Genomic DNA, 72,089 nt, shown 5'->3' with positions numbered 1-72,089 from the left:
CTGAGGGAGGAGAATCAGCAGGATGTTTCCATGTCTGTGTTTGATCTGACTCCATCAGGCTGAGAGAGGGGAGTCAGCAGGAGGTGTCTCTGTCAGTGTTTGATCTGAAACCATGAGGCTGAGGAAACCGAGTCAGCAGAAGATTTCCGTGTCAGTGTTTAATCTGACAGCATGAGGCCGAGGGAGTGGAGTCTGCAGGAGTTTTCTCTGTCAGTGTTTACTCTGACACCCTGAGGCCGAGGGAGGGGAGTCAGCAGGAGCTTCCAATGTCAGTGTTTAATTTGACAAAATGAGACTGAAGGAGGGGAGTCAGCAGAAGGGGTCTCTGTCAACGTTTGATCTGATACAATTAGGCTGAGGGAAAGGGGGGTCAGCAGGATGTATCCGTAACAATGCTTGACCTGACACCATGAGGCTGAGGGAAGCGAGTCAGCAGGAGGTTTCTGTGTCAATGTTTGGTCTGACACCATGAGGCTTCGTTATGTTACGTTGTTGCTTGAGCAGTCTGTTGGGCAGCTCTCCCAATTCAGGGATGTTAGGAAGTAGGACTTTGCTGGGTCCAGAGGGCTTTAAACTTTGTTACTGTCAACCGAGGGGCTTGTCTTGTGCTGTTTCACACTGACTCAACGGCAATTGTGATTGGACCACGCCTGGTCTCAGTCATTCAGTTCCAGTTCCTCCCAGTGTCTTTTCTATTCTACAGATTTCAACAATGTGTTATCTGTTAAGTCACTGCGCAAATCTGTGTTTCAGCTGTCCATCTGTATCCTTTATCTTTCCCTGTCATCAACTTCAGCTGCTACAACCATCTCTATCGCAGTAACATTCTGCTTCTCCACAATCTTCAGCAGCTACAGCAGCCCAATTTATCACTGTACATTCCTCCAACACCTGCACCCTTCCTGTCTCTCTTAGCCCCTACAAAGTGCTCCGCCCTTCGTCGTCTCTCTAAGCTTCTCCAGCTCCTTCACTGCTGTATAATTATAATTTCCTGCAGAATCTTGAAGACTTCCTTTTTTAACCACCTCCAGCACATACTTCCCTCTTGATTTCTCTAACCTCCTCCAAACCCAACACTCTTCCCTATCTCTAAACCTCTAAAGACCTATACAATGCCCTATCTCCCGAAACACCTCCAACACCTACAACCGTCACTATCTCTGACCACATCCAGACCCTCACGCTTCCCTATCTCTCTAATCTCCTCCAGCACCCAAAACGATTTCCATTTCTCGAAACTCTTCCAAACACTGCCTCCCTCCCCATCTCTCGAAGCACCTCCAGCCCCGATACCCCTCCCTGTTTCACTAACCACCTCCTGATCTAAAACCACTTGCATTCCTATTTCTCTACATACCTCCAGCCTCGAATGCCTGCCTATCTTGTACCACATCCCGCCTCTACAGACGAATGGCTTCCATCCCAACATAATTACATATCACTCTTTTGTTAGATAAGAAGTTTGTGCTTTCATTACGGAGAGCCCTACACATACTCACCTTGATAGGAGACATTTTTCTTCAAGGTATTTATTGAAGAGGAAGTTTTTTATTTAGTTAATTAGCTAAACGGTTGGTTTATTTAATGATTATACGTAAATGAATTTATACTTGTAAATGCATTCCATTGTGATATGATAGCTAATATTAGTAATAGTAGCATATTAAAGCCACATATAAGGTACAGAGAAAGATGGCTGAACGACGTAGGAAAGTTATTATCCAGCAAAAGCAATCAGATAGATGGGAGATTGTCAGGAAAGTTAAGAATATCATTCAAATGTCTTCGGTGGCTATTTCTCCATCAAATGGATATTCAGTCTTTGGAACAGTTGTAGGTCGTAGTTCCTCTGAAGAAAATGGAAGTGGCGCCAGTCATTGGACACTTGGAATGATTCTTATCTTCGGCGGCGTTTGACAAGATTTAGTAGAAAAGTTGCTACAGTGGAGTCTTCTGTCAGGGGTATCAATATAACATTCTATGGCATTGAACGGACATTCAGAATAGATTGTTTGTTTCCCGGTGTGAGGTTTACGAACGTCTCTGAACTTTTCAAGCATATTGCTAAAGGTGAGATTGCAAAGCCAAAAATTATTGTACATATTGGTAGGAATGACATGTTTAGGGAAAAGCTTCAAGCAGTACAGAGTGAATGTACGAGGTGAGGTAGATGAGTAACAAAAATTCCTCAGTAAAATTCTTAGTTTCTGATTTACTCCCAATGCAAAAAGCCTCAATCGCGGGAAGGAACGAAAGGTTATATAGAAAAATTAACGGCTGAAAAGCTGATGTATTGTTCAAGGATTTCAGGTTTTGGGAAATTGGGATGTCAATTGGAATAGAAAAGGCCGGTTCAAAAAGGATTGGTCGAATCTAAACTGGAAAACGACCAATATCTTAGCAGGAGGATTTTCTCACTCAATGTAGGGAGACTTTATATTGATTAGCAGAGAGATGTTCAAGAGTAGCAATCCAATATCCCAGGTGCTAAGTGTTATGCAGGATAGAAAAGGAGACATGGGTTGGGAGCTGGCGTTTTTCATTAAGGAATAAATTATAGCTGAAACTAGGCAAACTATATTTGAAAACTTGCCCAGTGAATATATCAGGGTAGAAATTAAAAATACAGAAGTGAAGATCACTTTGCTGGGATTGTACTATATCCTCATTTCTTAAAAATACACCGGCAGAAATTAAAAATAAGAAACTAAAGATCACTTTGGTGGGATTGTTCTACATACTCGCAACAGTAAGAAAGAAATTGAAAAACAAATATGGAGGGACATCTCAGATATATGGAAGCATAATAAGTTTGCACGAATGGAGAAACTTAATACCCCAACGTTGACTGGTACTAACAAAATGCTAATGGTTTGGATGATGAAGACTTTGATAAATGTGTTCAAGAACTTATTTCTTTATCAAGACGTAAATGTTCCTCTGAGAAAAGGAACAAATTTCGATCTTCATTTGGCAGTAAGGCAGTTCGAGTGAGTTAAGTAAAAATAGGGCAATACTTTGGATCTTGTGATCATGATTCCATTAATTTGAAAATTGCTATTCAGCTAATAAGACTTCCATTAAAAAATCATTTTTATGATTGAAGTACAACAAAACTTAATGCCATGAGACAGGGACTATCAAAGGTTGACTGGAGAAGACTGTTCGCAGGGAAAAGGATCTCTGAAAAGTGAAAGGTGTTCAGCAGTGTGACGACGAGAGTTCAGAGACGTCATATTGCTGGTAGAGTGAAGGGTACAGGTGATAAGATTAAGGGTTTAGACTAGATGATGCTGCAAAAACACAGCAGGTCAGGCAGCATCCGAGGAGCATGAAATCGATGTTTTGGGCAAAAACCCTTCATCAGGAATGGAGGCAAGGGAGCCTCCAGGGAGGAGAGATAAATGGGTGGGTGTGGGACTGGGGAGAAGGTAACAAAGAGTATATTCCTTGAATGCGGTGGGGATGGAGGTGATCGGACAAAGAGGAGGATGGGGGATAATCTCCTCTGCCCTGAAGCTCTTCACCCATGTACTGAAACAGTCTCGCTACCACAGCCACATTTGCTTCCTCAATGCCTGCGCATCCACCAATGTCATTTATTGTATACTTTGCTCCCGCTGCAGTCTCCTCTACATTGAGGAAACTGGGTGCCTCCTCGCAGACCGCTTTAGGGAACATCTCCGGGAACCCGTACAAATCAACCCCACTGCCCTGTGGCCCAACATTTCAACTCCCCCGACCAATGTTCCGAGGACATGCAGGTCCTGGGCGTCCTCCACCGCCGTTCCCTCTCCACCCGAAGCCTGGAGGAGGAACGGCTCATCTTCCACCTCGGAACACTTCAACAACAAGGCATTAACGTGCAATCACCAGTTTCCTCATTTCCTCTCCCCCATCTTACCCCAGTTCCAAACTTTCAGCTCAGCTCTGCCCTCATGGCCTGTCCTACCTGCCGATTTCTCTTCCACCTCTCCGCTCCACCCTCTCCTCTGACCTATCACACTCACCCCCACCTCCATCTACCCATTATACACATTGCGACCTTCTACCACACTCCTCTCTGACCTATCAACTCAATCCACACCCCCATTCACCTATTGTACTCTTTGCTACAGTCTTCCTGCCCCTGCCCCCATTTACCCCTCCACCCTGGAGGTTCCCTGCCTCCATTCATGATGAAGGGCGTTTGCCCAAAACATAGATTTTCCTGCTCCTCGCATACCATCTGACCTGCCGTGCTTTTCCAGCACCACTGTAATCTGAACTGTGGTTTCCAGCATCTGCAGTCCTCACTTTTGCCTGGTAAAATTAAGGAACGACGGATGAATAAAATTATTGAGGTAATAATCAAAAATAAAGGAGAATCTTAATTTATACATAGATAACTTGCTTCAATTGAATCTGTTAACCAATATAAAGAGGGTGGCTGACTCTTAAGAGTGAAATCAGGAAGACCAAAAGGGGATATCAGGTAGCATTGGCAGATAAGAATGACGAAGGATAAAGTGATGACTGCAGATGCTGGAGTACCAGAGTTGAAAAGTGTAATGCTGGAAAAGCAGAGCAGGCCAAGTAGCATCTGAGGAGCAGGAGAATCGACGTTTCCGGCATAAGCCCTTCTTCAGGAATGAGGCTGGTGTGCCAAGCGGGCTGTGATAAAAGGGAGGGGGTAGGGAATTTGGGGGAGGGAGCTGGGGACACGATCGGTGGAAGGAGGTGTGGGTGAGGGTGATAGGCCGGAGACGGGGTGAGGTCGGAGAGGTGGAAAGAAGATTGCAGGTCAAGAGGGCGGTGCTGAATCCGAGGGTTTGGCATGAGATAAGGTGGGGGAGGGGAAATGAAGAAGCTGGAGAAATCTGCATTCATCCCGTGTGGTTGGAGAGTTCCTCGGCGGTAGATGAGGTGCTCTTCCTCCAAGCGTCGTGTGCCCAGTGTGTGGCAATGGTGGAGGCCAAGGATCTGCATAACATTGGCGGAGTAGGAGGTGAAGCTGAAGTGTTCAGCCACGGGGCGGTTGGGTTGGTTGGTGCGGGTGTCCCTGAGGTGTTCCCTGAAAAGTTCCGCAAGTATGCGGCCTGTCACCCTAATATGGAGGAGACCCCATCGGGTGCAGCGGATACAGTAAATGATGTGTTTGGAGGTGCAGGTGAATTTACAATGGATATAGAAGGATCCATTGGGGCCTTGGAGCGAGGTGAGGGGGAGGTGTGGGCGCAAGTTTTGCACTTCTTGCGGTTGCAGGCGGATGTGCCAGGAGTGGAGGTTGGGTTGGTGCGTGGTGTGGATCTGACGAGGGAATCGCAGAGGGAGTGGTCTCTCCTGAATACTGATAGGGGTGGCAAGGGAAATATATCCCTGGTGGTGGGTTGTCTCTGGATGTGGTGGAAATGACGGTGGATGATACGATTATTCCAGAGGTTGGTGAGGTGGAAGGTGAGGACCAGTGGGGTTCGGTCCTGGTGGCGATTGGAGGGGCGGGCTTCAAGGGCGGAGGGGCGGGAAGTTGAGGAGATGCGGTGGAGAGCATCGTCGACCAGGTCTGAGGGGAAATTGCGGTAAAAGAGGCCATTTGAGTTGTTTGGTCGTCACATTGGTCCTCCTGGGTGCAGATGCGGCGGACGCGGAGGAATTGTGAACATGGGATGGCGTTTTTACAGGGGGCAGCGTGGGAGGACGTGTAATCTAGGCAGCTGTCGGAGACAGTCGGTTGGTACTAAATATCTGTGTTGAGTCGGTCGCATGAGATACAAATGGAGAGGTCTAGGAGGGGGAGAGAGGATTCTGAGACGGTCCAGAAAATTTTAAGTTCGGGTGGAAGGTGTCAGTAAAGTGAATGAACAGATAAGAATGACGATAAACCAGATTGTTTCCACAACTACTCTAATAGCAAGAGGGGAACTAGGGAGATGGTATGGCTTCTGAAAGTTCATGGAGGACATCTTTGTGTTAAACTCCAGAAGATGGGGATCGCAACCATCCTGTTCCTGATGCATCAGACAGTGGCAAATACACGCTATTGCGTGCATCTCGCATTCATTCAGATTGAACTCTCTCTGCCATTTGTGAGCCCATTGATGCATTTGATCAAGATCCTTTTGTAGGCTTCGAAAACTTTCTGCAATGTTCACTGCATCACCAATGATGGTGTCGTCCGCAAACTTACCATGCTGTGTAAATTCTCATCCAACTCATTTATATAAATGACAAACAATGAGAACCCAGAACCACCATCTGTGGAACACTGTGGGTCACAAGCCTCCATACTGAAAAGCAACCCTACACCATTACTCTCGGTCTCCTGCAATTAAGAAATTTGAAAGTGCTGGAAAGGTACCCAGCATTTCTGGCACCATCGGAGCATAATTAACTTTTATTTTAGTTCAATATGACTTGTTTCGAACACGTTCATATCAGAGTGGATGCGTTAGCTCTGCTTCTCTCTGAATAGCCTGCCTTATCTGTTGCATTCCTATACCATTTTGTGCTTGCTAGTCAGATTTCCATTATCTCTAGTATTTTGCTGTTCTTGATGGTTCTAGCTGTTGAACCTGTTTATATTTGGACGATATGCTCCGTTTCTGTTGCCATTACGTGTGCCAGTGTCACTTGTATTGCACTGGAACCTGTTCCTTATTTAAATTCCAAAAGAAAACTCATTGTCAATATCTTCTTAACTGCGCGAGCCGCAGCAAATTGATTTTGATTTAAAAGACACGATAGAGGCGGCTACACTTAACGAAACAACGGGAATAGACTATTGATGATGACATTGTCTGTCCATTATGAATAAACCTGTTTTCTCAGACTCTGAAGGTTTTTAAAATATTTCTCAGAATAATTAAAGTGAAGATGGTGGTCACGCAGCTAATCATCTCTACACCAGACGGAAAGAACTGTGCACTTTCTGTTACTCTGCTGCAACTCCCTGTAACACCCCAGATTTGTTATCTGTGTCTGTTTTTAAATTTTAATATGCTGTACAGATATAAGCAATCTCCCTGACTCATTAATCATGGATTTTAAAAAAAAAACAATGTTATTGTAGATGTCACATTTGAATTTTTAACTGAAGTCACAAAGTGTAAGTCTTATTGCAGTAAAGCCAATGAGTTGTTTTCAGATGTTTGTGACTTTACCTTAAAATTCCTGAAGCACTTTCGGCGTTGGAGATCCAAATTAGCCTTAATAAAATCAATGTCCAGACAAATACACAGTTCCTTTGTTTGGTCAGGGCGAATATGCCCCATGATAATCTATTGTTTGGCAAATGTGTTGGAGGAGGAGAGATTAGCACAGTAAAAATCTCTTCATTGTGATTCTTTTTTAGGGAGCGTGTGGGGGTTCAGTAGTTATAGCATTATACATGGCCAACACAGCAGAATCGTTCAGCCTGGTAAAAGGAATCGTCTATTATTCTTCCTCACAACGAACTTCACTAGAGCAATTAGTGATGAGGGATTAGATCGATAGCCAAAATAGTCAATATCCATTCCACTCCAGCTTTTATTGTGAACTGAAAGTACCATACTGAAAGAAGTTAACTGGAACTGCTTGTACAGTGACTGCCTTTGGTATCTGTCTCCATGGATACGAATTGAGTCACTGGAGGGTTTACCACTTGTATTAGTAAGGGAGTTCTTTCGAATTTTTATCTCATTGTAGCAGCAGATGCATCACCTCAGACAATAACAGCGTTCAGCAGTTGCAGAGATCGGGAGAGGAAAATTCAAATCTAATAACTTTAGACTGGAAAATTACAATAGCGTGTCAGATTCTGAAAACAATAGACTGCAATATTAGAACAATGGACAGAAGTATATCCGAGGGACTTTACTATTTATCCTTGTCAAACTTAACATTACCACGGCGAATATATGGTGTGCTGCTGATTATTCAGGCGGGTTACTATCTCATTCTCGCCATTGTGGGTGTTCCAGGTAAGTCTCTCCATTGCTTTTCATTTATTAATCCGATAAACGAGGGTGAACTTCATTGCTATTTCCACTATCTATACTTGGCAAAGACGGAAACTGTTGTGCTTTGTTTTAATTACGACCTCCATTCATTACCCACATACTTAAGTCCTCCCCCTCAACTAGCAAACATCTGAAAACAAGACTGTTCACAATCTTGAGATCTATTTTTGCCCTGAATTAGTTTATATCTCGGTATTCTCTCCATTAATAAACCTATCCACGGTCAGATCCATAATATCCTCAGTTTCCATCTCTGTACCAGTACTGTTGTTAAGTAAACCATTATCTATGCCTTGGTATAATTCAGACATTACGGTTCCAGCCCTGTTCTGAACGCTCTTTCAGTTACAAATGTTTCAATCACAACCTTGTTGTTGTGTCTAAAATAACTTCATGATGCGGACATTGTGTCAGAGTAGTAACACCGCTGGACATGTAATTCACAACCATTTGAGACATTTCGTAAAGTTATTACACGAAAAACTCTGCACGAAATCCTACCAGAGGTGATTCCAGAATTTAAATTCACATGACACAGATTGGAAATATAAGCGAATTTTACTAATGCAACTGTAAGTCGACTAGCATTTTGTTTATAAACTTTTCTATTTCACTGATGACCTTGAAATCTAACATTGTTACCTAGTTTGTATTAAGAGTGAATTCACACCGACAACCATGTGTTTGCTTCTGTACTACTATAAGTATGGGGCAATCAGTGAGGTCAACAAATTCTTCCCTTGTCATCGATGCAAATATCCCATGCAATAACAAAATTAACGTTTAAACAAACAAGGAATAATGCTAGCTATCAGAAACAAAAAGACCAAGAAAGTGTCAGGGAAACTGAGCAGATATGGAAACCTCGGGTCGAGAGAAAAACACAATTGGCATTTCCAGCCCACTGACCATATATCAGAATTGAACACAGTTGTGAAATGGTTTGTTTAATGTTGGTGACAGGGATGTCTGCTGTGACGAGGAGAAGGAGTGAGTTGAACTGATAGAGAAAGAGAAATAGATGAAAAAACAAACCAAGCGATTGTTGAAGATCAGCTGGAATGGAACGAAATAACGGACTAATCTAATTTATTTTTCTCCTGTTCACATATTAATGAATGTCATGAACATGTAGAGGAGACATCAAATTCCCGGTTTCAAGTGAGTTCGTGTAATAACCGCCTTTCATTCATTAAAAGAATGCTGGGACAGCATTTAATTCCCTTTCCCATTGTCCTTGAGAAAGTGTCGATGAGCTGCATTCCTGACCCACCACCGTCCGTGGGGTGTAAGGAGTCAGTGTTTGGGTCCGTCCACTTTCATTCCTTTGCGATTTTGTCGTGAGCCATACAACTGAGTGGTTGTATTGGCCATTTCAAACGGCACATTAGAATCAACCACATGACAGTGGGTCTGGACTCCCATGTATGTCCGACCAGGTGAAGACCGCAGATTTCCTTCCTGAAGGATACGAGAGTGTCAGGTAGGATTTTCGGACACTTGCCAATGGTTTTATGAACTATGGTGAACTCCTTTGATACTTAATTACTGTTATTTTTAAAACTGAATTCAAATTCCACCATTTGCCGTTGTGGGATCCGAAACTGATCTCTGCACCATTACCTGGTTCGCTGCATTGATAATCTGGATGTAAAAGTGCGGGATCGACGCTTCCCAAGTATCTCCAAGCAGCTCCATTATCGATAGTGGATGTTGCAATTGGCATGGCTGCGTTTGAAGCACAGTCGTTTGCAAGGCAAAGAAATATTTTGGCAAAAAAACACCATCCTTCTTCATTTTACATTTATTAGAAGGTTTAAGGATTAGAAGAGCGCTTAGCGAAAATGAGCTAGATGTCCTTTGTCATGAGTTATTAACAGAAGTCATACCAGGCAGCAATTAATCAGCACAGGAAATCGTGTGCATTCCATCATTGCAAATTGATTAATGTGAAACAGTGAAGACACCTTCCTGTAGTAGTAGAGTGCTGTTAAGAAAGTACCTGGGGCACTGTGCACAGTTTATCCGTCATTCATAAGGAAAGGTCTCCTTGCCACAGAGAGACAATGTGAAGGAGTTTCACGTGATTAATCCCTGCGGTAATAATACCATGAGGAGAGTGTGAAGGAAATAATCTTTATCGATACAAAAGAATCAAAGATGATTGCATCAAAACTTGAGGGTTAAAACCAACACATGATTTTCAAAACAAAACATTGATTGTGTGAAATACAACGTGCTTTCCCGTAATGCATGTTTCCACAGAGAGAAAGACAGACAATCAAGAAATAAGAGGTAGAGAACAGAGAAAAAGTATTTTAAAATAAATAACGTAAATGAAATAAATAACATAATTAAATTTATGGAGCAGAGTGAAAACAGAGTAGTCGAGATGGGATAACCATCTGAAGTTGTTGAATTCAGTGATGAGACTGACAGACTGTAACGTCCTTAGTGGGAATATGAAATGTTGTTCTTCCAGTTTGCACTGAGCTTCACTGGAACATTGCAGCAGGCCAAGACAGACATGTGCGCATAGGAGCAGGATTGTGTGTTGAAGTGGCAAGCCACGGGAAGATCCAGGACCTGAGAGCATACCGACTGAATGTGCTCAGCAAAGCGATCACCCTTTCAGCGTTTTGTCTCTCCAATAAAGAGGAGACCACGTTGGGAGCAACGAGTGCAATAGACCAAATTGAAAGAGGGAGAAGTGAAACGTTGCTTAATCTGAAATGAGTGTTTGTGGCCTTGTATGGTGAGCATGGAAGAGCTAAAGTGGCAGGTGTTGCACCTTCTGCGGTTGCATGGGAAGATGCCGTGTGTGATGGGAGAGGTGTTAGGTGTGATGGAGGAGGGGACTAGGTTGTCTCGGAGGGAATGATTTCTGCGGAATGCAGACATGGGGAGGGAAGGTAAGATGTGTTTAGTTGTGGCGTCGTGTTGGAGTTGGAAAAAATGGCGAAGGATTCTTCTTTGCATGCGAAGGCTGGTGCTGTATGGCCGACTTTGGTAGAGAGTCTGAATGGCCGGCTCCCGTAACTGTATGTCAGGCTTCAGACGTTGAGCAGCCTCATCCTGTTCTAATGTACCTGAAATCCACATGGACTAAATCGCCAGCCCTGGGAAAAAGTTAGGACTGCAGATGCTGGAGGTCGGAGAAGAAAACTCTGACGCTGGAAAAGTACAGCAGCTGTACATCCGTGAAGCAGGACAATCGAAATTTCAGACATTCCAAAACGTCGATTCTTCTGTTCTACGGATGCTGCCTGACTTGATGTGCTTCTTCTGCATCTCACATTCCGACGTCTAGTTCATCAGTGTAATGGGAACCTGAGGTGTAGTTCCAGTGCATAGGAGGATGAGAGTAGGGAGAACAGGGACAGGATGTCACGGTCACAGGAATGTGGGGGCAGACAGCAAGCTGATTTGAAGTGTGTCTACTTCAATGCCAGAAGAATCCCAAATATTGTAGGTGAGCTTGCAACATTAATAGATACCTGGGATTTCGAAGTTTTGGCTATTTAGCAGACATGTATAGGGCAGAGTGAGGAATGAATGGTGCAGGTTCCAGGGTTAGATCTTTCATGAAGAATAGGCAAGGCGGCAAAACAGGGGTTGATGTGGACGTATTTGTAATGGATGGTATACTGGTGGCAGAAAGAACTTGTAACGACATCTCGTGTACTGAGGAAGTGTGGCCTGAGGTTAGAAACAGGAGGGGCGAGGTCACACTGTTGGAGTTTTTTATAGGCCTCCACAGAGTTCCGGGGATGTGGAGGACAGGATTGGCTACATGATTCTGGGTAGGAATGAAATAAACAGGTTGGCCATTATGGGACACTTTAACATAAACATCATTGACTGGAAATTCTACAATTATTGCACGTCGGATGGATCAGTGTTTTGTCCAATGTGAACAGGAGGGTTTCCCGACACAGTATGTCGAAGGGCTGAAAGAGGGGAGGCAACACTGTATCTGGTGCTTGGTAATGAACCAGGCCAGTTGGTTGACTTAGTTGTTGGTCAGGACTTTGGAGATAGTGACCATAATTCAGTTACGTTTAGTTTAGCGTTGGAAAGGGATAGGTACATAACACAGCTAAGAGTTGTCGATAGGCCAAGGGCAATTATAATTCAATTAGGCCAGAATAAGTGGGCAGAGAATTGGGTATCAAAATTCAGGGGATGCAGACAATGGCAGTGTGAAGCTGGTTGACGGAACAGATATTGTGTGTCCTTGATAGGTATTTCCCGGTCAGGCAGGGAGGAAGTGACAAGGTAAGGGAACCGTTGTTTCTTGCAGAAATTGCATCTCTTCTAAAGTGGAAGAATGATGCTGATGTGTTGATGAGGCAAGATGCTTCAGATGAGGCGGTGAAGAGTTACAGTTCACCAAGGAAGGATTTAAAGAGAGAGTTAAGAACAAAGAGAGGACACGAGCAGTCTTCAGCAAATAGAATAGAGGAGAACCCTAACGCTTTCTATAGATATGTAAGGAATAAAAGGAAGACTCGGGTAGGAATAGGGCCAGTCAAAGACAGAAGTGGGAAGTTGAGTATGGACCCTGTTGAGATCGGACAGGTGCTAAACGAACATTTCTCATCGGTGTTCATTCAGGAAAAGGTTTTTATGTAGAGAGGAAGAATGAGATACGAGATATTAGACGAGAAAGGATCGAGGTTAGTTCTAAAGGGATGTTCTAAATAATCGAAGGAGTGAAAGTAGATAAGTCCCCTGGGCCGGATGGGATGTATTCGAGGATTCTCTGGGAAGCGAGGAAGGAGACTGCAGAGCCTTTGTCTTTGAGACTTGAGTCGTCATTTTCGACTGGTTTAGTACCAGAGGACTGGGCGATTACAAATGTTATGTCCTTGTTCAAGAAGGGCAGTAGAGAATACCCAGGTAATTATAGACCAGAAAGCCTGAATTCTTTTGTAGGAAAGGTTTTGCAAATGATTATAAGAGATAGAATTTCTAATCATCTTGCAAGCAACAATTTGATTTCAAATATTCAACGTGGTTTCGTCAAGGGCAGGCGGTGTCTCACAAACTTCAATGCGTTTTTTGGGTAGGTGACCCAGCCTGTAGATGATGGTAGGCTGTTGACGTGGCAGACATGAACTTCAATCAAGCCTTTGATAAGATTTCACATGGTAGGCTTTTGGACAAAATGCTGAAAATGTGTTGCTGGAAAAGCGCAGCAGGTCAGGCAGCATCCAAGGAACAGGAGAATCGGGCATAAGCCATGACCGAAACGTCGATTCTCCTGTTCCTCGGATGCTGCCTGACCTGCTGCGCCTTTTCAGCAACACATTTGCAGCTCTGATCTCCAGCATCTGCAGTCCTCACTTTCTCCTTTTGGAAAAGTGCAGAGGCATGAGACTGAGAGTGATGTCGCAGTTTGAATTAGAAACTGGCTTTCTGAAAGAAGGCAGCGAGTGGTGGTTGATGGAACATTTCAACCTGGAGTCCGGTTACTCATATAGTGCCACAAGGTTCTGTTTTGGGACCACTGCTGCTGGTCATTTTTATAAATGAATTAGACGCGGGCATAGGTGGATGGATCAGCAAATGTGCAGATGACAATACAGTCGTTGGAGGATTAGACAGTTCGGAAGAATGTTACAGGTTGCAGGGGGACTTCGATAAACTGCAGAATTGGGCTGAGAGGTGGCAAATGGAGTTCAATGCAGCTCAGTGTGAAGTGACTCTCGTTGGAAAGAAGAACAGGAAGGCGGAGTATTGGGTCAATGGAAAGATTCTTGGTAGTATCAATGTGCAGAGGGATCTTGGAGTCCGTTGATCATATATCCCTGAAAGTTGCCACCCAGGTTGTTAGTGCTATTAAGAAGGTCTACGGTGTTTTAGGTTTCATTGGTAGAGGCATTGAGTTCTGGAGCCGCAATATCATGGCGGAAATATACACAACGCTAGTGCAGCCGCACTTGGAATACTGTGTACAGTTCTCGTCGCCAAATTTCAGGAAGGATATGGCAAGCATCGAGAAAGGTGCAGAGGAGATTTAACAGGATGTTGCCTGGTCTGTTTGGAAATTCTTACGAGAAACGCCTGAGGGACTTGTGTTTGTTCTCATTGGAAAGAAAAAGGTTGACAGGGGATTTAATAGAGACATACAAGATGAGCAGAGGATTAGATAGGGTATACTCTGAAAGTCATTTTTCCTAGGTTGATGACGTCATCTTGTTCGAGGGGTCATAACTGCAAATTGAGGCGTGATACGTTTAAGGCAGATGTCAGAGGTAGGTTTTTACTTAGAGAGTGGTAAGGGAGTGGTATCCCTACCTGCTAATGCAGTTCACCCAGCCACATTAGGAAGATTTTAACAATCCTTGCGTAAACAAGGATGGTGATGGGATAGTGTCGGGTGACGAGCTGAGAATAGTTCACAGGTCCGCGCAACATTGAGGGCCGAAGGACCTGTGCTACGTTGTATTGTTCTATGTTGGATGTTCTACTGCCATACCCTCGTCAAGCTTCCTGCTCAATTCATCAAAGAAAATGTAATAATAAAAACGTTAGGCTTGAAATTTCATGCATAAAGCCATGTTTACTTTTCCTAATCAAGACCTGTCATTACAAATGCATGTATGGGAGAAAGTGAGGACTGCAGATCCTGGAGATCAGAGCTGAAAAATATGTTTCTGGAAAAGCACAGCTGGTCAGGCGGCATCCAAGGAGTGGGAGAATTGACGTTTCAGGCATAAGCCCGAAATGTCAATTCTTCTACTCCTTGGATGCTGCCTGATTTGCTGGGCTTTTCCGTCAACACATTTTTCAGCAAATGCATGCATATCCTATTCTTGAGAATCTTCTCGATTAACTTACCTACCACACATAATAAGCTTAGTCATCTATATTTTCGGCTTTTTTACCAAGCCGTTCCTGAATAAGGGCACAACATTTGCAATCCACTAGTCTTCCGCAATGGCTCCTGTGGTTAATGATGATCTGAATTATCAGCCAGGCATCCAGCAAATTCTTCTCTAGTCTCTTGCACTGTTCTTATCTTTATCTAGTAAGGACTGAGATTTATCCATTTTCATACATTGGAAAAATTCAAACACCTTTTGTACTGTGATATGGAATGTCTCTAAGATATCACAACAACCTTCCCCAAATTTTCAACTCTTCTAGTCTTTCTCCACGGTAAACATAGAGGAGAAACATTCGTTGAGGCCCTCTCCCATCTGCTATGTATCCACACAGACATGTCCAATTTGGCTCTTAAAGGGTCCCATTCTCTCTCTTGCTATTTTCTTGCTCTTATATACATAAAATACCTCTTGGATTGATCCTAAACTGATTCACATGGGCGAAGGTGCCCTCCAGGCCATCTCCTCCACTTCACACATCTCCACTCGCAACAAGAATGGAACACCCACCCCCCACCCCGTCCTCCTCTACCATCAAATCAACCTGCAGTTGCAGCGCGTCATCCTCCGCCATTGCTGCCACTTACGAACAGACCATACCATCAGGTATATGTCTCCCTGCCCACACGTATCTGCATTCCCTCACTGACCCCCTTGTCAGTTCCGAGCCATCCCCCCACCAACACGCCCTCCACTCCCAGCACCTCCCCCTCAACCGCAAGAAGTGTTACCCCTCCCCCACAGTTCCGCCCATGGCTCCAAAGGTTCCGTCACACATCTTACAGAGATTCACCTGTACGTCCACACATGTCATCTACTGTGCCCGTCTCGCTCGTTGTGGTGACTTCTACATTCAGGAGACAGGACAGCAAAAGCATGGCATTTTCCAGAGAACATCTCGGGAACACACGTATGAAATAACCCCACCACCCTGTGGTCAAACACTTTGAAGCCCCTCCCATGTCCTGGGCATGTCCTGGGCCTCCTCATTCACCAAACCCTATGGAAATGACACCTGGTGGAAGAACGCCTCATCTTCCAACTTAAAACTCTGCAACCATATGTGCTCAATGTGGATTTCATCAGCTTTCTCATTTCTCCACACATCATAGTGTCCGAAATCCAACCCTCTAATTCAGCAAAGCCCTATCAAAGAACTGCCCTCCCTGTCTCACTTCCTTCTCACATATAAACTCTACTCTTCTCGACAACCGATCACCTCTACCCCACTGTCATCTATCTTTCGCATTTCTAGCTATCTTATGCCCAACCCCACAACCCTCCTACTTATCTCGCAGCCCCCTTGTTCCTCAAGCCTAATTCCTGTTAAAGAGCTTGTGCTTGAAACATCGATTCCCTTGTTCTTCAGATGCTGACTAACCAGCAGTGCTTTTCCAGCACCACACTCTTCGACTCACCCCTCAGCAATGGACAAAGTGCAGTCTGCATTTGCTGGAGAGTCCGAGTCGAAAGCTATGGTTCTGGAAAAGCACGACAGGTCAGGCAGCATACAAGGAGCACAATTGTTAGCGTCTTAGGCCTAAGCCTTCATCATAAAGGCGTTCGTGTCTTCCCATTATTTTCCATTTCATGATTCAATGGGATTGGGAACGATACTTCTTCAAGGAAGACAGCGCTGTATATAGCAGTGAAATGGAAAACAGTTTATCAGTTGCTTGAACAGAGCTTATGGAGTAGACAAGTGAAGGTGAAGTACAAACATAACGATAGACAAATCCCTCGGTCAATTTCGGGCACAGTGCAGATTTCTAGAGATGACAACAGGAAGCGAGGAAAGAGATTGCTGCACCTTTCTCAATTATCTTTGTTTCCTCACTGTCAACTGCAGCAGTGCCAGATGTGTGGAGGTGGGTAATTGCCATTTCCTTGTTGAATGGGAATAACAGACCTGTTCGTCCTACATCTGTCGTAGGCAAACTATTGGAGTGAATTCTGAGAGTCAGTATTTATAATTACTTTCAAAACCACAGTTTGATGAGACAAAGTCAGCATGGATTTGTGAGGGGCAGGTCATGCCTCCCAAACATGATTGAATTCTTTGAGGATGTGAAAAAACACATTACTGATGGCAAAACAGTGGAGGTGGTGCACATGGATTTTAGCAAGACGTTTGATAAGGTTTCCGTGGTAGACGTATTCAGAAAGTAAATCAGCATGGGATACGGGGAAATCTGGCAGTCTGGACAAAAAATTGGCTGGCCCATAGACGACAGGGGGTGAAGTAGATGGATAGTATTCCACCTGGAGGTCAGTGACCAGTGGTGTTCCACAGTGATCATTTTTGGGACCTCTACCCCTTGTAAATTTGATAAATGACTTGGATGAGGAACTGGAAGTGTGGTTGGTAAGTGTGTCGATGAAACGAAGGTTGCTGGACTTGTGGGTAGTACAGAGGGCTGTTGCAGGTTGTAATGGGACATTGACTGGATGCAGAAATGGGTTGATAAGTGGGAGTTGGAGTTCAACCAGGAAAAGTTTGAAGCGGATATGTTTTGAATGGTTGAATTTGAATGCAGAATACGGGGATAAAGGCAGGATTCTTTGAGGTTTGGAGGAACGTAGGCATCTTGTGGTCCATGTACATAGATCACCCAGAGTTGCCACCCAAGATGATAAGGTATGAAGAAGACCTATGTTGTTTTGGCTTTAATTTTTAAAGGGTTTAAATGTTTTAGTAGGGTCAGAGGTGGGGTGAACGACGGGGAGGTCAAGGATAGTATTACAGCGGTGGAAAGGACGATGGAGGAAGACTTGCCATCTGAGGTAGTTTGGGCTGAGGTTAGAAATAGGAAAGGTGAGATCACCCTGTTAGTAGTTTTCTACAGGCCTCCTAATTGTCCGAGAGACGTAGAGGAAAGTATTGCAAGGATGATTCAGTAGAAGAGTGAAAGTAGTAGGGTGGTTGTTATGGGGGACTTTAACTTCCCAGATATTGACTGGGAAAGCTATAGCTCGAGTTCGTTAGATGGGTCGGTGTTTGTCCCAACATGTGCAGGAGGGTTTCCTGACACAATATGTATACAGGCCAACAAAAGGTGAGGCTATACTGGATTTGGTTGCAGATAATGAACCAGGCCAGGGGTTAGACTTGGAGGTAGGTGAGCACTTCGGGGGCAGTGACCACAACTCGGGTGACTTTTACTCTAGTGATGGTGAGGGATAAGTGTGCACTGCAGGGCAGGAGTTATAACTGGGGGCAGGGAAATTATGATGCGGTGAGGCATGACTTAGGATGTGTGGATTGGAAAAATAGACTTCACCGGAAGGAAGGACACAAATGATATGTGGAGCTAGTTCAAGGAGCAGCTATTGGGAATCCTTGACAAGTATGTACCTGTCAGGCAGGGAGGGAAGGGTCTTGTGAGGGAGCCGTGGTTTAATCAGGAATTGGAATCCCTTGTAAAAGGCAAGAGGGCGGCCTATGTAAAGATGAGGCGTGAAGGTTCAGTTGGGGCGATTGTGATCTATAAGGTAGCCAGGAAGGATCTAAAGAGAGAGCGAAGAGCAGCGAGAAGGGGACATGAAAAGTCCTTGGTTGGTAGGATTAGGGAAAACCCTAAGGCTTTCTATAGGTATGTCAGGAACAAAAGGATGACTAGGGTAGGTATCAGTCCAGTCAGGGATAGTAGTGGGAAGTTGTGCGTGGAGGCGGAGGAGATTGGAGAGACACGAAATCAATACTTTTTGTCAGTATTCACTCAGGAACAGGACATTGTTGCTGATGTGAATATTGAGTTACAAGTGATTAGAATGGATGGCTTTGAGGTATGTAGGGAAGAGGCCTGGGGAATACTGGTAAGGGTGAAAATAGATAAGTCCCCTGGGCCTGATGGCATTTATCCTAGAATCCTCTGGGAAGCTAGGGAGGAGATAGCGGAGTCATTTGCCTTGATTTTTATGTCGTCGTTGTCTACAGGAATAGTGCCAGATGACTGGAGAATAGCGAATGTGGTCCCCTTGTTCAAGAAGGGGAGTAGGGACAGCCCTAGTAACTATAGGCCACTGAGTCACACTTCTGTTGTGGGCAAAGTCTTAGAGAGAATTGTCAGGGATAGGATTTATGAACATCTGGATAGGAATAATGTGATCAAGGATAGTCAGCATGGTTTTGTGAAGGGCAGGTCGTGCCTCACAAACCTTATTGAGTTCATTGAGAAGGTGACCAAGGAAGTGGATGATGGTAAAGCAGTAGATGTGGTGTATATGGATTTTAGCAAGGCGTTCGATAAGGTACCACATGGTAGGCTACTGCAAAAATTACGGAGGTATGGCATTGAGTGTGCATTAGAGGTTTGGATTAGGAATTGGCTGGCTGGTAGGAGACTGAGGGTAGTAGTTGATGGTGAAGGTTCATCTTGGAGTGCAGTTACTAGCGGTGTTCCACAAGGATCTGTTTTGGGACCATTGCTGTTTGTCATTTTTATAAATGACCTGGAGGAGGGGCTTGAAGGCTGGGTGAGCAAGTTTGCGGATGATATGAAAGTCGGTAAAGTGGTGGACAGCGAAGAAGGATGTGGCAGGTTACAGCGGGATATAGATAAGTTGCAGAGCTGGGCAGAAAGGTGGCAAATGGAGTTCAATGTAGCTAAGTGTGAAGTTATTCACTTTGGTAGGATTAATAAGAAGATGGATTACTGGGCTAATGGTAGGCCACTTGGTAGTGTGGATCAGCAGAGGGATCTTGGTGTCCATGTACACAGATCTCTGAAAGTTGCCACACAGGTAAATAGTGCTGTGAAGAAGGCATATGGCGTAGTGGGCATTAGTGGTAGAGGAATTGAGTTCTGGAGTCCTGAGGTCATGTTGCAGTTGTATACGAAACTATTGCGGCCTTATCTGGAGTATTGTGTACAGTTTTGGTCACCATACTATAGGAAGGATGTGGAGGCATGGAACAGGTGCAGAGGAGGTTTACCAGGATGTTGCCTGGCATGTTAGGAAGATCTTATGAGGAAAGGCTGAGGCACTTGGGGCTGTTCTCATTGGAGAAAAGAAGGTTCAGGGGAGATTTGATAAAAGTGTACAAGATGATTAGGGGTTTAGATAGGGTTGACAGTGAGAACCCCTTTTCCGCGTAGGGAGTCAGCTGTTACGAGGGGACACAGCTTTAAATTAAGGGGAGGTTGGTATAGGACAGATGTTAGGGGTAGGTTCTTTACTCAGCGGGTTGTGAGTTCATGGAATGCCCTGCCAGTATCAGTGGTGGACTGTCCCTATTTATGGTCATTCAAGCGGGCATTGGATAAGCATTTGCAGGTTATTGGGCTGGTGTAGGTTAGGTAGGCTTCGGTCGGCGCAACATCGAAGGCCGAAGGCCGAAATGCGCTGTAGTTTTTCTAATTACCAGGGGGATTGTGTTTGAAAGCCGCGTTGTTATGTTGCAGCTCTTCCCAACCTTGGTTAGATCTCACTTCGAATATTGTGTTCAGTTCTGACGTCTCATTATCCGAAGAATGTGGAAGTTTTAGAGAGCGTGCAGAGGACAGTTAACAGGATACTGGCTGGACTGGTGGGCATGTCTTATGAAGAAACGTTGAGGGAGCTCGTGCTTTTCACATTGGAGAAATGAAGGATGAGACGTGACTTGATAGCGTGCATGAGATGTTGAGATTAATAGATAGAATGGATAGCCAAGATTTATTTTTCCAGGGCAGACATGTCTATCAAGAGTGGGCAGAACTTTAAGGTGCTTGGAGAATGTTTTAGGGGAGATATCGGATTTGGTTCTTTATGAATTGGTGGATGGGTGGATTGTACTGCTGACAGTCCAGTCGAGTCAGATACATTAGGGACATTTAAGCGATTGCTAGATAGGCACATGGAAGGTTGTACAATGAAGGATATGTAGGGTAGTCTGAATTTAGGGTAGGACAAAAGGCAGGCACAACATCAAGGCTGAAGTATCTGCATTGTGCTGTACTGTTCCATGCCTCAAGTGTCTCTCAGTTTGTGGATTCTATCAATTGGTGAACATGTGTGGGAGTGTCGTGTTTGAGGTCAGGAAGCTGGCGAGGAGTGTTACGCCGATTCTTCCAGTTATGGAGAACATTATTACATTTCACTCAGTGCCAGGCAAATATCTGCGTGTTTACCTACACTAGACAAAATCCACCAAGTTCCGCTATTCAAGTGATTCTTGGCTTAATGTTTGGTCCTGTTTTCTTCATATACATTCTGTTGGTAGATCTATGTATTAAATCAAGACATCCACAGAGATGTGTAATTTTGTTTTGATACTGTTGAATGTCAAGGCGACATTCATTGCATATGGTTTTAGAGGATTCACTGTGTGACTCAATGTGCTGCAGAAGACTGTCAGTTTGTCGGTCAGTGTCTCGCCCCGGGTGCTGATGAATAGCGTCTGTGGTGGTGGTCGGGGAGGGGGGGGCAGCCGGATTTTAACACCATAAAATAACTTCTGCGGTGTGATTCCCAACCTCCTGTCCATACATCCAACTGGCTGGGCCAAACTCTGACTAAGGAGGAATTTGGAAGACGTGGTTGCTGGTCAGACATTGGTATCTAGCTTGAACAGCCTTTGTTTGGACATTGAGACTGGTGATAGACTGTTGGCTAGTTGACCCCTTCCCAAGGTGAACTCCAAATAATCTGTTGTGAAGGAATGTTTGAATGATAACACTAATGCAATTTGGCAACTCTCTGGACAGATTCAGGTGCAGACCAGTGAATCACTTAGTATCACAATCAGCTGTGAAGTTTAATTGAATAGTGTTTGAATTCAGGCCTTCAGGAATCCATTTCTAATGTAGGTCATGTTTGCACGCGACGAATTTACTGACCCGTACAGTCATCACGTGTTTGCCATGTTGTGAATTGGGAAAAAGTTAGATATGAATTATGATCATTCAACTGAACGAAAATTGAAAATAATTAACTTGATTCTACTTTTATGGAACTAATGTATGAACACCTATCAACATTATATAATACAAAAATAAATGATGCACATTTTATTTTGAACTGAATAACGCGCATGACTAACTTTCCTGGTGATTATAGTTATACATTGACTGTTAGAGCATTCAAATGTATATATCATTGCACTGTCGTTTGCAAAGTGGTTGGCCTAAGAATGATTAGAAATTCAGAGAGAGCAAACGACGGAGCAATCAAATAGAATCAGCATGCTTACACATTTAAATATAATCAATCAATTTAATTTCTGGACTGAAATGTGTGATCTTCAACTATTTGCCAAAAAAGTATCAATAACAATAATTTGACATGCACCGTAAATACTAAATTATTTGTGTTATTAAATTCACTTGCAATTTTTATAATGAATGACGTTAAAACTGAAATGTAGTCAATGACAAAAACGATTAACAGATGGTCAGACCATTTCAAAGGGTTTTGTGCCAATACAAAATGTTTCCAACCAGTCTTAGTGCAAATATAAAGGAAAGGATTAAACCACTTGGGAAGAGTAATTTTCAGCCACCGTCCCTCCAAAGGGGAAATAGAGAGGTCTTGTGACAAGGGCGCAACAGAAATTATCGGTGATTTGAACAAGAATATTCACTCAATTAATCAACTTGGCAAAGCTATCCTTGGAGAACGATTCAAAGTGGGTATGAGGGATTGTGTCTGCGAGTAGAATATGTCAAGGAACCAATTAATGAACGGGCTACTTCAGATTTTATTTTAGTAACAAGGAAGGATTGATAGATGGTCTTGTCGTTACCCTTCATCTTGGAAGGGTTAACTACGACATGCTGAAGTTTGAAATTCAGACTGCAAGAGTGAGGACAGAGTCACATATGAGAGTTTTAGTGTTGGGTAATGGTAATTGTACCGACCAATGGAAGGATTTGGCCTCGGTGGATTGTGGTGAAAAAAAAAGAACTGTCAGGGGCAGGACAGATGATGAAATTTGGCAAGTACTGAGGGAGATACGAAACACCAAATAAAAATTGCATAACTGCAAAATATCATCCATGTGTTGACAAGGAATTCATGGATAACATGAAGGCAAAAACTAGGGCATGTCATACGTTACGTGTCAGTCACAATCTGAAGGATTGGGCCCAGTGGTATCGCTGAATTCTTAATCGAGAAACCAATATAATATACTGGTGACCAGGATTTTAATCCTGTCATGGGAATGGTGACGCTTGAATTCAAATCTGGAATTAAGAGACTGATTGTGATTTTTGAATCGATTGCCAGGAAAACCTCACCTGGTTCATTCATATCGTTTATAGAAGGAAACTACCACTCTTTGCATAGATTTACCACTCACTGGCTGAAGATGTTTCCCTTTATCTCCGTTCTGCATGATCTCCTCTTATCTCTGGGTCCTTTCTCTATTAACAATGAAATCATCTTCCCAATATCTGCCCAGACCAGGCATTCATTATTCTGTATGTTTCAATTAGACACCCGACAATCTTCTAAAATTTGACGAGTATAAAGCCAGAACCTCATAACATCACCACTCCCCACCTTTTCTTCTATTAAGTTGATGTCTGCATCGGCGCCACCTCGTGCTTCCACGAGGAGTTTGAGCAATTCATCAATTTCACCAACGCATTCCACCCGACGTTAAGTTCACATGGACCATCTCTGACACCTCCTTCCCCTTCCTTGAGGCTCTCCATCTCCGTTAATGACGACTAACACAACACCGACATTTTTACAAATCCAGCTACTCCCTCGGCAATCTAGATTTCACCTCCTCCCACCTACTCGCCTTCAAAAATGCTATTTTGTGTTCCCATTTCCTACCTCTGCGCCGTTTCTGCTCTCAGGATGACCAGTTCTACCACAGACTACACCAGTTGTCCTTCTTTTATAAAGACCGTAATTTCCCCTACCATGTGGTTGAAGACACCCTCCAACGCATCTCAACTAGGTCCCGCACCTCCACCCTCAAATCCCATCCCTCCAACCGCAACAAGACAGACCCCGCTGTTCCACATGTTCAACTCCACAAACGTCCGTATAAACCGCATCATCCGCTGGCAAATCCCTCACCTACAAATGGACCCCATCACAAGGGATATATACCCCACCCACTTTCCACAAAGACTGTTCCCTACGTGACTATCTGGTCAGGTTCCCGCGCCCCACCCACCAACCCATCCGCCCCTCCTGGCACCTTCCCCTACCACCGCAGGAATTGCAAGACCTGCGCCCACACCTCCTGCCTCACTTCCATCCAAAGCCACAAAGGAGTCTTCCACGTCCATCAAAGTTTCACCTGCACTTCCACTAATGTCAATCATTACATCTCTCGCGAACAAAATGATCTCCTTTACATTGGGGAAACTGGATGTCTTCTCGCAGAGTGCTTCAGTGAACATCTCTGGGAAACCTGTAACAATGAACCCCCCCGCCGCGTGGCTGAACATTTCAAATCACCCTCCATCTGCCGAGGACGTTCAGGTCCTGTGCCGACTCCACAGCCACTCCCTTACTACCCGACACCTGGTAGGAGAACGAGGTAAAGACAATGACTGCAGATGCTGGAAAGCAGATTCTGGATTAGTGGTGCTGGAAGAGCACAGCAGTTCAGGCAGCATCCAACGAGCAGCAAAATCGACGTTTCGGGCAAAAGCCCTTCATCAGGAATAAAGGCAGTGAGCCTGAAGCGAGAAGAGATAAGCTCGGGGAGGGTGGGGGTGGGGAGAAAGTAGCAGAGAGGACAATGGGTGAGTGGGGGAGGGGATGAAGGTAATGGTCAAGGAGGGGAGGGTGGACTGGATAGGTGGAAAAGAAGATAGGCAGGTCGGACAAGTCCAGGCAAGTCAAGCAGACAGTTACTGAGCTGGAAGTTTAGAACTAGGGTGAGGTGGGGGAAGGGGAAATGAGGAAACTGTTGAAGTCCACATTGATGCCCTGGGGTTGAAGTGTTCCGAGGCGGAAGATGAGGCGTTCTTCCTCCAGGCGTCTGGTGGTGAGGGAGCGGCGGTGAAGGAGGCCCACGACCTCCATGTCCTCGGCAGAGTGGAAGGGGGATTTGAAATTTTGCGCCACGGGGCGGTGTGGTTGATTGGTGCGGGTGTCCCTGAGATGTTCACTAAAACGCTCTGCTAGGAGGCGCCCAGTCTCTCCAATGTAGAGGAGACCGCATCGGGAGCAAAGGATACAATAAATGATATTAGTGGATGTGCAAGTAAAATTTGATGGATGTGGAAGGCTCCTTTAGGGCCTTGGATCGAGGTGAGGGAGGAGGTGTGGGTGCAGGTTTTACAGTTCCTGCGGTGGCAGGGGAAAGTACCAGGATTGGAGGGTGGGTTGTTTGGGGGCGTGGACCTGACCAGGTAGTCGCAGAGGGAACGGTCTTTGCGGAAGGCGGAAAGGGGTAGGGGAGGAAATATATCCCAGGTGGTGCGGTCTGTTTGGAGGTGGCGGAAATGTCGGCGGATGATTTGGTGATGAACATGTTTCGTCACCAAATACCTGAAACTCAGTCGAATTGGCAACTTCACTGTTCCCTTCAGGTCAGACAAAGATACACAGTCCAAAATAAAAGAAAATTGAAAGTGCTGGAAAACCTTAGCTGGTCTGAGCAGAAAGAAACAAAATTCACTTTTTGAGTCCAGTACATGTTTTTCAGAAGGGGATCATATCAGACTCAGTATGCTAACTCTGTTTCTATCTCAGGATCCTGACATATTTGTTGTATTTTGATATTGTTTTCTGTTTCAATTTCAGATTTACATTTTCCCTAGTTTTAACAAGCACAGTGACTCACGTGGGGACGGGGGTGGCGTGCTGTCTCAGCGGTTAGTATGGCTGTCTCTCAGCATCAAGCACCCTCTTTGCTTCCACCTTCAGGAATGTTCGTATTGAGCTTTCCAATTCTCCGTGTCTGCAAGTGTTTCCTGCAGGCGCTCCAGATTTCTCTCACGGTCCAAACGGTTTCAGTGGATTGACCATGCTAAATTGCCCACCGTGTGCAACTAGGTATTGTAACTATGTTAGATGCAAGGTTAATGTAGGACGCGGGTAAGCAATGGGAAAAGCAGGAATAGGGTATTCTGTGAGTCTGAGTGTCATGCTGTTCAGGGGGTCGGTGTAGACTCGATGGTCGATGTCCCAAAAATAACAAAAAAGGTTAAATCAAACAAAGAAAGTTTCTGGACATCTTTAACAAAAAAAAAACAGAAGGCTGGGGAAAAGGAGCAGTTTTAGGAGCCTCTGAGGGGAAAAAAAACAGATTCACCATTTTGAGTCCACTGACCATGCATCGAATCTGAAATCAGCTGGGAACGAATGCAATCCATGTAGATGGAGTCAGTTGAAACTTTGGGGAAATAGAGAGTAAAAGAAACGGAAACGAATGGATTGTTGAAAACCAGCTGGGATGGAAATACTAACGTGGGAACAATCTTATTGATTTTTCACCTTTTCCTGTAAACCTGAGTATCACGCATATGTACGTATATAACGGAGACCCTAACTCAAGTGAGTTGTGTCCTCTCTATCTCTCTTTGATGAGTGTGATCATCTTCTTTTTTTATTAATTGAACATGGGTGTTGTTGGCTGGGCCAGCATTTATTTCTCATTCTTAGTTACTCTTAAGAAGGTGTTGGGGAACTGCCTTTTGAACCACTGCGCATCGACCTGCTGTAGGCTGCCAGTCCTGACGTCTGTCTGCTTTCATTTCTTTGCAACTTTGTAGTGAGAAATGAAACGGCTGGCGTGTCCATTTCTAAGGAACATGAGAGTCTGCCATTGATGAGGGCCTGGTGTCACATGTCGGCCAGACCAGTGAAGTTAGCAAATTTCCTTCCCTGAAGGACACGAGTGAGCCAGATGCTTTTAGTTTTGTCAATATTCTATTGAATTTAAATTCCAGCATCTGCTGTGGCTGGATGGAAGACCGGGTGTGGGTCATTATCTGGGTCACTGAAGTTATTGTCTGGAGTAAATACCGCTGACCATCAACTCCGCACCTTCATCACTGGCAAAAGCGGTGTCGCTATTATCCTGAGGTACAGAAAATTGTGCAGTTACATTGTTAGCTACTTCCATGGAGAGCAGTACAATTCATATTTCTGGTCACTGGGACTGTGCAGAGATGTAACGGTTTGTCAGTCAGGAATTGAAACTGAGGAGAGGTAGGTTTTTTCAACACTGCGTCGGAGTGCCATGAAGACAGGGATTCGACTTATTCATGTCACTGGAGTGTCAATTGAGAGCATCTGCATGGTTTTCTCGGATTTGTGTTGTCAGCCGCTGCATTCATTCAGGGAGCCCTGTCGGTCTGGCGTCCTACTCTGCAGAAGGTACAGCAACAGTTTTTACAATGTATTTGGGTCTGCAGAGACTGCACAGGGAGGAGCAGGACACTGAAATAGCATTTCTGAGATTTCCACAAATATTTCCCAATGTTTTATCTTTTCCAGGTGCAAAGTGTGAAGCCAGTTTATTTCAAAAATGAGGAGGACACAGAGTTGTGTAACCTCCTTCAGCATAACCTGCTGTTTCAGACCAGGGAGAGGACTGTACTGAAATTGCCCATCAATTATTTCGATTCTGGTTCATGAGGTAACAGACGCCATCTTTTCCTGGTGCGTTCAGTCTCCAGAGAGGCAGCATTAGAAAATCTCTTGGAAATATGGGAGAACAGGGTGACTAATGAAAGTGAGGAACTTAAAGAAATCAGAAGTTAAAGTTGAAATATTGGAAAAACGCATTCATTTGTAAGTTGATAAACTGCTGGACGTGATGTGAGATGCCTTTGAGGGCTACAGAGATATGGTTGGAGAATTGAGCTTGCTGGATTAGATTTTTGGGAGCCAGTACAGTCACGATAGGTCAGTGGCTTCCCTGTCAACTCCTTAATTCTATGAGTGACGTCAAAGTTCATCCAAACTGTTGAGATGATGGAAAGGATCCTGCAGACTGGAAAGTAGATACTATGACGGCAAAAAGAGATTAAACAGAAACCGAACAAATTTATAACTTTATGTCAGTTATAGAATATAGAACATAGAACATTACAGCGCAGTACAGGAACGTCGTCCCTCGACGTTGCGCCGACCTGCCATAGTATTTGAAGCCCATTCCAACTGCACTATTCCATGAACGTCGATTTTCCTGTCCAACGACGACTTAAATGCACTTAAACTTGCTGAATCTATTAACGATGCCAGCAAAGCATTCCATACCCGAACGACTCTCTGAGTAAAGAAAGTACCTCTGACATCTTTCTTATACCTATCTCCCCTCGTTTTAAAGTTGTGTCTCCTCGTGTTTGCTGTCCCCATAGTTGGAAAAATGCCCTCCCTGTCCACCCTATCTAACGCTCAGATTATCTTTTATGCTTCTATTAAGTCACCTCTCAACCTTCATCTCTCGAACGATAACAGCCTCAAGGCCCTCAGCCTTTCCTCGTAAGACATTCATTTCATACCAGGCAACATGTTTGTGAATAACGTCTGCACCCTTTCCAAAGCTTCCACATCTTTCTTATAATGCGGTGACCAGAACTGTACACAATACCTCAGGTGTGGCCGTACCCGAGCTTTGTAAAACTGCAGCATAACCTCCTGGTCCCGGACCTCAATCCCTCTCTTAATAAAGGCCAAAACACTGTGTGCCTTCTTAACAACCCTATCAATCTAGGTAGCAACTTTCAGGGGTCTGTGTACATGGACACCGAGATCTCTCTGCTCATCTGCACTCCCAAGAATCCTACCATTAGCCCAGTACTTTGCATTCCGATTACTCTGGCCAAAGTGTATCACCTCACACTTTTCCATATTAAACTCTATTTGCCAGCTCTCAGCCCAGCTCTGCATCCCATCTATGTCTCTCTGCAAACTCCAACATACTTCGTCCCTATTCACAACACCACCCACCTTAGAGTCGTCCGCAAATTTACCAACCCACCCTTCTTAGCCCTCATCCAAGTCCTTTATAAAAATGACTAACAACAGTAGACCCAACAGCGACCCTTGCGGTACGCCGCTCGTAACTGGACACCAAGATGAACATGTTCAATCAACTGCAACCCTCTGTTTTCTTTCAGCAAGCCAATTACTGATCCAAACTGCTGTCTTCCACAATCGCAATCCTCCGCATTTTGTATGGTAGCCCACTGTAAGGAAGCTTATCGAACGCCTTGCTGTGATCCATATACACCACATCAACCGGTGTATATCTGCATTTTTTAACTTTATGATAACAAGATCCTAGGGGAATAATGATATGGTTTAGCAGAGCCAGCCTAGATTCGGGACGGGGAATTTATCTTTGATAAACATGAAGTTGACAAACTCCACTCGTCTCCGTGACTGCGACATTCGAAAAATGACGATCATAGAAATGGTGCATGCGAATTTTACGAACATTTTTGACATGGTTGCAAACAGCTGAGTGAAGAATGTAACAGAGATTGGTAATGGGATATAAACTAAATACATTGAGAATTGGATGATGGAGAGAATGCAGAGAGTAGGGTCCTGTTCTGAACTGAAGGTCATTATTCATTGGATATCACAAGCATCACTGTTTGGAACAATGCAACTCGCAACACAAAGATATGATTTGAATGTGAACAACAAATACAGTCTTTTTCATTTTGTATTTATAAGAAGCAGAGAGTTTTGGAAGTGCTTTTGGCCAATAGGACCTGCGTGTCGTTGGTCATAAGTCAACTCCAGATTTCATTTGAGCATCAATTAATCAGGATAGTAAATGAAGTGCTATCTTTCATTATAAAAACAATCAAGCGTAGGAGTAAACACACCTTCCTGCATTTTAGGGTGTTCTTGCGACAGTACTTGGGCATTGTGGACAGACGTTCTCTACTTTTTAAGCAATAATCTTCATGTCACAGAGACAGAGGAAAGACATTTCACTAGACTAATCTCTGGGATATGATACCATGAGGAGATTGTGTAGGAAATGAGTATTTACTCTGTAGCACTGTGAGAGAATAAGAAGTGATTGTATTGAAACTCCAAGCTTATGTACTAACACCCATTATATCCAGTGGAAGACATCGATAGAGTGAGAAATTGCATTTTCCCTATGATATGCGTTTTCTGACAGTTTACGTAGCATTGTGGCGTCTCACGTACGTTGGGAGAGAACTCCAGACACTGAATGAACTGCCATTGCCTCAACGTGTAGTTTTTGTGTGGCCCCGCAATGTTCACAAATTTGTTAACAGCTACACTGCCTTATTCCTGAAAGAGTTAGCAAGTCCCAGCAGCTTTTGATCTCCAAAGAGAACACTAGCCTGTTTTCTCAGAGGTGGAAGATGCCTCCTTGAGACTTGGCACAAGATATCCATCCCTCCACTCCATTAGCAAACAATGTTAATGTAACACGTGTGTGCCATGGACAATGGGGCCAGGACGAACAATATGAAGCAGTCTATCCGTACAGTCTCTGCTTCATTGGTTTGTCACGTTCGGGGCGTCGATATCACCCGTCTACTTGAGGGGTTTGAGGGCCTGAATGGCTGCCTCCTGATCTCATGGAAGAAGCTGAATGACCTGATTGGACGACTTCTGCTTCCTGTTAAACAGCTCAATGTTTTGACGAGGCGCTTTCACTTCTTGAGTAATAGGCAGGAGGGTGTGAATCGGCTTTCCATCTCCTTATCTGAGAGTTTCGTTGGTCTGAATGGCTTCCCCATATTCTTATGAATCAAGCTTGAGATGCTGAATGAGCTCCTCCTTTTACTGTGGAAATGATTCGTGTCAGACAGTGTTGTTACATGTGAAATACGACACATAAACAGGGCAAGTCTGAATTGCGTCGGGGCTTTGGTTCACTTGGGCACCGACAGGTTCATCAGCTGAGGGATCACATTGATATGAACATTGTATTCTTCAGTGATCATCCACACTTCTGATCTTATGGTGGGGGAAATATATTGTTAAAGCAGCTGAAGATATTTGTGCCGAGAAAACTACCCTGAGGATCACCGACAGAGATGTCCCGGGACTCAGATAGTAGATGTTTACAAAGCAAAAGTATCTCTTTCGTGCTCTTAACCACTTCAACCAGTGGGGAGATTCCTTCTGATTCTCATGAAGTTCGATTTTCTTCGGGTTCCTTGATGCCATCTTCAGTGAAGGTCTGTCTTGATAGCAGCCTTCCGTTCATATATTTTGTTGCTCTCATTAGATCACAGTGTATGTGTGGAGAGTGTTTCCTTCTCACAGAGGGGAGTGACCGTCGGAACTTATGTATCCCAGAGAGTTAGACGAGATAGGTCACAAATGTTTGGAAGACAGAGATCAAAAGATGTTTGACATCTCAAGCACTCCAGGAGTTGGGGCCAAGAGCAGATCAGCCATGATCTCATTGGAGGGACAGGCAGACTAGAGGGGCTGAATGACCTGGCCTTGATTCTTTATTCTTTCATTCTGTTATTGGAAGGTTCGTCGTTGTTATTTTCATGGACGTTCAGTGAACGAATGTCGCAGTTAGGGAGACCAGTAGATTTTGTGAACAATGTCTGGGTACGGTATGGGCGCAGTACTCACTGCGAATCGGGGTCTGCAATGTGGGTAATAAATGGAGACGGGAACTTCTGTCAACAGAGAGCAGGTTTTGGATGTTGATTTGCTCGCTGAGTTGCAAGATTCATGTCCAGACGTTTCATTACCGTACTCGGTAACATCTTCAGTGGGACTCAGGCAGAGCAATGCTGAAAATACCTGCTTTCTGTTTATATGTTTGAATTTCTTTGTGTTGGTGGTTTCATTTCCTGGACTGATGTTATTTCCTGTGGTGAAGTCACTTCCTCTTTCTTTTCTCAAGGGCTGCTAGCTGAGTTCTAACTCGATGTGTGTTTTGATAGAGTTCAGGTTGGAATGCCATGATTCTACGAATTGTCGTGCGTGTCTTTTATGGGCTTGTCCTAGGATGGTTGTGTTGTCCCAGTCGAAGTGGTGTCCTTCCTCATTGTATGTGAGGATAATAGTGACAGTGGGTCATGTATTTTTGTGATTGGTGGTGTTCAAGTATACTGATGACTAGCTTTCCACCTGTTTGTCCAATGTAGACTTTGTTATGGTCCTTGCACGGTATTTTGTAAATGGCATTAGTTTTACTCGTTGTCTGAGTAGGGTCTTTCAAGGTCATTAGCTGCTATTTTAGTGTGTTGGTGGGTTTGTGTGCTACCATGAGGTCAAGGGGTCTGAGTAGTCTGGTAGTCATTTCCGAGATGTCTTTGTTGTCGGTGAGAGTGGTTAGGATTTCTGGCGGTGCTTTGTCTGATTGTTTGGGTTTGGTGCTAAGAAATCGGCGGACTGTGTTCAGCGTCTTCAGGAAAACAACACATACCGACCAAATATTGAAAAACAGAAGCAGTCATCCCAACACTCACAAACGAAGCTGCATAAAAACATTATTCCAACAGACAATGCAGGAACTACGCAGAGCAGAGAAATATCACCTATACGGTGTATATTCAAAAGGAGTGGGTACCCAATGAACACAGTCTGCCCATTTCTCAGGAACAAACCCAAACAAGCAGACAAAACACCTCCAGAATCCTTAGCCACTCTCCCCGACATCAAAGACATCTCGGAAATGATAACCAGAATACACAGACCCCTTGGCATCGTGGTAGCCCACAAAACCACCAATACACTAAAACAACAGCTAATGAACTTGAAAGACCTTTTACAGACAACGGGTAAAAGCAATGTCATTTACAAAATGCCTTGCAAGGATTATTATAAACACTACACTGGACAAACAGGCAGGATACATGAACAACCAACTACCCACAAAAAGACATGACCCACTCTCACTAGTATCGTTACATACGGATGAGGAAGAACACCACTTCGACTGGGACAACACATCCATTCTAGCACAAGCCAAACAAAGACACGCACGAGAATTCGTAGAAGCAGAGCATCCCAACCCGAACACATTTAGTAAGACACATTTAGTTAGACATTTAGTTCGACCGCATTTCCCCTGCCCTGAGAAAAGGAACAGGAAGTGACTTCACCACAGGAAATGGCATCATTGCCCCAAAGAAGGACAAACATATAAACAGAATGCAGGAATTTTCAGCATTGCTTCACCTGATGCCGACTGAAGATGTCACCTAGTTGTGTACTGAAACGTGTGTAAATGAACCTTGCAGCTCAGCGAGCAAACCTACATCCAAAGCTTCAACATTAGCTACAAATTTTCTCAGAACTCGCTAAAGGAGATAAGGTGCATGCTTCACAGGAACACTCACTCTTTTCTTAATAAAGTATTCCAATCCTCATCAAACAAATGTCGACTGTCTGCAGTGTCTGAGTGGTCTCCTCTATTTGTATGCATCAGGTACCAGGAGCAAGTGGTCTCCAACTTGTCCTGCGCAGATTTAAGGGGCTGAATGGAATGGCCTGTGTTGGGGTCCGGGGAATGATGTGTTTATGCGTTTCTGTGAAAGTGTCCATATCTGTGTTTGTATCTGTGTTTACACATGTTATGTGTATTAGTGTCAGTATCTATGTTCGTGTAGCCTCTGTCTACATTTCTGTGCAATCTTGTTTCGGAGTAAATGCATTGAAATTGGATTCAATGTCGCCCAAATGCTCGCTCTCTGTCTATCCGTGTTGTGATTAGATTCGTACAACACCATCCTCCGTTGGACTCCCCACACGACTGCATGAGTGGCAGATTTTTTTCCCTCTCTCTGAGAAAACACCAAATTATGAGAATGTCTGACATTGCACGGCTCTTTGGTTTTCCAAATAATATCTTTGGAAGTGCACAACAGCTTCTTCCGATACTGACCAATATTGTTCCTGATATATTACGACCACTATTGGGCCAGTCTCAGGGATTTTCCGTCATTGGCCACGTTAATGATCAGCATTAAAAAAACATAATGAGGTACAGAATGGCCAGACATTCATTACATTTTCTGAGAACATGGTGTATTTGCAACCCTGGTTCGATCAGCCTACTGTGTGTCTGTGTGTGCAAGCCTGTGTTTTTGTGTCGGTGTGTGTTTGAATGTGTCTGTCTGTGCACCTGTTTGTGTGTGTGTGTTTGTGTGTGTTGCTGTGTGAGAGCGTGTGACTGTGTGTGTCCTTCTGCGTGTGTGTGATTGTGTTTATGTGTGAGGGTGTATCTGTTTGTCTGAGTGTGCTTGTGTCCGTATGTGCACGTGTGTGTGTGTGTGTGTGCGTGTGTGTGTGTGTGTGTGTGTATGTGTGTCTGCACACACGCTGTCAGTTTGAATGGGGCTGTGAGCTAAGATGGGGTTTTGAACGAAGGACATTAAAAGAAAATATAAAACAATCTGTACTATTCTGGACGGGGTGCAGCAGCAGAGGTCCCTGGAGGTATATGAGCTGAGATTATTGAAAATGTTTGGATACGTGGGGAGAGCAGTACATACACATATTAGTTTCAGTAACTGAGCTGTTTACAGGAGGAAGTGCAGAAGGGAGCCCTCATGGAGGTGGTGAGACAATGTTGTGTCAGGGAACGGAAACCTGGCTTGACCTTTCTGTCCTCTTCCAGGGTGTTTCGCCTGTAATGGGAGAAAGCAAGTGAAGGTGGGATTGAGTGTGCCTGCTGTTAGTGCTAGAGTCGGTGGGCTGTGGATGGAAATAATGAGGTGTCCAGAGGGAGTCAGTCCAGAGTCCAGATCCATGGCATGTTAATAGTGTGGGGGATATAGTGGAGGGACGAGAGAGAGAGAGACAGAGGAAGGTCCTGGATGCAGTCGTGAGAGTGGTGGAGCATGAATCTTGTTTCGGGTTAGGTGCTGTTACAGATATGCAGTGAGTGTGAGGGAGCAGCGAGAATACGGTGACATTTATCCTGACAGAGTGGGGAAGGTTACTGATGCTTATTTCTTCAGACCGCAGATAGTGCACTGACCAGGGTGGTGATCTCAGATAATGTTCGATGAGACTGGTGTTGTTGCCCTGTCTGAAAGGAGAATGGTCCCCCTCAGTAAAATCCCATCCATCAGAACGTCCGTGCCACTATCAATCAATCGTGGTATAATTCTCCCTTATCTGCCATGCTCGGGCTAAACTGTGCAGCGCCCGTCTGAACTGAGAAATTTCAACCATGTGCCCATAGATCTTTCAAAGATGACACTAGTGCCACGGATCACGGAATATTCATGGGCATCCGTCCGATGGTGAGTCTATTCCGCCATGGTGGCTGGGGGAATTGGGTTGGCATTGAATTCGAGGTTCACTATCGGATGGAGTAGTTAGTTAATGAGGTGAGGTCGACAAGGTAACACCAGGAAACTAGGTCAGCCTCGTGCAGATGATCCCTTTGATATTATCAATGAAAATGGCACTGACACAAGTTATTCTTAGAGTCAGTCCAATGAGTCGAATTGTTTGCTGTCCCCACCCCCCGTTACAAAGCTGCAGAACAAATGCTCATTGAAATCTCTCCATCATCTGACATCACACCAGTAACCTGTTCCACCACATTCCGAGAAATACCGGTTCATACTACCGGATGCTATCGACATGTCTGCATTTCAACATTCTTAAACCTGTGAACATATCTTTTCATGATAGTGTCTCTCAATCTCCCCCTTTCCATATAGCATAGATCCCTCCCATTTGTTGTTATTTCAACTGATACTACCACCGTTTCTCTCTGGCAGTGATTTTCACACCGACAGCACCCATTGTCATGGCAGACTGGGCATTTGGAGCTGTAAATGGATGGTAGCTAAACATCCTGTCACTTCCAACATTGGCTGCATGGTCAGTGATCTAACACGTTGTTACCGAGCAATGCACTGGGATGGTGTATACAGCTCAGCACCCAGGGAGGATAACTGCTCCTGATCTAGAGATAACTTAATCGGTGTTCATAACTACATAAGACCTAGATGGAGGAGTAGGCCATCTACATCTTCGAGTCTGCTCCGCCATTCAATAAGTTCATGGTTAATCATTTCGTGGACTCAGCTCCAATTAATCGCACTTTCACTGTATTCGTAATTCGTTTACTGTTTAAAAAAATCTATCTTCGCTTTGGATACGTTCGCTGAACTAGCGTTAACTACTTTTGGGGCAACAAATTCCATGCCAGATCTTTGCCACTCATACAAAGTATCTATGTTCCTCTACAAAGTTTCACAGTCTCTGCACACTTAATCTGCCACTCATTATAGAGTCATCCCCAAACTTTACACACTGCATGTGACCTCCAACGTTAAAACACCTATATAAATTGTGAATAATGGTGGATTCCACACTGACCACTGAGGCGCACCACGAGTTACTGATTATCATTTATTCTTTGCTTCCTGTTTGACAACAGCCCTCTGTCCATGCAAACACATGACCCATAGTGGATGATAAATTACACTTACCAGTTTTTAAATTCTTCTTAGATGTTCTAATTTCCAACGAAATGGATTAAATCTTATTCTCCATAGAAGTTATATCATCTTCCAGCAACGCCCTGATTTCGCACTTGTATATCAGAGCGACACCAGTTCCCATACCTTCCAGTCTGTTCTTCGCTGTAGTCTGATGCCATTGGATATTTAACTCCCAGTTGTTACGGGCTAAGTTAAACACTCAAAACATTCTGAAGCAGACAGCCCAGACGATAAATTTTCAAATTATTTTGGTAAATGCCTTGTGAAAATGACCCAAAGGAAGTTAGCTGGGTGGACTACCAGGTTTTAAAGCTGCCAAAATTTATTCACAAAATTGCACAATTAAACAAAAAGAACAGAATAAAAAAACCTGACCGAACTCAATCTAAACAAACTAGACTTAATTATGCTCTTGCGAATATATACAACAGTCCTAATGAGAAACCCCCGTGAAACTGTATTGAAAATTGAATAAATGTTTACAGGTTGAAGTTAAAAGGGCAGAAGGAGAGAGCGTGTAGCGGCCTTTCTTTACACATTCCACTACTGAACTCTTTAATTGTTTCTGGATGAGCTGCTCAGCTGGAAACCTGAGCACTCCCATTTCATTATGGAGGTCACTTCTAAAACATGATCACTTTCGCCTGAAGTCTCATCTGTTTACATATAAACAAAAGTACTGTCAAATCACTATTCATCTCTGTATCAACCTCGGCTAATTGGAGCCGGGAGCCGTATACAACCACTCTGAACAAAAAAACAACAAACGACGAAATATTCTCAAGAAAACGAACAACTTTTAGAAGAAGGACCAGCTTTTGTCACACAGTCATGACCATCCTGCCACCATGTCTCCGTAATGCCTCCTCAATAATAATCATTCGCGATAAATTGCACCGTTAACTCATCGACCTCACTTCAAGCATTCAGTTAAAGTGACCTTATCCAGGTTTCTCACAGCATTCCCTGAGCCATGGGTTTACTCCCATAATATTCTTACTCCTAAAGCAATTTGCACGCGCCTCGTGCCTTACTCCTGAGATTTTAACCCTCGAGGACCTGATCCTTAATTTCGTACCTAGTGCTTCATAATTCCCAAACAGTACCTCCTTCCTGGTCTTGCCTATAATGTCAGTCTCAACGTGGACCATAACACTGTATCCTCCCGCTCCCCTGCCAATATCCTTTCCAGTTGATCAGAGATGTCCTACTTCATGGCACCGGGCAGACAACACCCCATGCGCGACACATGATCCAGCTTGTAAAGTATGTTATATCTCCCCTTCCTTATAGAATCCCTATAACTTGCCACGTGTTTCTTTTTTAGCTCCCCACTCTTGAATGGCCTCCTGCACCATGATGACGTGGTCAGCTCGTTCATCCTCCCACAGCCCTTTTCCTCAACAATACAGGGAGCATGCATCTCGTACAAGTTGGATAAGGTCCTCCATTCCTGACCTCAAGAGCCCCCTACCTGCCTCACTTGCAATAACACCCTATTCTCCCTGGTCACGAACTGAATTTGAACTACTTAATCTACTAGGTGTGACTGCCTCCTGAACTAAAGCGTCCAGGTAACTTTCCGCCTTCTGGATGTGCTGCAGTATTTGAAGCGCAGATTCCATATCATCAAATCAGAGACGAAATTCCTCCAACAATCAACATTTTCTGCTAATGTGGTCTCTGTCGTTCGCACTGGGATCATCCAGTTCCCACATCATACAACTACAGCACATCACCTGCCCAGCCAGATCTACTTAATAAATTACTTTATTAACGTATATGCATTTATGAGCTAATTGATTTCTAATACTTACTGGTTATGCCCTTTTTCAAATAGTTAACTAATAGATCAATGAAAAAGTATTTTTTCTTGCCAATCACGCTATAAAACTGAAATACAAAAAAAATAATTTATCAGAACATCACAGTCTTTACGGTGAGAGGTGGAGAGTGGGTGGGAGATACAAGACATGTAGTGTGTTGGGTTCAGCACACTATAGAAAATATAGCAGTTAGTTTACCCTCCTGGCAGTCCCCCGCTCCTCGCTCGCACCGCTCTCGCTGCGACTGCAAAATGAAGTCCTGTTCACTGCTCAGCTCCCCAGACTGAACAGGTACCTTGTCCGTGTTTGTAGAGCAAGGCAGTTGTGGCACCCACAAATCTCCCCATGCTGGATAGACCGTTTCATCTCTGTTTATGCTCCCCATGTAGGACAGATAACTCGTGGAATTGTGAGCTCTGCACAGTCTTCCATCCGTGACAGTATGCCAGCTTGTATTGAGCCTGGTCGACAGAGTGTTCCATGCTGAACAGCTAATTCTTCAGGGCTTATATGTGCCCGGGCTGGGTCTTTTAGCTAGATTGTGTATCTGATAAAATTCCTTTAATAACTGTCACTCCTCCAGCTCGTCCTATTCCGCTCTCAAATCCCATATTTCTACACGTGCAGTAAATTAAAGAATTATCCAATTAAAACATTACGATCTGCCTCTCTGGTTATGGACGACGGAAGCCTCCTTCAAACTAAATGGAGAAGGTAGATTCGACACGAACGTTTTTTTTAGTTTCAAGGTAGATGCGAGTTGCTGAATTTCAGAAACAATACGATTTTTTCAAAATATTGTACAGTAAGAAAAACACAATGTATTCAAATACTGTAGATTAAACATAACAACACTAAGACGAACTTGAAGAAACTTGATTCTATTGGAAGATTTAACAGAATAATCGTTTATTGAACTAGTAAATGCTCCAATATGGTAACATACCATAAACACACACAAACAGATTGTCTGACTTGCAGTTCTCCAATCCAGGAGGAAGTAACATTAATAGACTATTCTGAGATAAATTTCATACAGAAGGAAAAAGGTATGAGTAATTTACTGCCTTCTAACTCTGCTGAGACACAATAAATAAGTGACGAAAGGTAAAACTCAGAATCCTGGTGCTATGAGAACTTAATCATCACTCCACTGAAGCAGATCAACACTCACCAGGACGTGGCCACATGCCTACACGGAACGTTCCAAACCCACACCGCCTATGTTACTGTAGGAACTTCTCAAAAAAGGCCTCTGCCCACTGAAGCCGTTAAATGATGTTCAAATGAACGTTGAAGTTAAACATAAATAGATAAAACAAAATGATGCATCAGGCCTGGTGATCAGATGTAGATGGCTTCGGGAGTCGAATTCCTACCCTTCCAAAACACAGTCGAATCATCAAGCTTGTGAACGGAATTCGTCATCTGTCTCTCTCACCTCCAGCTTTACGATTGGAGATGTGCCATTAACCCAATAGTCAGCGCTGTCAACATCCCACTCAGGCTAACCATTATTGGGATACTTGAGAGTATCAGTGAAAGGAGTTAACTTGAACTGTTTGTTCAGTGACTGTAATTGCTGTCACTCTCCACCGATCCTAACTGTGTGACTGCAGGGTTTCCTCTTCTATTACTAAGGGACTTCCTTCAACATTCTATCCCATTATATCAGGGGCAGTGTCATCATGAACATGATTGTGTTCAGCATCAACAGAGACAGGGAGAGGAAGAGATTCTCAGAACAACAGACTGAAATGTTTCAACAACGGATCAGAATTTGAGAATATTTGATTGCAATGTTCCATCAACGAATCAGAATCTGAGGACATTATGTGGAATGTCCCAACACTAGATCGGAAGCTGAGAACATTAGACTGGAATGTTTCGACAATGGATCAGAATCTGAGAACATTCGATTGTAATGTTCCAACAATGATCCGAATCTGAGAACATTCGACTGTTTTTTTTCCAACAATGGATCGGAGTTTATTGTTGGACCTCTTCTGGCTTTTTCAACAATGGTCATGTTTAGAGTTGTAAACAGAAGACTGTACTGATGATTAATCAGGCAGATTATTATCTCATCCTTGTTATTGTTGGTGTTCCAGGTAAGTCTATCTCTGTCAATTTGGTGAGGTGAAGTATATTGCTATTTCGACTATTCCATAATTAACGCCCCTCTAGCTCGGCGTAGTCCGCTGTCAAATCCAATATTTCTACAATATTTTGTCCATTAAGTAATGATCCAAAGAAAACGCGAATATCTGCCCTTTTTGTTACGGACAATGTAGGTCCCAGATTTTTGTTTTAACTCTCCGTCCTGTTTTAAATACGTAGATTTAGAATAGCTGCGGTCAGGGCTGCAGGATCATTTCCAGAATTTTACCAGCTTTGAAGAATAATCAGTAATTCTTTGGCCAGTTCTCTTCCCACCTCCTCAATAATCTGCCACGTAGTCATCAGTTGCACCAAATTACCAAGCTTCAATTGAATTCGATTTTGAAAAACATATCTTCGTTAATCATACTTTCCTGAAGTTCCTCAATTTCACCAGACCCCCAGTTCACGAGTATTTCTGGAATACTCTACTGTTATCTTCAGTTTCCATCAAAAACCTCACCTCATTTCCATGAATTTCAGGGTTCTCACTCATAAATATTTAAGAAGGAACAAGCCTGTTCAGAAACTTGAGTCTCCCTTTTACCTGAACTGTTCTATGTCGCCGTCTACTCACTCTTGTCAAAGCGCCCACACCCACCTCTACAATATCCCCAATCTTCAGCTCTGACAGAGTACTGTTGTTGAATTAACCGTTATATGCCCCTTTATTACAATCACACATTACTGCTTCAGTTCTATTCTGACCACTCTTCCAGTTACAAATATTTTGACCACAGTGTTGTTCTTGCCTCTTCAGTTATTTCACGATCGGGGGTCTGCATGAGAGTAATAACGTCAATGGACAGGTATTTGCGAGGCACAGGTTATGACTCTAAAGTCATTTATTCGAATCCTACCACAGCGGATGAGAGAACTTTAATTCAAAAACAAAATTGGAATGAATCCAAAGTTCACTCATGGTAACCATAAACCATCAGAGTTTCTTTTATTATTTAACTGATAGCCTTTGATAAAAGAACTAAACATTATTGCACAGTATGGACTAAGTTTGACTGAGGACCCAGCGTAATGTGATTGGCTGCATACCGTTTTGATAAATGACCACAAAGTCAAGGGCAATTAGGAAGAACCCCAAATGCTCCCATTGACAGTGATGCTGAAATCCGCGAAACAACAACATGAAAAATTAAATAAACAAAGGAACTGTGGATGCTGGGAGATCGGAAGTAAAATTCTCCAGCGCTTGAAAGTGTTGGACCTTATTCTAACATTTCCCCTTTTCCCATATTCCTGAAGATCACGTTTATTTAGGTATATCCCTACTCAAATTGAGTTATCCTCCCTCTATCTATCTTCTCTGAACGTGGTGATAACCAGCATTGTCAATACTAGTGTTGCCGTTGCTTAGATACAGAGAAATGCGATTTTACATTGTCAACTGCTTCTTTGGAGAAACGAACAGTTATTGTGGGGCCCTGCAAAGACCTAAAGGCTCTCTCCAGCAGAAAGTGAAACTGAGGAGAGGGCGGCATTTTGAACACTGAATGGGTGTACCATGTGAGGGACTATTTGACTTGCTCCTTTCATTGTAAATTAAGAGGAAGTTCATTGGTTGCCTTTCTCGTCTTTATGTTGTCAATTGCTGCGTTCATTCAGGGAAACCCCAGGGTCTGGTCCCCCCACTCTGGATACTACATTTCCAGTGTACCTGGGTCCATGGTAAACAGCTTGACCTGAGTCTATACAGAAGGAAAGTTCTTACACAGGAAGGTGCAGGCCACTGCACTTTCCCCCACAGATTTCCATGAATATTTTTCAATTTCAGGTTCAAAGTGTGAAGCCAGCTTCTGTAAAACATGAGGTTGTCACAGAACTGTGTCCCGTTCTTCAGTAAAACCTCCAGTCTCACACCAGGGACAAGACTGTGCTGACACTCATCATGAAGTGAAATGGATTGATTCTGAAACTTTCGAGGCAGCAATACTCGTGGATGTATTCACGAGTTGACAGAAGCCATCTGCCCACTGAGAGGAATACCTTGGTTCTATATCCCCCGAGGAAGGTACATAATCTAACTTCCAGAAACACTAGGGGACTGGGGACTGGTGAAAATGAGGAACTTCAGAAAGTTAGAATTAATGAAGAGCTCGTTTTTCAAAATCGAATTGAATTGAAGCTTGATAATTTCCTGCATCTGATGACTACATGCCAGTGTATTGAAGAGGTGACAATAGAGCTGGTGCACGAATTACTGATTGTTTTTCTAAGGCATGTAGGTGTGGAAAATATCACATATGAATCAAAAATTGGATAATGGATAGAATGAAGAGAGTAGTGTTGATTTCTCTGGACAGAAGACTTGTGGGTTATCAGAAGGACCAGTGTTTGGGCAATAGCTGTTCGCAAGATATAAAAATGGTTAATATGTAAACAACAAATGTAATCATTCGCATTTATGTTTATTAAATGGTGAGAGGTCAGGAAGTGCTGTTGTGGAAAAGGACCTGGATGTCCTTGGTGAGAAGTCATGAACAGAATTAATACGGGATAGTAAGTAATTATAATTGCAAATTATGTGTGGTCCTCCAAGCAAAGCATTTAAATTATCAGTGTAAATGTATCTGACTTGATGGTAGTTTTCTGTTGAGTCAGTAATATATGCATACAGACTGAATCTGCTTGATAAATAATTATCGACATGAACCAAGACAGAGCAAAGGAACTTCGCAACATTTAACCCTGGCATGATGTTGCCATGAAGACAGAATGCATTAATTATGTCTTTAATATGTCGCTCTGTGCGAGAATAAGAAGTTGAAACTTGATGCTTATGAACGCACACTCATTGATAAGTTAAGAACCAGCCATTGATAAGTTAAGAAATTCCATACTTTCCCGAGTATGCTCCATTCCCGACAGTTAACGTGCTTGTGCAGAGACCTCATGTTAATTGACAGAGTTCTGAACTTTGAACACACTAATGTGCAGTTACTATGTGACCCTACACTCAACGTTATTCTGTTCACAATCCTGTCAGCAGACTGAATACCTGAATTCTGAAATAGTTAGACATTCCTCACTAGCTTCGGGGCTCCAGAGAGTACATGGGTCTGCTGTTTCAGAGGTGCCAGACACCATTAAGAATGGCTTAAAAAAAGCTTCATCCCACGACCAAATATGTGGCAGATGGAGATCAATGGAGGTAGATGTGACATTGGGCACTTTGGCATAAATAGAGTACAGCAGCCTACCATTTGAAAATGGATTGTTTGTAAAACGTTGATCTATAAAGGGACTGATACTCATTTTTTGTTTCCTTCTGTGTCGTCGCCAAAGTCCATTCATGGCAATGAGTTCTGAAACCAGAAGTCAATAGTGGGAATAGCATTGTCATGGTGACCAGTGAACATACACGCACCAAGTGAGTAGCAGTAACATTGGAAACGATCTGGATCTCACTGCACACCAGTCACTGAAAGCAATATTGCGGGAACAGAAAGTAGTTTGGAACATAAGTGGTCTGTTGACCCTCGTCGTAACGGGACTTGAGTACAGGAGTAAGTAGCTGTTCAGGACCTGGCTGAGCCCCCATTTCGACCATTGTGCAGTATAGTATGCAGTTTTCCTCTCCTTAGTTAATGAAGGAAAAACTTGACGTTCAGTGAGTGCAGCGAAGGATGACTTGTCTGATCTCTAGGAGGACAAGCGTGTTTTGGAGCAATGTTTGGGACATGTGGTTTAGGCAAATGAGTGGTGATCTCAGTTAAATATATATAAGTCTGTCAGGGCGAGAGAGATTGGAAGCAGGAATGATAATTCCCCTGACTGGGAAGTCTAAAACACGGTGTGACAGTATTAAGTACAGGCAGGCCGCTCTGCATTGAGATGACAACAAATGTCTGCACTCAGTGACTGGTGAACCTCGGTAATTCTCGCCCACATAAGGTGAGAAACAGAGCAGGGTATCGGTGTGGAAATAATGGGTCAGCCATCATTGTATTGCATTCGATATAAACGTCAACGGACACAGCGCCCACCAAAGTTCCTATTTTAAATTTTCCCAAAGTCAGTCAAGTTAAGGGATATGTACATTGTGGATTAAAAGTATATTCAGGAGACGTTCGGCCATGAACGAGAATGGGGAAAACCCAATGTGTTGAACGGCCTACACCTTTCCTGATGTTTCTGTACAGTCTGTGGGAAAGCTCTGTCAACATTGTCACAAGTTCTGAAATTCTAGGAAGGACGTCTCTGCAGAGTCGACAAGAATGTGTTTCCCATTCCCTTTTCCAAAATAGAGGCGATTGACGTGTGTTTTTTTTCGGTTTTATCCTTTCAGTCCTCGAAGCTGTTTGATACAATTAATGGTCTTTCATGGCCGTTTCGGAGACCATTGAAGAGTTTTTCATATGTCTGTGAGTCTGGAGTCAGTTCTAGCCAGGCCAGGAACGCACCAGAGATTTGATTCCTGACAGTACTTTGGGGAAGCAAATTTACTTTTTTGAACGACGTTGGCCTCAGGGTCACTATTACTGACACCAGTCTTTAGATCTCGATCTTTTATTAATTGCTTTTAAATTCCACCAGCAGCCAGAGGATTAGCCAGGTCTGGATTAGTAATCAAGTGGCATGCACACTACAGCACCATCTCCACATGGCGACCTTTCGGAAACCAAGGGGAGCAGGTTATTTCTGTGTTGCTTGACAGCTCTGTCAAAAACAAGTTCCACCCATTTGACACTTGTGATGGTTCTGAGGGTATGGTAAATGGTCAGATTGTAATTATTCTCCTCTTACGGGATTAGACATAGAAGAATAGTTTTCTACATTGCCAAGGAGATGTCAGCGTTGGAGCTGGAATGAAACACGGCTTGCTGTGCAGCACAAGTCTTCAGTCCTTTTGCAGCAATGGTGTCAGGGCCCATTGTATTTGTCGTATTTACTGTCTTCTGCTGTTTATTCATGTCAAGTGCAGCGAATCAAATTGATATTGTTTGGAATGTAACCAGTCAGGTGTCGTAGCTTTAACGAGTTGTCATCCGTTGTGTGTACACACAGTTCTGACCCAGGCATGCTGACCCACACTCGTCACTGAAGCACAGATCGGCTTGATTGTCGTGGTAGACTGAGAGATTATCCCTTGCAGAAAAGTTGCAGATTATGGTTGAATACAATTTTGCTTCTTCCCTGCTGTGGTCTGCAGCATCACATCCATGTCAGAAATACTCTATTAAAGGAAGTTCAGAGAGTCAGATTGTTGAAAGCATTTACAGACGATATTTGACCTGGAAGTAAATTGGGGGCAGTGAAGAATTAGTGATGAAAGAGGTGTTACAGATTCTAAAATTTTCAGAGTCATGCAATATGCTAACACATCGTTCGGCCAAAATCGCCCATCCTCACTGGGTTTGCTAAGGTGAACTTGTTCTACATTGCTCTATTTCGCACATGCCTCTCCAAAACTTTCCTATTCATGCACCCATCCAATCATCTTTGAAATGCTGCAATTGTACTCACCACGACCACTTCCTCTAACCTTTTGCAACATATAAACAGAACCCTCTGTGAGAAACAACCGTCCCTTAATTCCTTTTTAAATGTTTTCTGTCTCACCTTAAACTTATTCTCTCTGGTTTTGGAATCCGCCACCTTGGGGAAAAGACCATGGATATTCATTCTATCCATGCCCCTCGTGATTTTATAAACGTCTGTGAGGTCATCCCTCAGCCTCCTACGCAAATGGGACAAAATCCCAGCCTATCCTTATGTCTCAAAACTTCCAGACTCGGTGACATCATTTTAAATATTTTGTACTCTTTCCAGTTCATATCATCCTTCGGATAGAAGGGTGACATGAACTGTACTCAATACTCCCAAAGAAGATTTATCATTCTCCTGTACAGCAACAACATGATGTCCCAGTTCCTATACTCAATGCTCTGACCGATGACGGTCAGAATTTCTAACGCCTTATTCACATCCCTATCTACCTGCTGGTCCACTTTCAAGCAACTTTCTAACTCTGCTCAAGGTGTGTCTGCTCGACAACATTCCCTACGGCCCTACAATTAACTATTAAATTCTGCCCTCATTTGTCCATCAAAATGCAATACCTCGTATTTATCTGCATAAAGCTCCATCTGCCATTACATCGCCCACTGATCCAGTTGATCAAGATCTCATTGTTAATTTGAAATGGCCCTGCAACCTTCCACTCTAACAAAAAAATTTAGTTTTGTCCACAAATGTACTATCCATGGTACATATATTCTAATCCAAATCATTTATAAAGATAACAAACAGCACCTGCCTGGTCCTGTGGCACACCGGCTGACACAGGTTTTCAGTTAGGACCACAAATCTCTCCAACCACACTCTGCCGCCTGCTGTCAAGCTAATTGTTTTATCGAATTGGCTAGCTCTCCCTAATCTGCTGTGATCTAACCTTATTAACCAGACTACCATGCAGAACCTTCGTGGCCTCACTCGCGTCCACTTTGACAACGTATGCTGCTTTCCCTTTATCGATGTTCTTGGTCACGTCTTCAAAAGATTCAAACAAGTTTGCGCGACACATTTTATCATACACAAAACCGTGATAACTCCAAAATCAGTACTTGCCGCTACAATTGCATGTAAATCCTGTTTCTGAGAATCTGTTCCAAATAGTTACACACCCCTGACATCACACTCACCCCGCTGTAGTTCCCTGCCTTTTCCTTGCTGCCGTTTTCAAATTAATATTGCAACATTATCTGTCTTCGAGCCCTTCATCACGTCACCCATGGTTCTCAATGATACAAATAAAATTTGAACGAACTGCAAATGCTTCATCGGAAACAAGACAAAAATTATCTGGTAAATTTCAGCTGGTCTGGCAACGTCTGTGCAGAGAATACAGAATTAATGTTTCGGGTCCAGGGACCCTTCATCACAACTCTGAGGATAATACGAATATCTCCGCTAGGGGCTTCACAATGTCTTCCCCCGCTTCTCACAATGATCTGGGATACGCTTGAACAGGTCCTGGGTATTTATCTACGGTTATGCATTTGAAGAACTACACCATTTCCTCTTCTGTAATTTGATCTCGTTTCAAAACATCACTGCATGGATTTATTTCCCCGAGTTGCCTCACTTCCATCTTTTTCTCCACAGTAAATATTGATGTGGTGTATGTTTGTATATAATCTCACTTATGAAACAGGAGCAGGCTGTAAGGCAGAGGTGTCTGGGACTATCAGTCCTTATGAGGAGTGAGTACCCAGCATGGCCAAGCACTTATGGACTGTGTTGTTGCACTGTTCACTGTATTTCTATATTTCCACTGTTAAATGAAGGGTTGCAATGTTTTACATTTTAACTTTGGTGTTTTTATTATTCCACTTTTCCTTAAGATTCTGTAGCTGGTGGGGTTTACCTCTTTATGTAAGATTATACATAGATAGCAGTTTGATTTTTAAGCATCCCTATTCTCTCCTTAGTTTGTCTTTTGCGCTTGATATACTTGCAGGATTTTTTTCCATTCTCTTTAAACTTATCAGTCAAAATGGTCGCTTGTTCCCTGTTTGCCCTTCTGACTTCCGCCGTAAGGGTTCTCTAACACCCTGGACACTCAAGGGATTCCTTTGATCCTCGCTTCCTACAACAGACATGTGCCTCCTTCTTTTTCATTAACAAAAGCACAACATCTCATGTCATGTGCTATTCCCTACTCCTGCGAGCACTCCTCTTCACACTAACAGGAACACGTTGTCCCTGGACTTTAATTATCTCGCTTTTGAAAGATGCCCAATCCCAGACGTCCTTCAAACTCAAACAGTTTTTCTCTGATTATCTTTTGTATTTTCCTGCCTCATGCCATCAAAATTGCCCATAATTTCAAATTTGTGAACAAGGTCTAGCCTTTTCCGGAACTATTGTCAAACTAAGGGAATGACATTCACTCGTTCCAAAATGATATCGGTGTATCCGCTAAATCACATACACTGTCTTATTTTCCAAAAGGAAATAAGGTTGAGTCCCAGTCGTTAACCAATCACCTCAAACTACCACGTGTGTACTGAGAGCAATTGGACCCCGGGAAGATCGGTGAGCAGACCATCAGGGAGATGAAGCCACACTTCCAATGTCTGAAAGTGTCAGAGTACACCCCCGATACACACTGTATCATTGATTCCTGTAATCTCTCTCTGTTTATGTCGTATACAACGTTTCATTCTGCCTGAAACATTCACAGATTCATGGTTACCCACGTTATATTCCAGCTGTCAAATTGTTGTCCATTGCTTATCCAATTAGAGATTCTCTACCTCCTCTTGATAACTTCAGTTCCTGTCTCGCTTAGTGTCATTTCAAATTTACATAGAGCACGTTTGTTGCACTTATGGCAACCATGATATTGTTTGCAAATATGTGAGGCCCCAGCACGGGTCACTGTATCACTGCAGTTGTTAATGTGTGTTAAACTGATAAAGACTGATTTAAACCAAATTTAACCCTGCACCTGCCTTACTAATCAGTCCACTACGTATTTGTTTGTGGCTTGTTTTGAATGGATGAATGTTACCTTCCATTTCCTGTGTAACAGTCATGAGAGATTAAAAGATCTGCTCACGTTGCTGAGAAACTGCCTCGCATAGATGAATGGCCTTATTCTATCCCTGCTAACTGCTCTTGATGTCCTGAATAGCTTGCTTCAGTATGGGTATAGTGTGAATGGTGCTGAATATTTTGTAACCATCAGTGAACAGCCCATTTCTGACTTTATCATGGATGGAAAGCCGTTGATGATGCAGTTGTCTACAGCCCACAGTGCCTCATGGATGCCCACATTACCTTCTCTCGACCTATTAGAGGTATGCCCTACTTCACAGGAAGTAGTGGAACATAATACAGTGGACGTATATTCAGTAGGAGATTGAGACGTCCCCGCGCTCAGGACTGTGCGCTTCCCGATCCTGCAGATACCGTGAGGGAGACATCCATTTGTGACAAGTAGTTTGTGAGAATGATTCCTTATTTTTGATTCCTGCATCACTTCACAAAGTCGGGCTACTGTATATTTCTCGCCTCGCCTTGCTCAGTCTTTGATGGACCTGCAGAGACACTCTTGATGATGGACTTTTTAGTCCCACACTCAGATTACGTTCTTTGTCCTTGTCTGCCTCATTGCTTCATCTGATTGTTTTCAACGTCATGGGGAACTGAGTTATCAACGAGGGGTGGTGAGGAGGGCAGTAGATGTACATCATCAGGCTATTTTCTTGACCAACTTTGACCATGAGATTTCCCGGATTCTAAAATCAATGTTGTGTAATTCCAGGGTAACTCCGTTACTAAATGTATTCCACGGTGACGGTGTGACAGGGTATACACGGGGTGGTAATGCGGCTTCATGAAATATTATCCAGCAGGTCTCATTCTGTGAGTATGACGATGGAACAGCACAGCAGGTCAGGCGGCATCCGAGGAGCAGCAGAATTGACGTTTCTGGCATAACCCCTTAATCAGGATTAGTGCTTGGGGTTGTGGTGTTAGTGTATAAATGGGAGGGAGTGGCGTTGGGTAGAAGGTAGATGTGAATACGATAGACGATGAATGTGGGAGTGTTGGTGACACGTCGGAGAGGAGGATGGAGCAGATAGATGGGAAAGGTGATCGACAAGTTAGGAAGGAGGTGCTTATTTGTAGGGTTTGATCTAGAATAAATCCAGTGGGTGGTGAAATGAGGAATCTGTTGAAATCCACATTGAACGTATGTGGTTGCAGGGTCCCAAGGCAGTTCTTCCTCCCGGTGTCGGGTGGTTAGGAGTTGGTGATTGGAGAAGACCCAGGACCTCAATGTCATTGATGGAGTTGGAGGGAGAGTTAAAGTGTTCAGCCACGGGGCGATGGAGTTAGTTAGTGCGGGTTTTCCAGAGATTTTCTCTGGAAGGATCCAGGAGATGGCATCCTGTCGCCCGGATGTACAGGAGACCTCTTTGAGTGCAACTTATGCAGTGAATGCGATTTGTTGAAGTTCAGGTAAATTTCTGTCCGATGTGGGAGGATCCGTTGTGGCCTTGGACAGAGGTGAGGGGAGACGTGATGGCGCATGTTTTGCACTTCCTGCGTTGGCAGGGGAAGGTGTCGGGAATGGGATGTGGAATAGTGGATTGGCGTGGATCTGACAAGAGAATCATGGAGGGAATGTTGTCTAGGGAACACTGTTGTTGCACGGAGAAAATATATCTCTGGTGGTGGGGTCTGTCGTTGGCGGAAGTGGCTGAGTTTGAGGCGAAGTATCTGCTGGTTGGTGAGCTGGAAGGTGTAGACTGTGGGTCTCTGTCCTTATTTCGTTGGGAGCGGTGGTATCCAAGTGGGGAGGTATGGGAAATGGAGGAGATGCGCTGGATGGCATCGTCGACCACGTGGGAAAGGTATTTGTGGTCAAGGAAGAAGGAGTCAACTTAATATTACGTAATGTGAAATTAGTCAAACTGGAAGCATGTGAGGAGGAGGCAGGGGAATTGGGAATAAGGAATTGTGTTTTTACAGGAGACAGTATGGAAGGAGATGAAGTACAGTGAAGGGAATCGGTGGGCTTGCAGTAGATGTCCGTGGTTAGTCAGTCACCAGAGTTGAAGATGGAGAGGTCCATGAAGGGGAGTGAGGTGAGTGAGATGATCCAAGTGACCTTAAGGTCAGGGGGGAATGTGTTTACGAAGTTGAAGAACTGTTCACCCTCCTCTTGGGATCATGAGGTGGCACCGATTTAGTCATCGATGCAGCAGAGGAAAAGGTGAGGAATCGTGACGGTGTAGACACTGATAGATTTCAAGGAATGTTCTCTACCCAACATTTATAAATGACATTGCTGGGACATTCTGTGCTCCACATTCTATAACCGATATTCCCAGGAACATTCTGTATCCAACATTCCATAACTTATATGACCCAGAACATTCTCTACCCGACCATCCATAACTGGAATGCTCGGGAACATACTGTACCCAACATTCTATAATACACTTCCCCAGATCATTCTGTACCGTACATTCTATAGTAGAAAAGTGTGGTGCTGGAAAAGCATAGCAGGCCAGGCAGCATCCGAGGAGCAGGAGAATCAACGTTTCGGGCATATGACTGAAGAAGGGCTTATGTCCGAAATGTCGATTCTCCTGCTCCTGGGATGCTGCCTGGCCTGCTGCACTGTACCAGCACCACACTTTTCAACTCTAGTCTCCAGCATCTGCAGTCGTCACTTTCTCTCCGTGCATTCTAGAACCGACATTCTCTGGACCATTCCATCTCTGACATTATTTGTGAATGGCCTAACGTCAGTGAATTGAACAAAAGACAAGATCCCGTTCCAGAGAGAACGAGACTCTGTTCCAAAGTCATCTCAGACAGTTAAAGATGTGAATACGTTTTCATTGTATTTCCATTTTTTCACTTGGATCAAATACAGTTTCGATGAAAGACAGAAATTTCCAACCTCCGTTTGCCTTCAAGGAACTGGAGAGAATCCCTGAGGACAGCACCGTTTTTAACCTCGGTATTAGGATCTCGAACCAGTGACTTGGGTCTGCTCTGGAGTGATCGAGTGTGTCAGAATGTTCTGGAAACCATTTGTTCTTATGGATGTGCCTCTGTGTGCTTGGGAAGGGAGGGTTTCTTGTGTTCTATGACACATTTTTGTCCATAACACAGACCTTACCATTTGTTATTTCAGCTCCAATTATTTATGTTAATCTCTGAATGCAGTGACACATTTCAAAAGTCTCACTGACTCTTCAATCAAACTGGTGACTTTTCCTCCAGGCAGATGGATAATATATTTCTTTTCCTTCCTCACAGTTAACATAGTGACGATCTACGTCTTCCTATGTAAAGATTGTGGATTGTCTCCATGTGTCAGATGTTACTTGGGGTCTATGGCAGCGGCGGATCTATTGGTTATTATCCTCGACCTGATATTGAGACACATTCCCATTGTTTATCGGACAAAGTTTTATTTCCTGTACTCCATCCCTGTGTGTAATGTCCACGCCGTCCTGCTTTATGCAGCCACTGACTGTTCTGTCTGGTTCACCGTCACTTTCACCTTTGATCGGTTTGTGGCCATTTGTTGCCAAAAGCTGAAAAGTAAATATTGCCGCGTGAAAACGGCGGCTGTGGTTCTGGGAGCAGTGGCTGTGCTGAGCTGCTCAAAGAACATTTTCTGGTATTTTTTGCTCACCACTCGGTATCGGCTGGGAAATGACCCCTGGTTTTGTGTTGCAATAGACGGCGCTCATTCCTCCCATTTCTGGGTCACAAATGAGTTCCTCCACCAAATTCTAACCCCGGCTCTCCCATTTCTCCTGATTCTGCTGCTCAATGTGTTTACTGTCAGACACATTTTATTCACCAGCAGAGCCCGCAGGAGACTCCGGGCTCACACCAATGGGGACGCTCAGTTTGACACTGAAATGAAAAACCGAAAGATTTCTATCATTTTACTGTTTGTGATCTCGGCTAATTTCATCCTGTTATGGTCAACGTTAATGATGTTTTCTATGTGGAACCGAATGTATTGGATTGTGGATACTCTTGAGATTCCCCATCCTTTCGTTCAGGAATTGGGCTTCATGCTGCAGCTCCTCGGTTGCTGCACAAACACCGCGATTTATGCTGTGACCCAGACTAAGTTCAGACAGCAGCTGAAGAATGTGCTGAAATATCCCTTCACCCAAATTAACCAATCAAGTAAATTCATTCATTAATCAATCTGTCCGGGATTTTCTCATTTCAGTTCAGTGTTTCAGCGATGGAGCAGCCTATCCTTATTGTAACAGACGGAGAATAGCGTTGGTTTCTCCATTCTTATCCTACGGGTGGGGAGCAGTGTGGTTAAAGGGACACGGGGACTTATTTTAATGTTTCTCACAACTCAGTGGCCAGTGAGAAAAGGCGCCATCGCACTGACTGTATCAATTACTTCAGTTTGGAAACAATAAAAATGTTCATTAAATGTGACGAGCAGCACAGTCAATGATGTTCTTGTTTGTCTTTGTGTTGAAGAAGCTGAGATGGAGAGAGACAGACTCAGCTCCAAGTCCTGGTTCTCAGGGAAGCAGAGAGAACGGAAACATGAGCTCAGGAGTTGGGTGTAACTCCCCCTGTCCTTGCTTTCACCTCGAGGTTGCCCCCATTCCTACCTGGCCTTCGGCAAAGTTCATCTCTCGACTGCGTTTCCGCCACCTCCACTCAATCGCATCCTTCTCTTTCTCTCTCACCTCAAACCCTCACTCTGATTCCTCCCCCTCACCCCGTCTCTTGAATGCTTTCCACATTTCCTCTCCCATTCTTTCTCCGCTACATTCCTCTCTCTTTCTCCTCAATCTTCCTCTCCTCTGCTCTTCTCCTTTTCAGTTTCTCTTGCCCCAACTCTCTATGACTTTCACCCCCTCGCTCCACCTGCCTCAACTCTTCTCACCCTCCCTCTATTTCTCTCTCACTCTCCTGCTACCTGTCTACATCTCGCCTTTCCATCTCTCCTCCATTTTCTCCAAACTCCCAACCCCTATATCCCTCTAACCTAGCTACCACCCCCCAACACCGCCGGACCGCGAGAGTGTGTGTCAGATAGAGAGGGAGGAAGCGAGATTCTGTCAGTTGGAAAGGGAGGGAGACAGAGAGTAGGAGAAAGAGAGAAAGGGAGCGGATTAGAGAGACAGAGAGAGAGATGGAGAGGGCTGAGAGATTGGAGGGGGTGAAGTCACAGAGTGGAAAGGGGTAAAGAGAGAGAGGGAGAATGGGGTGGGGGTAGACAAAGAGAATGGGAGTAGGGAAGATTGAGAAAACGACAGAGTAAGGGAGAGAGGAGACATAGAGGGAGTGGGATAGTGAGATAAAGAGAGTGAGTTGGTGTGGTGGAGAGAGTGCGAAGTCGTAGATAGAGACAGAGTGCGAGGCGGGAGGAAAGAGAGTGTGGGAGGGAGGCAGATGGAAAGAGTGGGATGGAGGGAGAGGGGTAGGTAAGAATAGAGAGGGAATAGGTTACTTTGGCAGAGTTGGACGGTCGTAGAGAGAATGTTGGAGGGATTTAGAGAGAGTGGGATGGTGGAGAGAGAGATTAGGACGTGGGGAGATACGGGGAGGCGATAGAGAGAGGCAGATTTGAGAAGGGTAGCGAGAGAATTGGGGGAGTGTAGAGAGAATAGGACGGGGTAGAGAAAGAGAGATAGTGAGAATGAGAAATATTTGAGTGTAGCGAGAGTCGGGGGTTTCGAGAGAGGGGATATAGAGTGTGGAAGGGAATAGGGAGAGAGGGAGGTTTTAGAGAGTGAGAGCAGGATGTGGCAAAGAGAGAGTCGGTGGGGGTACAGCGATAGAGAGTGAGGGGGGTAGAGAGCGAGATTGGTAGGGAAGAGAGAGGTTGGGAGCGCGTAGAGAGAGGGTCGAATTGGGGAGAGAGAGAGGGGAGTATACAGACAGAGTGAGAGTTGGAGTGGGGAGTCAATGAGAGAGTGGGAGTGGAGAGAGAAACAGAGGGAGGGTGTAGAGACAGGCAGAGTGGGAGGTTGTTAAGAGAGAGATGAACATTAGGGGAGAGATAGTGGGACGAGTACAGCAAAAGAGAAGGGGAGAGTGGGAGATACTTGCAGCGAGAGATGGAGGGGTAAAGAGAGGGGGTAGAGAGAGAGAGCGTAGGGAGAGATTGGGATGATGTAGGGAGAGAGAGTGAGAGGTCGTCGAGAGAGAGTGTGTGAGTGGGTTTGAGAGACCGAAAGTGGGGAGGTAAAGAGTGAAATAGGGACAGGGATGATGGAAGAGAGAGACAGAGAGAGGTGACTTAGAGAGAGAGGATGAGATAGAGTGGGACGGGAATGTATCACATTTTAACGGGGACTCCTGGGGAGTCGATCAATATTTACAGAAGGGTTCTTGGAAGTCTGCCCATATTTACAGGTGGGTTCTGACGAGCATGTCGGTGTATACAGGTTATCTTGGTGAGTGCTTTGGTATTGACAGAGGCGTCCTGGAGAGTGTCAATGATTACGCGGTGTCCGGGCAGCGCGATGGCATGTAAGCTCTGTGTCCCGGGGAGTGTGCTGGTATTTACAGGGTGTTTCTGAGACGAGTGGAGGCATGTGCAGGGGTTCCCAGGGAGTTTGCCTTCTCGCGAGTGTGTCAGTTTTTACGGGTTGGGGGGGTATGCTCCGTTGAGTATCGGCATTAGCAAGTACATTAACGCAGGCAGTGCATTATTACTTACAGGGGGTTTCAGAGGAGACTGTTGGTATTTATAGGTAGATCCTGTGTGGAATGTAAGTATTTGCAGTGGGGCTGAGGGGGACACCATCGAAATTTATGTGGGTGGTCCAGGGGAGAGTAGCGGTATTTTCAGTGTGTTCCGAGGGAGATTGTCATTAGTTGAATGGTGGTCATTATGCACACGGAATTTCCTGGGGTGTTTTCATCATTTACAAGGGGGGTCCTGGGAAGTGTGCAGTATTTACAGTGGAGTTCTGGCGCAATGTGATGGTACTCACAGGTGTGTCCGGGGAGCATGTCAGTATTTAGAGGTGATCCCAGTGTGTGTCAGCATTGGGCTCAGTGTTTAGCACTTCTTCCTCACAGACCAGGGTCCTTTCTTTTGATTCCTGCCTGTCTGTGTGGAGTTTGCACATTCTCCCTGTGTCTGCGTGTGTGCCCTCTGGGTGCTCCGGTTTCCTCCCACAATCCAAAGATGTGCAGCTCAGGTGAATTGGCCAAGCTGAAGTGCCCGCAGAGTTAGATGCATTAGTCAGGGGTGAATATCGGGTAGGGGAATGGGTTTGGTGGGTTTCTCTTTGGAGGAGCGGTGTGGAACTGTTGGGCTGAAAGGCCTGTTCCCACGTTGTGGAGAATCTAATCTAACGTTTACAGGGGAATCCTGTGGAATGTGTCGGTATTTGCAGGGATGTACCAGGTAGAGTGTCTGAATTTACAACGCGCGTCCCAGCGAGTGTGTAATTATTAACAGGGCGATACCAGGGAGTGTGTCAATATTTGCAGTCAAGACCCGGGGAGAGTGTTGGGAAATACAGGTCCTAGGGAGTGTGTTGGTATTTACCAGGGGGTGCCTGGGAATGAGTCAGCATTTAAAGGGCGATTCCATGCAGCGTGTTTGGATTTATCGTGGTGTCCTGAGGACATAGTCGGCATTTATAGGGGTGATCTGGGCAGTGTGCCAGTATTTCAAGTGGGTCCTGGGGAGTGTGTTTTTATTTACATGGGGCCCTGGAAAGTGTGTCGGTGTTAACATGTGTGTCCTGGAAAGTGTGTCGATTTATACAGGGTGCCCCGAGGAGTGTGTTGGCATTTGCAAGAGGGTCCTGGGGAATGTGGTAGTATTTGCAGGCGGTTCCCAGGGAGTGTGTCAGTATTCAAGTGGGGTTCCAAGGATTACATCAGAATTTGCAGGATGGTCTCAGGCAATGTGTCAGTATTTACAGGGTGGTCCCGGGGTGTGTTTCAGTGTTGACTGGGGTGTGGTGCAGAGTCTATCAATATTTTCATGAGGGGTCCCATGTATTGAGTCAATGAGGTCCCGGGGAGTGTGTCGGTATTATCAGCGAGACCTGGGGAGTCTGTCGGTATTTACAGGGGCGTCAAGTGGAGCAGGTCAGTATTTATATGTGAGCCCGGGAAGCGCGTCAGTATTGGCAGGTTGGTACTGGAGACTGTGTTGATATTTACAGCGGGGTGTCCCTGGGGCTGAGTCGGCATTTACAGCGGTTGTGTCCTGGGAGAGTGTCGGTATTAAAAGGGGGTCCACAGGTAGAGTGTCTGTATTTATAGAAGGGGTCCCAGGCAGTATGTCATTATTTGCAGGGGCGTCCCGGGGAGTGTGCCAGGATTCACAGGTTTGTCCTGGCCAGTGTGTCGGTATTTAGAAGGGGTGTCCCTGGGGGAGTCAGTATTTACAGGGGTTACATTCTGAGATAGTGTCACTATTTACAGAGGGGTCCCGGGGAGAGTGCCTGCATTTATTGGGCGGGGACGGGGTCCCTCCCAGGGTATTGTTATTCCCAGGGGGATCTTGGGGAGTTTGCCAGGATTCACAGGAGGCTCCTCAGAAGTGTGTCAGTATTTACAGATGGTGTCCTGGGGAGTGTGTCACTATTTACAGGACAAGACCTAGGGACTGTGTCAGTATTTACAGGGGGTCCCCGTGAGGATGTCCTTATTTGCAAGTGTGTTGACATTTAGAGGGGGCATCCCAGAGAGAGTGTCTGTATTTACACACAGCATCCCGGGTAGTGTGCTGTGATTTGCAGGGGGATACCAGGGAGAATGTCTGTATTGACATGTATTCCACAAGGTGAGTTTTGGTAATTATGGGGTGTCCCGTGGAGTGTGTCAGTATCTACAGGGCTTGGCGCCAGGGAGTGCATTGGTATTTAAAGGCAGCATGCGGGGTGTGTGTCACCATTTACAATGTGGTCCTGTGGTGTGTGTCAGTGTTTACAGGGGTGTCCTGGGGAGGATGTCAGTATTTACACGGTGCTCCCATGGACTGTGCCGGTATTTACAGGAGGTCTCCCGGGGAATATTTCAGTATTTCCAGGGTGCTCCCGTAGAACGTACCATTACTTACAGGGGACGCCCAGCGAGTGTGTCAGTGTATACAGCATGATGCCGGGGAATGTGTCAGTCTTCACAGTGGACACCTGTGCTGTGCGTTAGTATTTACAGTGGGTTCCAGAGTAGAGTATCAGTATTTATAAGGGTGTCCCAACGAGTGCATCAGTATTTACGGGGGTGTGGGTTCCCGGCGAGTGTATCTACAAGGGATACTGGGGTTTGTATTTGTATTTACAGGAGTGTCTCAGTGTATTTTTTCGGAATATACAAGGGTGTTTTCGTGGCGTGTGCCAGTAGTTACAGGTGCGGTCACAGAGAGATCATCTGTATTTACAGGGGTTGTCCCAGGTAATGTGTCGTTATTCACAGGAGGATCCTGGGGAGTGTGTCAGTATTCACAGGATCGTAACAGGAACTGTGTTACAACATGCTGGTATCTTCTTGGTGAGTGTGTCACTATTTGCAAAGGATTCAGAGGAGAGTATCGGAATTTATAGGGGTTCTTGGGGAATATGGCAATATTTGGTGCAGCAAGAATGCTCAGTGATTAGCACTGCTGCCTCACAGGGCCAGTGGCACAGGTTCGAATCCTGACTCTCTGAGTAGTTTCTACATTCTCTTAGTCTCTGAGTAGGTTTACTCCGGATGCTCCAGTTCCCTCCCACCGTGCAAACATGTGTAGGATTCGTGGATTGGCCAAGGTAAATTGCCTGTAGTTTAAGGCGTATTGGTCAGAGTGAAATGGATCTGGCTGGTTAGTGCGGAATTGTTGGGCAGAAGGGTATGTTTCCACACTGTAGGGGAATCTAATCTTTACAGCTGGGTTCCCGGAGACAGTGTCTGCATTTACAGGCGTGGTCTCAGGGAGGGTGCCATTACTTCCTGGGGGTTGGTTCCAGAGAGTAAGTCAGTATTTGCAGGGTGGTAAAGGGGCATGTGTCAGTATCTATTGGGATATGGCGGGGAAAGTGTCGGCATTTACAGGTGGTCCTGGAGAATGTGTCAGTGTTAACGGGAGTCACGTGGAGTGTATTGATATTTACAGTTGTGTCCCGTGGAGTGTTTCAATATTTAGTGGGAGTTCCAGGGCGTAGGTCAATATTTACAGGGGTGTGTGCAGGGGAGTATGTCGCTACTTACAGGGGCGTTTCCCGGGAATGTGTCATTATTTACGGGAAGAGTGTCAGTTGTTATGGACGGGGAGGTAAAAGGGCAGTGTGACAACCTTTACAAGGGTGTGCCGAAGAATGTGTCAGCATATACAGGGCTCCTGGAGGGAGAGAGTTCATTTTTATAGGGGATACCATGGAGTGTGCCTACAATTACAAAGGTGGTCAGAGGGAGTGTGTCTGTATTTGCAGAGAATTACTGGGTAAATGACAGTATGTACAGTGGTGTCCCGGTGAAAAGTATCGGCATTTACGGGGTGATCATGTTGTGTGTGTCAGATGTGCTTGAGGAGAGTGCTGAACTTCCGGATTGGGTGTCTTGGGGACTGTGTCGGTATTAACAGAATGGTTTCCAGGTATTGTGTCAGTAGTTACAGGTGTGTGTGTGTGTGTGTTGGGGGGGGGGGGTGGAAGTGTCAGTATTTGCAGGAGGAATCCGGGTTGTGTGTCAATGATTATGAGTGTGTCTCATGATGTGTGTCAGTATTGATAGGGGAGTCCAAGGGAGAAATTCGGTATGTAGCGCGGGGTTAGGGTCAGTATTTACGGGGGTTCTGGGCAGTAATTGAGTATTTACGGTGGGGGGTGGTATACAGGGGAGTGTGTCGTTATTTTCAGGTAGTTTCTGGGAAGTGTGTCATTATTGACAGGGTCGTGTTTTGGTGTGTGCCAAGGTTTACAGAGGGTTTCCAGGGCACTGTGATGGCGTTTAAAGGTGTGCGCCGAGGAGTATGTCAGGAGTTACAGGAAGGTTCCCCGGGTTTTTCGGGTTTTCACAGGGCGTGCTGTCCTACGCTGTGTGTCAGTATTCAGTGGGAAACTGCCAGGCAGCAGTCCGTATTTATAGGTGTTTCCAGGGAATGTATCCATGTTTCTGGGCAGTGTGACAGCATTTACAGGGGTGCACCGGTGCATGTGTCAGCATTTACAAGAATGTACCCCGGGAGATCTTTAGTATTTACGGGGGGGATGGAGGAGCCTCGCAGTATGTGTTAGTATTCAGATGTGAATTCCCGTGCAGTGTTCGGTAGTTATTAGGGGAACAGGGGATATGTGAGTCTTTTCAGTGGAGTTCTTGAGCAGTGTGACAGCATTAAAAGAGGTGTACCGCGGAATGTATCAGTATTTACTGGTGTCCTGGGCTGTGTCGGTTACCGGAGAGACAGTTGGTATTTATCAGGGACGGCACATGGAGAGTGTAAGGATTGACAGGGATGTCCAGGTGGAAATTGTCAATATTTACTGGGTGTTCTTGTGGATTGTGCCAGTTTTTGCAGTGAGGATCCCGGGGAGCATGTCAGTGTTAATATGGGGCTCCCGTGGGGTGTTTCAGTATTTACAGGTGAATCGTGGGGAGTGAGACAGTATTTACAGGATGGGTCACAGGGACTATGTCGGTGTTAGGAGACTGTACCTGGGAGCATGTAGTTATTCCAGGGGTGAGTGCCAGGGATTGTGTTAGTATTTAAATAGTAGTCCAAGGGAGTGTGTTGGTATTAATAGGCGGGTCCAGGGAAATGTGTCACATTTTACAGGGAAGTGCTGGGCATTTTGTAAGTATTTAAAAATGTGTTGCTGGAAAAGCGCAGCAGGTCAAGCAGCATCAAAGGAGCAGGAGAATCGACATTTCGGGCATAAGCCCTACTTCAGGAATCCTGAAGAAGGTCCGAAACGTCGATTCTCCTGTTCCTTTGATGCTAGGTAAAAACAATGACTGCAGATGGTGGAAACAAGATTCTGGATTAGTGGTGCTGGAAGAGCACAGCAGTTCAGGCAGCATCCAAGTAACTTTTGAAATTGACGTTTCGGGCAAAAGCCCTTCATCAGGAATAAAGGCAGTGAGCCTGAAGCGTGGAGAGATAAGCCTGAGGAGGGTGGGGGTGGGGAAAAAGTAGCATAGAGTACAATGGGTGAGTGGGGGAGGGGATGAAGGTGATAGGTCAAGGAGGAGAGGGTGGAGTGGATAGGTGGAAAAGAAGATAGGCAGGTAGGACAAGTCCGGGAAAGTCATGGGGACAGTTACTGGGCTGGACGTTTAGAACTAGGGTGAGGTGGGGGAAGGGGAAATGAGGAAACTGTTGAAGTCCACCTTGATGCCCTGGGGTTGAAGTGTTCCGAGGCGGAAGATGAGGCGTTCTTCCTCCAGGCGTCTCTAGGCTACCCGTGGTCCAACATTTCATCTCCCCCTCCCACTCTGCCGAGGACATGGAGGTCCTGGGCCTCCTTCACCGCCGCTCCCTCATCACTAGACGCCTGGAGAAAGAACGCCTCATCTTCGACCTCGGAACACTTCAATCCCAGGGCATCAATGTGGACTTCAACAGTTTCCTCATTTCCCCTTCCCGCACCTCACCCTGTTTCTAAACTTTCAGCTCAGTAACTGTCCCCATGACTTGTCCGGACTTGTCCTACCTGCCTATCTTCTTTTCCACCTATCCACTCCACCCTCTCCTCCTTGATCTATCACCTTCATCCCCTCCCCCACTCACCCATTGTACTCTATGCTACTTTCTCCCCACACCCACCCTCCTCTCGCTTATCTCTCCACGCTTCAGGCTCAGTTCAGGCCTTTATTCCTGATGAAGGGCTTTTGCCCAAAACGTCGATTTCGAAGCTACTTGGATGCTGCCTGAACTGCTGTGTTTCTTTGATGCTGCCTGACCGGCTGCGCCTTTACAGCAACACATTTTTAAGCTCTGATCTCCAGCATCTGCAGTCCTTACTTTCTCCATTTTGTCATTATTTACAGGGTCTCCCCAGGCAGTGTGTCAGTATTCACAGGACGTCCTGGTGAGTGAGTTAGTACTCACAGGGTGATCCCAGGTAGAGTGACGGTATTCACAAGTGTGGTCCCGTGGAGATTGCCAGCATTTACCAAGATGTCCCAGGGAGTAACTTAGCCTTTACACGGGGTGTTGGGAACGTGCGTCCCAGCTAATATGACAGTACTTGCAGGAGGTTCTGCGGTATGCATCAGCATTTACACGTGTGTCACGCAAAAGTGGCAGAATTTAAATTGGGGACCCGGAGAATTTGTCGGTATTTAAAGGAATGTGCAGGAGAGTGTGCCATTGCTTACAGGTGCACTTCAGGGTTGCGTGAGTATTTACAGTCGTGTCGCAGGAAGTGCGTCTATATTTTCAGGAATGGTGTAAGGACTACATCAGGACTTATGGTGGAGTTCCTGTGCAGTGTGACGGTGTTTACAGGGGTGACTTGGGGGGTGGGTCAGGTTTTACATGGCAGGTCCCAGGCACTGTATCAGTATTTACAGAGGGTTCCTGTGAGAGAGCTTGTGTTTATAGGGTGGGTCCCGGGGAGTATGTCAGTATTTAAAAGGAGGGGTCCCTGGGAGTGTGTTGGCATTTACAGATCGTAATCGGGGTATGTGCCAATATTTACATGGGTGTCCCTGAGGATTCAACCAGTTCCTACGGCGGGGGCGGGGGGGGGGGAGGGTGGGGGGGTCTACGTGGAATATTCAGTACTTACGGGGGTGAAGTTACCAGGGACTGTGTCAGCATTAATTGTTTTTTTCCCGGGCAGTGTGTTCATAATCAACGGGTGACGCCGAGGTATGTATCAGTATCTACAGGGTTGTGGCGGGGAAATTGCTAGTATTTACGGAGACGGGGTCTCGTGAAGCATGCCCATATTAACTATTTACAGCTGCATTTCGGGACATGTTTATTTATTTACAGGAAGGGTCGGTGGGAGAATGTTGGTACAGAACAAAGACCATAGAACATTACAGCGCCGACCTGTCATACCAATCTGAAGCTCATCTAACCTACACTATTCCATGTACGACCACATGCTTCTCCAATGACGACTTTAATGTACTTAAAGTTGGCAAATTTACTACCATTGCAGCCAAAGCATTCGATGCCCTTCCTACTCTCTGAGTAAAGAAACTACCTCTGACATCTGTCCTTAATCTATCACCCCTCAATTGCCCCCTTGTGCTCGCAGTAACTATACTTGGAAAAAGGCTTTCGCTGTCCTACCTATCTAACCCTCTTATTATCTTATTATCTCTATTAAGTCATCTCCCAACCTTCTTCTCTCCAACGAAAACAGCCTCAAGTCCCTCAGCCTTTCTTCGTAGGATCTTTCCCCCATACCAGGCAATATCCCAGTAAATCTCCTCTGCACCCTTTCGAAACTAATTAGCTTAACGTCTTGGTGTCAGTGATATGTTGTCACAGCGAAGCTATTGGTAAATAAAGGGGATGACTAAAATTAAAATAAACTGCATGTGAGAGCGATTTATTCCAGACTTCCAAAGAGTGTGATCTCTGGGACGATCCTAGAGAGAGACTTTACATGTCTGAGTCCACAAGAAATTTACTGGGACATCTCAAATCTCAACTTTAAGACTCCCTTGCCAATTCGGCCTACTGGTCAAAAGTTCGAGGTTCTCGGCTTTTCATGAATGCAAATTGTCTTATTAATAACTAAGAGCTAGGCCCAGGCCTTTTGGCCACCTTTATCCCTTGTGATCAGTCCAGTTGATGACTAGGAGCTAGGCTTCAGGCTTCAGTCACTCCCGATCCTTGACACCTCAGTCCATCTAGTGTGTGATGATGTAGCAGTCGTTGACTTGGCCTCCCAGTGTGTCATGCCCGAGGGTGGCATGTAATGTGCCTGGGGCTGCTTGACGCTTAGCAGGTTGCTGGAAGCCAAGCGCAGTGAGGTCACAATGCAGCACAGTTTGGCATCCAGGCCCTGGAGGCCTGTAATTGTTCACTGCAGCTACTGGTGGAGGTCTTGCCTGGCCTTGTGCAGCTCCCCACTCACCCAGGATACGATGCAGAAGGGCAGCCATGTGATGGCAGGGGGCACGATGTTGACACAGGTGGAGAGCAGGCTCCCAAACATCCAAATCGTTGTCAGGACTGCGCGTGTAGCGAGCTGGAGTTGGGCATCTGGGGATCCTGACGGATCGTTGGCGACTCCTGCTGATCCACTCGCTGGGAGGGAAGGATGATGGTTCTCAGGGATGGGGAGGCTGCACTCACCCGTGGCACAGTCGTGGCCCCCCATGCCAATGAGACAGCATCGAGGCCTGTCATAGACACAGCTGATTTGTGAAGCAGGAGAAAATGAAGCCTGAGTGTTAATGCCCCTGCACTGAGCTACTCAATAAGTCCTGCACTTGGAATGGCTCTTTCAGCATTAGGCCCATGATACCGTCTGGTCCTATATTTCCCCACATTTAATCCATAACTGGGTGGGAAATTGGCTAACCCAGCTCTAGCCCCTTGACGCATGCTGAGCCGATATTTTCCGGCATTGTGGAGATATTGGCTAATTGACTAACTCAGCATTAGGCTTGAGATGCAACCTGGACCTTCATCATGGCCAGGGTAGGAGTGGGATATGGCTCATTTAATCCACCACCATGAATCACATTGGCTGACGAGGACCAAGATATAGCTTTAGCTCTGGGTGTATGGTTGGTGGAGATAATCACTGATCTGATGCGGGGAATGAAATTGGCAAGAGTCGACCTGGGCTATATGTTCCTGATCTGTGGGTTCCAACTAGCCCTCGATTAGCAGTACATATTTGGTTGAGGATCTGGCTCCTAGGTCTAAGTTTCCCGACACTGTGCTTCTCGATTCATCCCATATCATCGAGTGTGAGATCAGTGTAGGGATGTGCCCAAGAATTGAGCCTGAGATTCTCCTGCTCTGTGTGCACATATATCTGGCTGGGAGGGTGAGGAACCTTGGTTCCACATTATTCCATCAGATGACCTGGCACTAGGCACACGATGAAGCCTACGTTTACGTTTGCTTACGTTGTGGATTTTGGAAAGTTCGAGAAGTAAATGTCAGGAACCTGGCAGATGAGGCATATTGATCGTGGTCACCTGGTCTACTTCAAAACAGAGGACCAGTACGTTTACTTCCAAGGATTACTGGCTTTTACTCACTCTGGTTAAGAATGAGATTGGTGATCTCGGAAGTATTAAACCAAGATATAAGCTGGCCTGAGACTGTGCCTGCACGTAAATTACCCAGTCTGTGTCTCAAGATTTCCCATAGTGGATGGAATTATTAAATTCAGTGCTATGCTGATAATGGAGCCTGAGGCCTACATTTCTCAGTATGGGGCTCCAAATGTTCCACATTCAATCATAGAATACGTACAGCGTGGAAACAGGCCTTTCGATCCAACAAATTCACACTTATCCTCTGAAGAGTACACCACCAATAGACCCATTCCCCTAAACTCTTACTTTTTATTTACCCTGACTAATGCACCAGACCCACACATCCCTGTACACTACGGGCAATTTAGCATGGCCAGTTCATCTAATGTGCACACCTTCGGACTGGGGAGGAACCCGGAGCACCCGCAGGAAACACGCACAGACATAGGGAGAGCATGCAAACGCCACACAAGCAGTGAGCTAAGGCTGGAATCCAACCTGCGCTCCTGGCGCCATGAGGCAACAGTGCTTACCGATGAAACATCGTGCCACCTCACCACTGATCCACCGTGCCACATTGGGTGGAATTGTTCTTCAGAATTAGGTCCAAGATAGAGACTGAGGTCCACATTACCCCACACGGGGTTCGAACATCCCACACCAGGTGAAATTAGGAAAAGCAGTGCTAGGCCGTGGATGGACAAATCCCGAGTCTTTGCTGTGCATCGCCAGATGGGAGGAGGATTAATTTCCTGGCCAAACAACAATTCGAGGAATAATATAAATTATCAAGGGCAGAGTTTCAACGCTTAAAAGTCAGGAATGGGAAAGGTGAAACCACAATAGTATACTACAGGCCACACAACAGCCAGCAGGAGACAGAGGAGAGAACATGTAGACAGTTTTGGAAAGACGTAACATTAGCAGGATTGCTGTTTTGGGTAATTTTCATTTCCTGTACATTGACTGGGTCTCACTGTCTGCTCGGGGCTTGGATGGGGCAGAATTTGTAAGGATCATTCCAGAGGGATTCTTGACATGATATGTAAACATTCCGACCAGGGAAGGGATTATATGGAATCTGGACTTGAGAAATGAGCCTGGACAGTTGAGTGACGTTTCAGTGGGGGTCAGGAATCGAACCTGGGTTCGTAGCGCCATTGGACAGCAGTGCTCATCGTTGAATCACCCTGCCACCCCACCACTGTTCCAAAGTGCCACATTTGGGGGGGGGGGGGAGGTGGGGGGATGCGGGGTGTTGGTGGGGGAGGTGGGGTATTTCGGCAGTAGCGACGATAATACCGTAAGATGCTCGTGGATTAGCAGCCCTCAGGTGAAGGCCTTTAATTAGAGGAAGGGGAACTACTACAAGGCTGGAACTGGACATTCTTGATCGGAGCCGGCTGTTTGAGGGTAAATAGACTTCGGAGATTTGGGAGTATTTCAAGCAGCAGTTGATTAGAGTTCAGGAGTGGCACATTCCTGGGAGAATGAGGGATGCGAATCACAAGATACATGAACCTCGGTTGACCAGGGATGTTAAGACCTTGGTCAGAAAGCAAAACAAAGCATTCCTAAGGTTTGATTTGAAGGTGCTCGTATTGGACTATTGTGAACAATGTTAAAAATCACACAACACCAGGTTATAGTCCAACAGGTTTAATTGGATGCTCTAGCTTTTTTCTCGCTGCGACTTCATCAGGTGGTTGTCGAGTAAAACACAGAATTAAGAGCAAATGTTCACAGCGTGATATAACTGAAGTTATATATTGCAAAATATCTGAATTGTTTGTTATGTCTCTTATTATTTAGATTGGGCATAATGTTTTCAGATCTTTAATATGCAAATTCCAGAACTTTCTAAAAGTTGCATTTTCTCGGAAACTTTAACCCTCGGTGCCACGTTGGCCCAGATAATGCATTGGAGGTGTGAGGTGCCCTGAGTGAGGCTATCTGTGCCCGAGTGTTCAGAATGATACTAATCTAAAATAAGGATCTACAGAATCTTATATGGTCTTAAGCCGTTTTTGAGCAATATCAAACGTAATTCTGAAAGTAAAAATTCACACCACAAACTAAGAGGTGTGTGTGTGTGTGTGTGTGTGTCAGCTGTAGGGTCACATAAACCTAAGGTCCCGGTTGAGGCCATCCCCCTGAGTGCGTGGCAGGTAGTCATGTAACTTTGTCAACGTCGTCTATCTCACACACTGAAGGCAAGGATGCCCTAAGACATGGTATATTGGTGGCAATCAACAGACAGGAATGTTCCCTCCCAGTCGGAGAACACTTCAGTGGTCCAGGACATTCGACTTCAGACCTTCGGGTGACCATCCTCCAAGGCAGACTTCAGGACAGGCAACAATGAAACGTGGGCAAGCAGAGGCTGAATGCCAAGTTTGGAACCCATGGGGTTGGCCTCAACCAGGGGCTTGGGTTCATGTCACACAACAGGTGACCCCACTACATTAGACGCACACACACCTACAGACCCATTTACCCACAATTCTGCAGACCCATACACTCATGCAAATCCTCTCACATTTGCAAGCTGTCTCTCATAAGCTCACACAGACTCCCACACTCAGTCAAGCACCCTCTCACAGACTTATACCCCTTTACACTCACACTCACACGCATAGACAGACACGCTCTGTCTCACAGACACTCAACCCCACTCCCCCAAGTCCACATGCACGCGCACACACACACAAACATATCAGTTTGTGGGGAGAATTTATGCTTGCAGAATTACATTTCATATTGTTCATGTAAGATACTATATAATCCTTTTTTAGATGAGAATCAGTCTGAACATTCGGGCACTGACAGCCTCAGGGCATCTTGCACCTTCAATGCATTATCTGGGGCGATATGGCACCGAGGGTTAAAGTTCATTTGAGATTATAACTTCAAGTAACTACTGGAATTTACATATGAAAGGAATGAATCCAACATGCCCATTCTAAATGATGAGAGACTTGTCAATAAACCAGGTCTTTTTCAACATATAATTTCAATTAAATCACACTGAACACTTTTGCTACACGTTCTGTGTCCTATGAACTTATACTCCACAAACACCTGATGAAGGTGCAGTGCGGAGAAAGCTAGTGCTTCCAAATAAACCTGTTGGACTATAACTTGGTGTTGTGTGATTTTTCACTTCCGAAGGTTTAGGAGGATGGGAAATGCTAAACCCCTTGGAGTAAAGAAAGAAAGTAGGAATGGACTTATAAAAGGAATTGGAAGTTCTAAAAGGGGATACGAAAATTCGTTAGCAAACAGTATCAAGGAGAATCCCAAAGCTTTTCACACATACATAAATGAAACAAGAATGTAGCCAGGGAAATGGTTGGCCCACCCAAGGATAACGGAAGGGATCTATGTGTAGTCAGAAGAGGTAGGTGAGGTCCTAAACGAATACTTCATGTCAGTATTCACCAAAGAGAAGGAGTTGGTGGAGGATGACCTCAGGGAAGGGAATGGCAAGTTTCTAAGCCAGGTTACTGTTAAAAAGGAAGAGGTGTGCGTTTTAAAACATATTAAGATAGACAAGACACCAAGTTCTGATGGGATCTGTCCCAGAGTATTGCGTGAGGCAAGAGAGCAACTGACTGGAGCATTCTATCAACAAATTCTATCAGCAAACACTTTGAGTTACACGCTATCTATCACCCCCTGAGAAAAGGAACAGGAAGTGATTTCACCACAGAAAATAACATCACTTCAACAAATGACATCACTAACCCAAACAAATGCCAACATATCAACAGAATGCAGTAATTGTCAGCATTGCTTCACCAGAGACCCACTGAAGATGTTACCTCATAGGATATCGAAATATCTGGAAATGAAACTTGCAGCTCAGCGAGCCAACCTACACCCAAAAAAATCAACCTGAGCTACAAATCGTCTCAAAATGTATTACTAGAGCACAGACAGATATTTTTCTGTCCTTTTTAGCCACAGGTGATTTCACAGAGGTCTGATGAATAGCTCACATAGTCCACACAGGCTTTCAATCCATGTAATATCTCGTAAATTCCCCTTTGCAAATAGAACCATTCTGGCTCAAGATTGGGATACAGTCAGACTCTGATAGCACAACAATAAAGCATTGTCTGAGCTGAGATGTCACCATTTCTTAGAAAACCTTAAGTTAGGTCATGGAGGTGGCTTAAAAGAAGTTCTGCGATTTACTGATTAATGAATCGAAACTTGCAAACCATGCTAAAAGATGGACGAATTAACAATCCAGTTTTGTTCAATGTATCATGGCAGTTTATACATTCTGTGTCCTGTGATCTTTTACTCCACAACCACCTATTGAAGGAGCAGCGCACTGAAAGCTATTGTTTACAATGAAACCTGTTGGACTATGATCCAGTGTTGTGTGATTTTTAACTATATCCACCCCAGTCCAAAACTGGCTCCTGACATAGTCCCATCATATCAAAAGGATAGCAGGGATAATCCAGGATTTTACAGGCCTGTGAGTTTCATATCGATGGGAGGGGAATTATTTGGAAAAGTTCTCTTGAACAAGATCTATGTACATTCACAGAGATGTACAGCACGGACACAGACCCTTCGGTTCAATCCGTCCATGCCGAACAGATATGCCAAACCAATCTTTGTCTATTTATCCTACCCATGCCCCTCTTAATTTTCTAAACCTCTGTAAGTTCACCCCTCAGCCTCCGACACTCCAGGGAAAACAGCCCCAGCCTGTTCAACCTCTCCCTATAGCGCAAAACCTGTAATCCTGGCAATATCTTTGTAAATCTTTTCTGAACTCTTTCAGGCTTCAAAATATCTTTCCGATAGAAATGAGACCAGAATTGCATGCAATATTCCAACAGTGGCCTAACCAATGGCCTCTACAGCTGCAACATGACCTCCCAACTGCCGTAGTCAATACTCTGTCCAATAGAAGAAAGCATACTAAACGCCTTCTTCACTATCGTATCTACCTGCGACTCCACCTTCAAGGAGCCATGAACCTGCACTTCAAGTTCTGCTTGTTCAGCAACACTCCCTAGGAGATTACCATTAAGTGTTTAAGTCCTGCTTACTAGTCCCTGTCCTTACTAACTATGCATCTTATGCTCACATCTAAATCATTTACATAAATGACGAAAAATAGTGTACCCAACAATGATTTTTGTGGCACTCCACTGGTCACAGGCATCCTGTCTAGGGCCACAGTGCGTGGTCTCATAATATTTCGTCACTTGTTTAAGAACGAGATGAGGATTAATTTCTTGTTATCACTGAGGACTATTGAGGCTGGTGTATTAAGTGTACTAAAAGCTGAGATGGACAGACTTTAATCAGAAAGGCAAACAACGGTTTTACAGAAAAGGCAAGTCATTGCATTTGAGGGCTACCAGATCAATGGCGGTGATTGATTAAATAGCTGACCAGGATTGATGGGCTGAATGGACTACTTCTCTACCTAAGTCTTGTTGCTCAGAGTGAATTGACATTTTATTTTGTGAGTAGAGTCTCTTGTTGTGTTTATTTGCACGTTACTTATTAATCATGTGAATTCAACAGAGGGAAATGGTTTTATGGGCACCTTACTGTTTTCCCAACCTTGGATGGAGAGTCACAGTTCTGAAGTTATGCCGGTGAGTGAAAAGTCTTCTACATTTGGACTGCAGCTCAGCATGGAACGTTCTTGAAATTCCAGAAATTGAAGTATTGGACAGTGCAGAAGCTAGAAAAACTATCGACACAATCGCAAAGTAAAAAATTTCAATAGAGCAAACAAAGGCATTAGCAACTGTGCATTCCGAACATCGAAGATTAAATTGTCCGCCACTACTGAATTAATACTGAATAAAACAATCAATGCCCAGTTCAGAATGGAGCAAATTAAACCTCAGCATGATGTGGAAGAAACAAAGTGTTGAAAAGTAAACTGTAAAGACAAATTGAGGAAGCTGTTGACTGAGAGTTAAATAATATTTAGGCTGAATTCAATTGCAGTTGTATAAGACTCTTGCAGTTGTATAAGACTCTGGTGCGGCCGCATCTGGAATATTGTGTGCAGTTTTCGTCGCCATACTATAGGAAGGATGTGGAGGCACTAGAACGGGTGCAGAGGAAGTTCACCAGGATGTTGCCTGGTATGGTAGGAAGATCCTATGAGGAAAGTCTGAGGCACTTGGGGTTGTTTTCATTGGAGAAAAGAAGGTTTAGGGGTGACTTGATAGAGGTGTACAAGATGATTAGGGGGTTAGATAGGATTGACAGTGAGAACCTTTTTCCACGTATGGAGTCAGCTATTACAAGGGGGCATAGCTTTAAATTAAGGGGGTGTAGATATAGGACTGATGTTAGGGGTAGGTTCTTCACTCAGCGAGTCGTAAGTTCATGGAATGCCCTGCCAGTAGCAGTGGTGGACTCGCCCTCTTTATGGGTATTTAAGCGGGCATTGGATAGGTATATGGAGGATCGTGGGTTAGTGTAGGTTAGGTGGGCTTTGATCGGCGCAACATCGAGGGCCGAAGGGCCTGTACTGCGCTGTATTCTTCTATGTTCTATGTTCTATGTTCTATGAATGGGGATCAGAGGAAAAAAAATCAGAACAGCCTATTAAGTATAAAAATGCATTGGAGCAATGTCAACAATGAAAATTGCAACCAACCATGATAGAGTTGCAGGTCATTTGACAGTCAAACTGCTTTTATCCAAAGAGCTCTGAAAACAATGACAGTGGAATATTTGTGGAGAGAGAGAGAGAGCTCTGGAGAGCTCAGAATGAGAAACTAGGAAGAAATGGACGTAAATTCCAGTGGGCAATGGCAGACGTTTCTGTTGAGCTCTTTAGAAAGTGAATGAACCTTCAAGGTTTCATGAGATAAACATCCTGGGCTGTAAAAGTAAAACAAATTCAAAACATTGCAGAGAATGTTGAAGCAAACATTGTTTTATGTTTGGATGTTTCTTCGTTTAACTTTTCAGTCCCAGAATAAAGTTCACTTTCAGTTCGAATAGAATCCCTACAGCCCCTTCGGTCCAAAACGTCCACACCGACCCGCTGAAGAGTAACCCACAGAGACCCCTTCCGTTTCCCTCTATTTACAACTCATCTAAAAACCATACACATACCTGAACGCGGGACAATTTACCATGGCCAATTCACTTAACGGCACATCTTTGGAATTTGGGAGGAAACCGGAGCACCAGGAAGGAACCCACGCAGTC

This window comes from Chiloscyllium punctatum, chromosome 51, assembly GCF_047496795.1.
Source record: "Chiloscyllium punctatum isolate Juve2018m chromosome 51, sChiPun1.3, whole genome shotgun sequence".
Lineage (NCBI taxonomy): Eukaryota > Metazoa > Chordata > Chondrichthyes > Orectolobiformes > Hemiscylliidae > Chiloscyllium > Chiloscyllium punctatum.
Note: the sequence above shows the minus strand (reverse complement) of the source record.